The following is a 59091-nucleotide window of genomic DNA, read 5'->3' as shown; positions in this document are numbered from 1 at the left end:
GGACGCACAAGACAGATTCCCGGATCGCCGGATGTAAGTGCGTGCCAAGCGAGAGGGAGAGACAGAGACGACTATATCCGCTAGGCATCGGATGCTGTCAGTTCCCAGACAACATCGAGCGTGCGGATAAGGTCTCTACTTAGCTCGGCCGCAACATCAGTCTGCAACATCAGGCTGCAACACCGATGACTTCGTCCAAGGATGGCGGGGGCACTTCGTCATCCTGCTGGCTGACGCAATACTGCTCTCCTCTGCTTCCTGCGCCTGGTTTAGTCTCTCCTGCATCTGCTCCATTCAGGTATCTGTGGAAGTAGCATTTCCACCTGTCAATCACATCTTGCTCGTCCGACAGGATATCTCCCTCCTCGTTGCGGCACATAGCAGTCATGGGAGTAAAACCGCCTCGTGCCGCATTCAGCATCCTGTAGAACTTACGAGTTTCCCCCGACTGGGATAGCTGCTGCATCAGTTGCTCCTCCGACTCTTCGAATCTGCGCTTTTTGTCCTGGATAAGACGGGTCTGTCGCCTGCTCAGTCGTCTGAAGTTTTCCACCTTCTGCCGGGTCTAGCGCTGCAGCATACGGGTACATTGGTCATTGAGGGACATCGCCTCGAAGTTGGTGTCCTCCGGCAGCGCTTCGCTAAGCGCGGTCGCGAAGTCCTTCGCTTACGATTTGCGCTTACGATTGTTAACTTCATTATTATTATTTAGTATTAGTTTTAGGTATAACATTTATTAGGGATCATTGTTAAATCAAATGGCAGATATATGATTTAATAAATAAATAAATACGGTAAGTGCTCAAATTTTTGGCTGCGTACCTATTTTCGGCAGGTATGTAATTAAAGCCAAATTATAGATCAATGCTTAATAAAATAAGGCCAAACGTTCTTTTCAAATATCTTGGGATTTATTGTATCAGTTGTATCGCTCTCATTTATTCAATATTTACAGGTGTTAAATCTGCCATTATTTGCAGAATATTTATGTACAAAATTACCGATATCTCGTATAATAATAAGACACTGAATGAAAACTATTTCACGTTTTGTTTCCGAATCTGTCCCCGAAAAATTGGAAACGTCTCCTAAGAAATTCCGGTACCGACATAATATCAATTATCCAATTTTTTATGAACGAATAACCGTTTTGCATGGCCCAAAGCTAACGAAAGGAGTAACCATGATAAGTGATCTTAGTTCGAATCAGAATGATTTTAAAGATCGAATTGTGAAAAAAGTGGAGAAAATATTTCGATTACAATACTAGCTTCCTCCTCCTCACTTAAGTGCAATGTTCCAATCGCTTGAAATCATATCGAAACGATCATTTTACTCAGAATTAAAGTAAGCTCTGCCGTTTTTACGCTCACTCACACAGGTTCAGAAACGGCTATGTATGCATATGTGTGCAATGCACATGTAATACTTATGCGTTCACCGCACAACTGCTTCACATTTTGCAATGATTCATCCCTAAGCCATTCGAGCTGAGTTGCGTACAGGACTGGTATGCGCTCCGCGTTACAGCAATAGTTTATTGCTTTGTGCTAGAGCCCTATACTGTCGAATCGTGGAAATCGCATATTTAAACATTGTACATTACTTTGGAAACGAGTTTTGTTATACAAAATATTATCACAGCAGAACAGAAGATAAACTACTAGAACAGAAGAGACAAAACGTCAATAGAAACAAACACAAAACACCGAAAACATGGAAGAATGGTACGAGAATATTTATCAACAGACCGGCATTTTCGTAACCACACCTGGCGTTCCACTTGGCATTACCGTCGGCAAGTTCAACACCATCCACACGTTCCTGATGGTTCCGAGCGGGGATGTGATACGTCGCCCAATCTTATGGTGCAAAATACTTAGACCTCCGGAAGACCTAAACATCGACTTGCCTATGAATGTTCGAGTGATTGTATTCCGTGGACGACTGAAGGGAATGTTTGGCAAGGTGGTTGGCAGTTACAATGGACGAGTTTTCATACAGACTTTGGATGGGTCCATGCCACGATACCACCCGGCGATTAATAAGTTCGAGTGGAAATATTTCGTCGAAGATGCGGAATGCCTGTACATATGGCGAATGCATCAAACCCCGGAACAAGTATACCCCGAAGGATTTTACGAAAAACTAACGTCTCGAGGCTGCTGAAGGTGGCGAATCTATTCGTAAGCTGGAGACCGCACCGACTTTGGAGAACATCGAAATGGGCCTAGTGAAAGGGGAAAGCAATATCGAATCGAAACGATAGACGGAAACTTTCAACATCAACACAAACGTGTTTTTATTTTTCCTGCGTGTGACCACTCAAATTGTGTGCATGGTTCTGTTTGTTTTCGTTTTTATGTATTATTATTTATTTGATGCATTAAACTGCAATAGTTTATCCGATTATGTTATTTTCTTTAGCGTACGAAAGAAATGTTCCCTGCTACACCACAGCATTTAACGCATTTGCTAGAAGATCTAGTGATATCGCCTCTAAAACTCTCGCATTTTTTAATGTGCTATCGTTATGCATTTTATACATTTTCATTCTGCAATATATTGTTTTATTATCCGGGTACCTTTTATCCGATTATCCCATTATCCGTGCAGCTCGGACCAGTACCAATGATAGCAAGAAATAAAAGCCACAACAGGCAATTATACTATTTGCTCAAGTTATGCTCAAACAGAACAGATTTATTTTGCAAAGGGCAAAGAAAATTAACATCTTGCTTAACACACTAAACACTAATATTTATCAATAAACAGATTTGTTTGATCCGATGATCCGTGATATTCGTTTATCCGGCAATGGCTGTGTCCCGATGAAGACGGATAATCGGCGTTCCACTGTATATGGTTCCATGCGGCTCACGAAAATATCGTTTCTAAGTTTCAAGCCAATGTCTCACCGTGTTTATTAAATAAATCTGACATTACATTACAAAAAAAAACAGATTCAGATGGATAAACAACATTCAAAAATAAAAGAAAAAAAATTTGGCGTTCATCTTTCCGGTTACATAACTGACTGCTGAAATTTGGTCGTTTTTTCATGAAGATAGAGTATGAAGAGATTGATCGTGAATGAGGTGTGAACGAGACAGTTTGAAAAATTTCCTTAGTTTGACATAATTAAAATTAAAAAACATAATTAAAAAGATGTCTCCAGCCCATGTCTACACGACGTGCTCGACCGTGAGCAGGCCAGATAAGAATTAAAAAGAGAACATGCTTCCTTAATCCATACTGTTTTATTTTTGTGTGTGTGAATTTGCACACATATGACAAGAAAGTCAACCCGTAAATCTTGCGTTTATATATGTAGGTGTTGAATTCCATGTAACCATGGTTACATTCTAAGCAACCAATGACATATTCAGAACATTTTTTGGCTAGCTGCCGCTAGGAGCAAATTGTCATGTTTTTTCTCGTTCTATCAAACTAACCAAAGCGAAACAGCATGATGATTTTGCTAGTTGTCTCGTTGAGTTGCGTCCAACAATCGCAGTAGCATGCGCATATCCGGTTATTCAGGCCAGTGTACAAGAGGCATTACCTTAAAAGTAAAGACGTCAATTATTAACGGCCGAGTACAGAGTGGAGCAGCAGCACTTTTGGGAACATGGCAAGGTAAGAGTCTGTTTCTAAATTGCGTTTATCTTCATTTCAATATATTTTCGATAATGCCTATTAACGATCGTGTTAATTGCAGTAACAAACGAAACACGTTCCAGCTGACCAATAGCAACTTCCGAATTGGGATGTTTGTGAGTGCTCCCGGACATCCAGTTGCTCTCGTTCTTGGTGAATGTAACAACGGTCCGACACATAAGATCCTGTTGCTGTCCAGTGGGCAACTCGTAACGCAGCCCGTGGGGTTGTGTCGCATCATTGAGCCACCAGCAAATCCCAATCGCTCCATTTTCATGAATAGACGGGTGCGTATCACGAGCGGAGAAATGGAGGGCGTGTACGGCGTGGTGCTTGGAATCCACAATGACCTAGCTTATGTATGTGCCTTGGAGGGTTTAGAATTGGTCGGTAACACTCCAAGGAATCCTACCAACGACGTCTGCTACTTCTTTGAAAATGTGTCATACCTGAAAATTGTGTCAGACGAAAACCCGCCACGAATGTGAATGTCGGCATGTGTAATTTTACCATTGTAATGTATTATGCACTAAAGCACAATTAGAAAAAGTTGAACGATCTGCGTACAGTGTTTTTAATTCTAATGCCAACACATGGTGTAATACTTTCGCATGAAGTTTTGCGAACGCCAGTTACCAGGTAAGCAGTAGAATCCTTTTCCTGCAAGTGTACAGAGGCAGTGAATAAAAGTTTTAACTTTATATTTACCTCTATATTCAAACGAATTATTAGTAATAATTGTGCAATACGAACCGTGCGAGCGTGTGAGGAAACTAACCTTTACATCTTCTCTACCGACGTATCACAAATTGATTAATTCTTTCATTTTAGAAATATTACTTACTAGCGCCTATAAAGTGTGCTAGTGAATCCGCGAAACGCGTCTATCCGACTTTTAGAAATGAAAAATGAATTGTTAATTTATTTCTTTTCAGCTGTTTACTTTAAAAACATTTAGTTGAAAATGCGTTAACCCTTCCTAGCGTTAAAACAATTGCTTTCTTTTACGTGTTCACTTAAAAGGCTTTAAAGCTCAAAATGTTACGATGGAAACTTAAATACTGGGTACCATTTTACTAGTTTGGCGATAAAACAAATTGATCGATTCAACTAGCATTGCACGCTATCCTTCTCATCCGGCGCTATCGTTTCCGGTGAACCTTTGGCAGATATTTCACCCGGTTCCTTACCGTTAGCGGTACCCAACGGTACCATGCATGTTGCAAATGGCACTCGGGAGGGATACACTGGTGCACCGTTTGGTGAGCGCACCGTATAGACCGGTGCAACAATGCGAGATCCTTTCTCCAGGGCACGCTGCTGTTGCGACTGTTGCAACGGTACCGTCAATGGTGCGGCAGGAGGTAACAGATGGTACGGTGCCATCAGTGCCGACTGGAGCGTACTTTGTGCGAGCGCCAGGGATGACCGGTGTGCGGGAAGCACGGGCAACCGGGCCAGCGGTTGAAACTGACCGTCCAGCGGAATCGTACCGACTTGCTGTGGCTGAAACAACCATTGTGCGATCAGCTGTGCCTGCTGTCGCTGTTCGCGCTTGTTGCGTGAGTCTTGCTGCTTCTTAAACTTGGTGCGCCGGTTCTGGAACCAGGTTTTGATCTGGGTTTCGGTAAGCCCGAGACATTGCGCCAACTCGAAGCGCTTGTTTACGTTCAGGTAGATGTTACGCTGGAACTCGTCCTCGAGACGTTCGAGCTGCATCGCGCTGTACGCTTGACGCGGTTTCCTTTCCCGGTTCTGTTTCCGATAACGCTTCACCAGTGAGGATGCTACAAGAGAGAACAAATTATACATCAATCATGTGTGTACGGAATTGCTTGAACTCGTAAAATATGAGTTCGATTAAAATAGGTGGATTTTTGTATTATGCTTTTAAAACAACACTAGCAAAGGTAAGTAAAACAATGTACTCCTTTGTTATCTATATATAATTATATAAAATTCTACTGTCGCGGTGTTTGTTTTCAAACTCCTCCGAAACAGCTGCACCGATTTGCATGAAATGTTCGCTGAACATTGGTATGAGAATAGGTTTTTAAGTTCTTTTCGTTTCGCTAGATGACCTGTAGCCAATGCTATTTGTTCGGATTTTTGGTTTTTTCTTCTTTTTTTAATTTTTTCATTGTTGGTGCTATTTGGAATATTCAACAGTTATTAGCTTATCAAAGTAGGTATATCAATTTTTGCAACACGAGTATTTCTTAACACAACAGAAACGAATAAATCATTCAAAGTATACATGACGATTTTTTTGTGCTTTTTTATTGAATAAAACCTAGTCTTTTCTTCATTCAATAAAACCTAACGTGTGGCGGCTCGGTGGTGTATGTGATAAACGGCGCCGGCCCACACGGCAGGACTGTGGTTCAAATCCCATCCGGACCGTCTTTCCCATCCGGACGGCCAGGCCGTTCTAACCAAGCAAAAAAAACCTAAAGTGTGTGGTAAATATAAAGCAAGTGCAGTGTACATTCTATGAAAAAAAATGGTGTGTTGTGATTTGCGACCCGGTGGTACATGTGGAAGCGGTGCTGGTCATACCCGACAGAACCAGGCATCAAACCACATTCCGACCGTACCTCGTACGTATGATTGACTATCCTGCTACGGTTTAATATAGTCAACGAAACCCAATATTCGTCTCATTCGTAAAGTGGTCATCGGTGCGATGGACAATGAATATCCTCTTTGATATCAATTAAACTTTAATCAATTAAAATTAAATTAAAATCAAAATTAAATCAATTTAAACTAGAATCAATTAGGATACGTTAAACCTCAGGAGAATACCTCTACCACTACGGACTACGAAGAATGGTCCTACCGACACAGATTCAGAATTCAAATGTTTTCCGATAATCTATTTTAAAAAATCACAGAGTGTTTCTAATGAATTCTTCTGCAGCAAATGTAAAGAGTTGTTAAGGGAACGTTTGTTATTTGAAGACTAAAAGACTTGAAGATAAAAAATGTAAACTGGAAAACATTCATTAAAAAGCATATTTTGAAAGGCAACGCTAGGTTTGAGGGGTACGGGGGTTACATAAAAAAGTGCTTTTGTTACTATTATTGCGTAATGTTATAGTTTGGTACTACAAGTAAGAGATGAGAATACTCACTCTTCGCAGAGAGTTGAAACAGAGTGAAAGCTTGGTTATAAGGATAATAAGGAAACTTTTACTCACTCTTTTGAGAGTCATAACAATATTACTCTAAACTAGTGCTTTAATTACACCTTGACATTTTTACTCACTCACTCTCTCTGCCGACTAATGACTCACTCCTTTTTTTTACTCACTCACTCTCTGTGCCGACTAAGGACTCACTCTTGCGTTTCAACAACAGACTTCAGCGTAGCTTTTCAAAGCAAGTAATCCACAAGCTTTATATTGTATTTAACAAAACAAAAAATTTAACATTTTAACATAATACATGTAAGACATGTGCAATAAAATTATTGACATCTTTAATCGAAGGAATGAGAGGTATTTGTACCTTCTGCCATTGTATTATAAAAATATTTTGCTGTTCCACTTAAATAGAAAAAAAACGATAAATCTTAGAGGTAACGAAATTACCCCGTCGCAGGATTTCAATGCACATTATGATGCAGTCTGGTAACATTCTTCTTCACTAATTTTTCTACTGCATAAATAGTGCTGCCAGACGTGTTTGTTCAACAATTATCTGTTTACACGCCATAATCATTTCCCATTGATCGCACGAACTGTTTCATGTTTAACGTTCTGTGCTTCTTCATCCAAATTATACCTAGAACGCGGGCTTGTTTAGCCCAAACCTGAGAAGGTAATAAAGTTAACAACCGGCACACAGAAGGATGCTGGTGTGATTTTTACCACTTACGACATTCCAGCGCGACACTGCGCGATGACACACCATGACAGTATCGAATGGCCGGGTTGTTCGGACATTTGTATGTACACGACTGGAGATCGAATAGATGATGACCGGTTTCATGCGTACCAAAACAGTGTAGAAAAGCACCGTAATTAACACCTTATAAAATTCCACACTGCTCAATGAGCCGAAGAACAAACAAAACGCGGAAGAGAAAGGAATCGGATCCTTGCACACCGGGAGAGGCTGTGTATGGGCCGTGCAAGACATACATCAACCGTCCAGCGTTCACCTTTCGATCGTGCTTTCACCTCCAAGCGGAAAGAGCGGAAAGCTAAACGAACCACACATCACCCAGAGGCTACCATAATCAGGCAGCAGAAAAAGACGGCGGTTCGCACCGATACAACATCATTAAACAATTTTCAATCTGTTGTTTGTCATTTACTTATCGTCGTCTCGGTCTGTGTCCTGCGTTGTTTGCCTGTGTGCATATGAAACGGAGACGCCTAAACACAGCTCATTGACGATCAATAAACGAAAATTAAATTTTACAAGAGGTAACAACCGCCGGCTCCACCCCGCTCGCGCACTGTTTGCTCGGTGTGGCTTTTGGACCAGGGCGGCAAACGTCTTATTCAGCTCATGTACTATCGATTAGAACGCTTAGGACGAACGGGTAGGACGCTAAACACGTAAGCAAATAAAACACGTATTGTGGCCAGCTGTTGATTGTTCGATTTTTATCACATTTCGTGTATTGCTTGTTTTTTTTCTCTCTCTCTCTTTGTTAACGGTCCTCACATTGGACAACAGACTGTGCATAGTTCCTAATTGGTTTAGTTTACCGATTGGGAATCTTGGACAACTGATATCAAGCTGCTAAAAACGATACTCCTCGGGGAAGCATGGGCCCATGGGGTGGCGTGTGTAGGTGTGGGAAACAAAGCAAAGTGTAATCAAAGTTTTGGTTTGAAAGCTAACACAAAACCATTACTTGGGTCAATATAGAGTGATAACAGACGACACTGTAACGGAGATAATGCGATCGTACGATCAATCCACACGAGTAAGCGTTCGCCACCAATGCAAAGAGGAGTAGTCTGCATTCAATACACTTTCATCGATTGAACATGAAGACAATATGGCAAACCAACGTTAGTTAATAAACTTTGCTTTTGTACCGTGTTACCATACTAACATAATGTTTAGTCTAATGTTCTCTTTAAGCCATTCAAACTGTTACTGTATACAAATCGTGAACAAGGAGTTTGCCTTGTTATCACCGTCATTACGTTTTATACAGACATGTGGTAAAAAAAAGTCACCGTGTTCTGCTTTTTTGGTGATACACGTATTACCAAAATCGTGTTTGAGTCATTATCGTCCCTTCCAGTACGGTAAGTATATCGGTTACCAAAAAGTTATTGACATGTTATTGTCATGTTAGTATTTTCAATTTTCCCACTACCAATTTTAGTTCCAAATATTCCAAGGTTTTCGAAAAAAAAATTATGTTTGTCCAACCAAAACTTTTGAAGGTTACTCCACGTTGAATTCTTATAATGTTATTTATCTATAAAACATTAAAAGTTAACTGAGAATGTAAGGTAATTAAACACTATATATTTAAATTAGGTAATAGATCTTACCTTGCAAATGAAAGTATGGATCACCACTGATGTTGAGTTTGGTAAGATTTGGTTTGTGTGACGGACGCTCCTGCAGTAAATGTCCCGTCCCCGGTTCCGGTGGCCATTTGCCGTACGTTGCCAATTCGTGCGTACCACCGTGTGACAGAACCTTCCGCTGAAAGCGATTCAAATTTACTTCCAGCGTTCGTCCTTCCGGCCAGGCTATATACACGGTGTTAACCTTACGTCCCGGCATTGATTGTTGCGCTGGTTGATTGTAGACTATTGAGGCGAGACAGGACCGATTGTACGAGGATTCCGACTCTGACTCCAGTGTCGATCTCGGTACAGTTTGTTCCGGTGGTGGAGACCCGATCGGGGACGATGCTGCCAGCGAGTTGGACGCACCGCACCATTCCCGTTCGCTGGCAATGGAGATGGCACTTCCGGATGGTGGTGTTGAGCAAAGGCTTGCCGGTGTACCGGTCGAAACAGTACTTTTTTCCCCTGTGCTCAATTTTGAAACGCTCAGCAGTGTCTCCATCAGGGGATCCACTTTGGAATGGCAGCCAGCAGCAGTGGATGAAGCATGGTCCGCACCGAAACCGAGCAACCGTTCGATGTAGAAGCTTGGAAGTGATTTTTGATGTCCAACATCGGCGGACATGTTGGAATCGATGTTAATGCAACAGCCATCTGAAAATATCGTACTGTTCGAAGCGGACGGCATGCCATCGACTGAGGACCAGCCAAGATTGTTCGTCCTTAACAACTGCAGTTTCTTCTCGGACGTTACGTTCGCAACAGATTCATGCTCTTCATGGTCAGAATCGGATGTAAGTGTAGTACTACGATTGAGGATGGTGTTGTTGCTCATTGTATTTCTTATAGCACGTCACACTTTAAACAATTGCGATTGATTGAGCACAACAATTGATTGCTTCGGTGGAAAACAGACGGCCTTTAAGAGCTATTTTATCTTACTTCATTTGCCATACACCATTTAAGAAACCAGTATATACACTAAATTCTTCACTAAATGCACGACACTACGAACGATCCCCGCCTGATCACTAACAGTCGATAAATAATCACTTAAACATCAGCCAAAAAACTCAGTCCGCAAATATGTTTTGCATAATGATCCAAACACTCAAACAAACAAGATGTGTGTATATCACCTTCCCAACACGCAGGATGACATTATCGCAATAATTACTCGTCTGCAACTGCTCGTCACTGAACCGTGAACGGAATGAGCAGACCAGCCCGCGGTGTTCGCTCAACGATGTCCACGACGCTTAACCGAAAATACTCGCCACTATAGGTGAGAAATATGTGTCCCAAGACATAAAACTGAAGAAACAGGCGGCAACCAGACCGGAGCGAACGAGATGGATTGTCCGCACGCTCGCTGGAACATTGAAGATGGGGGAAGAAAAAAAAACAAGCAAACGAAACTAAAAACGAAGCGCTCAGCCAGTGATCTCTTTCGCCATGACGGTGCACAGCATCCACCAGCCAAAAGACCAATCGTGGCACGATTCATTCATCATCCATCCTTTCCTATCCTTCACCCAAAACGGTCACGGGGGCCATCCCACCGCGCTCAGCCATGCAATACGCGCGATGAAATATGGAAACCTTCCACAGACCCTTTTTTTCGCGCTAGCGCACGCTATATAGATGGCTTCCTTCTTCATGACCGGCTGTGTGTGTTCTCTGCACGGTTCAAGCGCAGAAGAAACCAGAAAGGCACGGGAGGACGCAGACAAGCGGAACCTGCCGGTGCTTTTAATGCTTTTCCAGGTGAGATTTCGTCCCATCCACCGCACTTCGCGTTTCGCGCCTATCTGTTGGAGCACGCAAACACACGTGGTGTGCCTTACACGTTGGTTCCTTTGTTGTTGGTGGGAACTGACGTGCAATTTAGCACCCATTTTACTGACGATAACTGAAGTCTACGGGGTCCAGCCAACCAGCAGCTTCACGGATGGTCCTGTACAGAATGTTCAATAAAATTCTACGAACTGAGATAAGACGATGTCGCGAATGGAACTATTTGATGATGAGGAAGTAATCATTATCCTACCAAATCTAACATTTCCCCAATAAAATACTCGAAAACATCTAACCGTACCTATTACGTAAAGAGCTTCTACCTTGCCTTACTTATGATTTGACTAAACGTCTCAGTTCCTTCCTATTACTATTACATTATGAGTATTTAACAGTTGCGGTAACAAAGTGCTACCCTTCTTTCATCCATTATCATCGCACATACCGCCCACCAGACGAACCGCGCCGTAACCATTTCAGTAACCACCGTGCAAAGTAACACTAAAATTTGGTCGACTCATGATTCATAAATCCCTGCGCCCAAGGTAAAACTGCATAACTGCTCAACTCCCGCTGCCAAGGGGAAAGATAAAAACGCCCTTCGATATGCCATAGGTAAAGGGGACTGGTTGGTGAAAATGTATTTGATTTATCCAATTTAAGTAAGCACGCAACCATGAATCTCACAAATTCTAACAACAACTAAAAGAGCAAGAAAAATGGATTCTGTCACAGTGAGCAGATTGATTACGGTTTTGTGCTGTACCGTTTGGAATACGTTGCGGGGTCGATGGAAAAGCACGAAGGAGCTGCGGTGGTGTGAAAATTTTTGTGGGAACGAACAAACGATGCAGCCTAATTGATGTTTACTAAGAGATCATTTCCTTTTTGTTCCGGGTGAATTTTTTTCATTCACGGGATTGTTGTTTAGTGGTGGAGGAGATTTTCACCCGGTTATGTTGTAATCCATCGTAAATCAAGGAACGCTTTCCTCGTTTTACGACACCACCACTACTGTTTGTCCTTCGTGGCGAGGTGGGTCCGTGTCTAAGTCTGTGTGCGAATCACAAAGAACGTCTCAAGCTCATTTACCACTCAGCTGAACACAACTGTGAGAAGCGCCACAGTTGGTAAGACAGGATGACAGGCTGATGGTGTGTCAGACGACCAAAGTAAGACACAGGTGTACACTTCCCTGCGTGCTACTATCAAAGCATGAATGGTTTTATAGGCTACTTTCAAAGCCGAAATTATAAAGCAAACTGTGCATCTTTTATGTTCGAATGTTAATCGACTAAGATGGTGTGGGAAAGAAGTAGTAGGACAGTTGTTTATTTAAAAAAAAGGAATCAACGATGGAATGCTTTCAGAGTGAACCTTCTACTCATACTTGGATTGTTTGCCTCCACAGGGGTACAGTTCGGCGCACTTGCCCTTACCAAGACCTATCAGTGCCGCGCTCATACATTTCAATGCAAACGCAGGTACGTTTCTTGAGGGATGCTTGTAACGAGCTAGCCAAGATACCCCGAAGCTAAAAAGGATGTTAGGTAAGGGTAAAGTTCTCCAAGGTACTTAAAAAAAATCACAGTATAATACTCACCTCCATACACTGATCCAATATCCGGGGATGCTCGTGAGGGTGCGGGAAAATCGGTTCGCCTTGCAGAGACATGCCTGCAGACAGAGATCCTGTTCCGGTCCATTCCTGCCGATGGTATCGAACGAATCGATCACGTACAGTGCGAGCTGATTAAGTTCCCGCGCCCTAGCCGATCCTTCCACGGTCAGCGCACGCGCAACTCGACGTCCCTCTTCTTCCTCCACCTCCACCTCTGAAGTCGTGGGCAGTATCATCATGTTTGAATCGCTTTTCGTCATCGTTATGCACATGATCACCTGTAGTATGAACATCCCAAATGAAAGGTACGCAAGCGTTGTCAGCGCTATATCGAACAGATCTTTCAAACCGAGCAAACTCTTATCCACCGCTTTCTCCTCATACTCCACGACTGGTGTGTGATGATGATGATGGTAAGCATAGTCACCGCGCGATGCCTCGTACCCGTCCGCTTCCCCTTGCAGCAAGCCCCGTTGATATTTGGACTGTCTTAGCTGTAAATCGTTCGCACCGTACTGTCCGTAACGGTCGTAATTTGTAGCGCCGGGTGTGCCACCACCTTGCACACTATTGCCTATGTGATCCGGTTGCATCGCGTACCCGGTAATGATACCTTCGTCGAAGTATTCTTCCTGACCAAGGCGCGGATTCGATGTGGGACGATGCGTTTCAGACTGCCGCTGTTGGATGGTGGCATGCTGGAGGCTTCGATTGAGCGTATCATTCACCTTGCGGTTGGAGAGAAAGTTTGCATAAATGTCATCCAGCGTTGAGGTCCTGCAAAAGGAAACAATCGTTAACGGTGAAGATCTACGTTCCTGGTTGGTGATGCACTTACTTTGTAAGCCATTCTTTGTATCCTGACGATCCCGGATCGTACAGCATACCGTCCGTAGGATCTTGAGGTGCACTCATCACCAGCGAGGAGCTATTTGGCATCGCTGAGCTCATGCGTTTGAAGAGCTGGGATTGCGTTGGATATACGTTGATGATCCGTTTGGCAAGGAAACCCTTACAACGGTAAAGATTTATCATCGTGCTGCGAGGAAAAAATAGAAAAGATTTTTGTTTTCGTTTTGTGGAACAGTTATGCAAGCAGAACATTTAAAAATTCTAATTTACCGATGAAATTCCAGTGTCGAAAGTGCACTACTATAGCTGGCATCGTTTGTACCAAGCTCGTGCAACAGTTGCTCATCCGTTTGGTCTGATTCGGTACGACTTTCGGCACCCTTCTCCTGTCGACAGTCACCATCATTTGAACTCATCTCACACACACCATCCAGCATGAGATAAGTAATGGGCATTAGTTGCGCATTTAGAATACCATCAGCAGATATCATTAGGTCCACTTCGGAACCAATTTCAGCACAACTAGCAAACGGTGTACCGAAAAGTACTTCCACTAAAATCACTACTAGCCTTAACAAATTTTTATCCGGCATCTTTCGCACACTGAAAAACATCTGATTTCCACTAGTGCTACCCAGCAACTGGCTCACGACACCTTACCGTGTGCTAACAGAAAGCCGTTCCGCGTGCAGTAAAGGAAAAAAACAAATTATGTCGCCAAGTTCTTATGCTCTACGTTGCACAATGTGCATCGATGCATTAATTTGGAACCAACCGTTTCCGGTTATATGCGTTTTAATGGTACCGCGCTACAGAGTGTTTCTTTGCTATTGCTAATGCCCATTTTCCATAGTACATCTTAGTGCAACTATTTCCCGTTGCCCTAATTGCTTGGAAAAAGTGTAAATAATTATATCTAATAGTTGCACATTGTGACTGCGTTTTGATTATAGCGAGCAATAACTGGAGTACATTTTCAGCGACAGTCACTCAGTGCCTCTCTTGTTGTGTGTGTTGTTTGTGTGATATATAACCTCTATTTTAAATTATTTTCCAAACTATTCTTATCTTATATGCGTTTTATTTATGTTACTAAATGTAATTAATTAATTATTTTAAATTTAAATTAATTTAGTTATATTGACTTGAATACTACTACCGAAATGTTTCACTTTCGTTAAGGGAACATTAGAGGACAGTGTAATTTATATGTTTTTGTGTAATTTGAATACTTTTCTCTTTATGATCCCCAGTTTTATGGCACAGGCCTTCCCTATCCTTTTCGTTGTTGCCCTCTATAATTCCAGCAGCCAAAAGGACGTATCGAATAGCTTCTAAGCGTAGTCATTCATTACTAGTGGGCTGATTCTTTTAAGTGAACCGTACCGGACGACCTACAGCCAAGATAGTTGTTATAGATACGTGCACCAGAAGAAAGGATCGGGACATCGAGACATTGAAAGGATCGAGCGATCATCGTGCGACGGGTTTCGGACACTCGTGCTGCAGGCTAAGCGACCGTGGAAGCGGTTCCCAATGCCTGAGGGAAAGTCAGTGATCACTGTTTATAATATATCGCAATAATAATGCATCTTTAATTGAATGTTAATACGTAATGTACTTTTAGTAAATGAAAACAAATAAAATATTTCCCTTATACAGCTCACATTATGGGACATTTCCCAGTTGCGCATACACTCAACAGCTTTTCTTTCATACTTATACTTCACACACATGCACATATACACACACACACTTAATTTTCGTCACCAAATCACAATTGCGAGCAGAATGTTTTGATAGTTAGCTCTCTTTCCCTCTATCTATCTCTCTCCAGCAACCGCATTACCCAACCAGGGATCGTCACTCTTCGGCGTGCGGTAGATTGCGATTCGGAATGAAACCACCCAGCTCCCGGTCACCCTGATCTTCGCCCCTGCTGATTGTTGCCATCACGTACACGATGCACACGAAACCGAGCACACCCGTCGCAAACAGGAACCACGTTTTTCGCCAAACGGGCCGGGCAGACGGTGCGTACAGACGTCGGGACCAGCGGGAAAAGATTTCCTTCGGTGTACGGCGCTTGTACTTGTTGTCGTCCCGATCCGAACCACCGATCGGTGGTTCCCGGGTGAGCAGTGTTGATCGGCGACTGTTTGCTGAAAGAAGCAGACAAACCATAGGGTGAGTGTGTGATGCGCTAATCCGTTTATTTCGAGTGTTTCACTCAGAAAGGAATGCTTGTCTTACCAATGTTAACGTACGGATCGAGATTTAGCACCGAGTGGGGCGTTTCGGGACGTTCCTTACCAGATGGTTGGTTCGTATTGTTGCTTCCCCGGCTTTGTGACATCATCCCGTGTACGTCATTGTATCCCGGCATAGCGCTACCGTTCTGATTTGCCATCAGATCAACCGATGGATTCGACGAAGCTTCCGTATAGCTTTTATCATGCTTTTCGTCCAATATCTAAAATTTAGCAAAAGCGCAAAAAAGGAACAGCATGAAATTGTTTCGTGGTTGTGTACGAGCATATATCTGATGTCTACCAACGGTAAGCCTAATTCGTTTCGGCCCCAGTTCACCTGGCCAAGCCGTACGCGCAGCACGTCCGCAACCGGCGACACCAGATTGCTGGGCGGAAACAGTGGTTCACTGCAGATCGGACAGGTATGGCCACCGGGGGCCGTATTTGGGGGTAGCATTTGCTGTCGAGCGTTGAGACACTTCCAGTGAAAGACATCTGCAAAGAACAAGCGCGAACGAACCGCGGACAAAGAAGAAATAACAGTCAGAAATAACACAGTGTGAATCATCCGAAAAATGGTAACTACGAAACTGTTACTGCACTTACGGTAGCATATGAGCCGAACGCAATCGTCACTATCTCGTGGACTGCCGCACAGGGTACAGTTGGAGTCGAAATCACTATCCTTCAACCACTGTATGTACGACTGCACTGTACACTGTCTCGTGAAAGGAAGCCAAACAAAACATAAAAAATGGTAAAGTTTATGCGATTATGCTGAAACTTATCGTCCTGCTGGTGCCGCGGAAGCAATGTTTACCTTCATGTGGTTCACTACCATACAGTTTTCGCATACATTAACCCGATGCTCGAAGCAAAATTGCGTCGTCACCTGCCGCTTGGGACACTTGCAGAGACCCATATTTTTTTACCTAGGTTGTTGTGTGATGCTTTTATAATTGTAATTTACGTTCGTTTCTCTCGTTCACTTTTTAAAAAAATCACACCGACAGTGTTGTGGCTGGCCACGTCTCGTTAAAGTTTCTACCACAGATTATTAGCTGTCCATCTGCATTTGAGCAGGTTGGACCATGAGAAACGGTGCCAACTGTCACTGCAGCGAAGAAGAAAGCAAGAGCGAGAGAGTGAGAAAAACAAAATTGACAGCTGCTGAAGCCGGTCTTGATATAAATGTCGACAAATTTCTCACATTTTTAAATCAAGGGTTTGAAAAGTACATGAAACACTGAATTGTTTTAATCATTTAAAAAAAACTTACAGGCATTTCTGCTGAACAAGTACAAACTTCTACTATTGCCCTAGCACTTTAATTTGTGATAAATGCTGTTTGACAGCTCAATGTTGGGAATGGTTACGTAGAGTTCACACTGCATTCTGGTTCAGCTGCAGTTCACAAAACCGCTCCAAGGGCGTTGTCTACACAATAAATCAATTCCAATCAATTATGCTTGGCATTTTAAATTTCTTTAAAAATACAAAAAAACATGCTTTTTTAAAGCTCAACTTGCAGTTTAACAAAGTAACTAAACTAATTCAAATTACTATTGCTTTTCTTTCCTAATCAGTACCAATCAGTCGAAGAGTGGAACAGATTTAGTTTGAATAAAAATTAGATTTTATTCAATTTCACTATTTTTATGGAGTAATTTCAAAGTAACAAAATTACTTTGCAAATGGAAATGTCTTAAAAGATGAACCTATTTTCAACAAACAGATTAGGTCTAATTTTATTGTTACAATTAATGTAATCTTACGTAACGGCAACTATGTTTAACTTTTTACTATATCGTTTGGAATGAACGTATTTTAATATGGCTCAATTCCGCATTATTGCGATCACATTAACGGTACGGTTACTGCTGAATACACATTATAAAAATTTTAGATAACATATGTATAACAATCGATATTTAAAAACAAATAATTCTATAATGCACATTTGCTCACGATCATCTATTCCCTATTATCCCTCACTCCACCCCTCTTTTGCATGGTTATAGTTCTTTAACTATATAACATCAAAAATGTAAAATGCACATGTACTTACTTACTAATAAGGGCTTTCCTAGATAAAAATAAAAACGTTCGGTTTAGAAAAACAAATCCCCGCTAGGAAGAATGTCGTCCTTATACTGACTGTAAAGAATGCTCGAATACCACAGTATTTGGCTAGCGTAATCGAATCCACCAAACACATGGCCGATGTACGGTGAATCGCGTGTTCTGTTCGGATGGTAAGAAAGAGCGTAAAAGTTTTAATAAGGTTACTGCTGTGCAGGAGAGGGCAGCTATCTTACCTTTTCTTGAAACTATGATCCACTAGTGTGATTGCCCACCGTAGGCTGGAACAGTCACGCTTCGGCTCACATCCGATATACGCCGTCATTTGCGCGAGATCGATCTTCGCCACCTCCTCGAAACCTTTGTCCTTCTTTTCCATCTTTTTCAACACCACCAATCCACGACCAATGAGCTGGAGCTGATAGCTGCGCAGGGTCTTTGTCTTGCGCTCAGCAAACCTCAGCTCCATCGTCGGTGTCAATACCGGTGCTTTCTGGATGGTTCGATACACATCATTCAGTGTAGTCGTTGGCTTAAGCGTTAGGTAGTTATTTTTACGATCCGACTCGTCCCAGTACGTCCACCTGTGGAAAAAAAGAGCAACATGATTACTTTCACTACAGCAACGATGCAACACTATGGTTGGGGAATCATACCGAACAACTATCTCAAGCACCTTCTCGCTGTAGTGTATGGGACGGATGAGTGCATCGTTTGCGATCACCTCGTACAGCGTTAGTTTGTACCAGGGGTGTTTGGTTTTTGCTGCCAGCTCCTTGCATATATCAGCGGCAGTCTTGGTTGGATTTACATCCACATTAACTTGTGCTTTGTCCTGATAAAAAACAACCCGGTTTTAATTACCTACGATTGCAAGTTTACACCCTTACTATACTCACCTCCTTTCCGGTACTGTTTTTCCCAACGACGCGTATACTGCTCTCCACTTCCGGTGGATTGTCGCAGTCGATCGTTATCCACACCTTCAAATCGCCCGAATGTTTAACCGCGTCGGACAGATTTTCCGCCGCCGCATGGTACTTCTTCAGCACCGTCAGCATCAGTTGCTCCTTGTACAGCTCGTCAGCGGCCACCGGGAACAGGTTGCTGTACAGGCGAATCAGATCCGCAACAACATCCGCATCCTGCTGATGGTAGCCACTCCGCTCCTGTACCGTGTTCTGGCTAGCGTTCGCAAGCAGTACCGAGCCCCAGATCATCGCCAGATTGGGGATACCCATCCGATTGTGCGGCTCGAGCGATGCAATGAATGCCAGATGGCCAAGCAGCTTCTTCAGCGTACAGTACTCGATTCGTGGCAATCGTTCGAGTAACTGACGGTACGAATCGATCTTGAGCTGTTGTCCGTCCGCCGCACCGCTTAGCGTACCGATCGCAACGAACGATGCCGCATAGCTGCCGAAGAATGAACCCGGTAGCTCGCGGATGAACTTTTTCAGCGCACCCGCCACATCGTACTCGTTGTATTCGTTCCGCGTAAGCTGCACGTTGAACGCATCCTCGTTAAACAGTTGCAGGATGCGTACCATGGCCGACTGTGAGCCGGATTTCCGGTAGATACCCTCCGACATGGAACCGTGGGCGTAGATAAAGTTGATACACTTGTCGATCAGCACCGGTACGTCACCGCGCGTCAGCTGCTGACCGTGTAGCGTTGTTCCATTTTTGTGTGCCACCTGTCGGATCACCTTGTGCCAGATCTGCGTTTCTCGTGGTGACCCCATCACGAAGTACAGCGTCGTATATGGCGGACAGTCGATAAACAGACTAGGACCGTGCTCGACGTACAGTGTACCGATCGTTTCCGGTTCGTTGTCGACAACTCCGATACACCGGGCCTTCCGCAGATCCAGCTCCTCCAACCGATTGTCGGTGAAGCTGTACAGGTACAGCTTTCGTTTCGCCAGCAGCAACCAGGCACCGGACCAGGGTGCCGAGACGGACTTTTTCGCATAACACCAACCGGCCCGCAGAAATTCGCGCAGTAGATCACTCTCGCCACCAAATACATCCGTCACCGATTGGAGCACTTTCGCCATCCAAAGGTTCCGGTCGGAACGTTTGTGCGTGCCGAACATGTACGACTGGCGTGCGAGCTTCACGTTCGCACTAGAGCCACTCGTTATCAGCAAATCCGGATTAGTAGACATCGACGCAGCAGCGAGTGCGGATAAACCCGCCCCACCGCCACCACCACCACCACCGCTCGTGATGGATGAGCTGGCACCCTTCGGTATGCCGAGCACCACCTCGAAGCAGTGCAGATCGAGCCTTCCCTCACCGGCAAACTTGTGCTGCAGTATGCTCTGCACCGACAGGATGTGGCGTAGATGGATCGCCTCCTTCGGCAGCGTTTGCTGCGGATCAAGATACGTCTGGAAGATGCGTTCCCGCAACACCACCGACCTGGGTGACAGTTCGTTCAACACGTCACCGATCTTGCCGGAGGGAAACTTCAGCACGTGCCCTTTGTGCGATATAAGCCGCTCAGTCAGCTTCGGCTTCGGTACCATCTCTAGCGTAGTCAGTACGGTGGAATTGTGTTCGCCGGTACCTTTGTTGAAGCTTGGTTTGCGCTTCAGCACATTCAGCAGCTTTGTAGCGACGCTAGACGATTTGGCAATGGCACCGGTAGTGCCACCAGCAGGACTGGCAGCAGCAGTTGCGGCAGGTGATCCAGCAAGTCCCCGTTCGAAAAGTGGATCAGTACCACCGATCGCTTCGAAATAGGTAGGCAGATAGGACGTTCGTCCATCGTCAATTAAACCTTCTTCCTCACGGGTAGGACGACCACTACTGCTACTCGAAGCCTCCGGCATAAACGGTGATTTGGAAACTTTCTCAACGGGTTCGGCACTTGCGTTAGCGGGACGATTTTCATTAATAGGATCCACCGTTACGCGCTTTCTGTAATGGTTGGTATTTAACCGAACTTGACCTTGAGCTGTTTGTTGCTCCTCGTCCTCCCCCACATACCAGTTCGTTTGTGGTTCCCGTGGGTAGCTCAAATCCACTGGTACATCTCCATTCGCCGACTCATCGTCACCAGTTTGCGCAAGATGTGGTTCAATCAATCGTTCCTCTAGTTCCACCAAGTTGTACACACTGCCCGCGGGAAGGTTTAGATTTTGATGAATAATCTGACTGACAGTTTGTTCCACCGGTCTGCTGGTGGAATTTACCTTCCGGCGCACCGGCTTTGCAGGTACTGCACGCACCGGTGCTACCATTGGTGTTGCCGTCTCCGCTGCAACAGCATCGCCTGCTGCAACCGTAAACGTCCCCATCACGTGCAACGAATCCGAACGTTGCGGTGGTTTTGGACAACGTTCCGTAGGCAACTTTCCCGACAAACGCTTCGGCATCCGGCTGTAAGATTCCGCACCGAGCAGATTCTCGATCAGTGCCAAGTTGCCGTCCTGCTTGTCATGTCCACTGCTGCCGTCCTGCTCGATGATGGCTTCCAGTGCCGCACCAACGTTCACGGTACCGGCCAACGGATCGAACTCATCTATAATGTCCGCAATCGATACCTCGTCGTAATCGTGCCGCTGATGGACGCCTTCCACACCGATCGGTACCGGTTGCAGCACATCGAACGTACGCATTTGCGCAAGCTGAACAGAAATCGGTACTGGCATTTGCCCCGGTTCGCTATTCTCGTAAAACGGTTCCGGTGTGCTTATATGCGAAATGCTAATCACTTCCTCATCCTCCTCTTCATCTTCTTCTTCGTTCTCTTTCTCCTCCTGCTTACGTGCATCGCAAGTGCTCGCGCTCCCGGATGCAGCGGTATTTGTAACGTCATAAAAATTCCACGAATCTGATCGTAAGTTTTGTTGCTGTTGTTCCATTTCGCCAGCTGATAGACGACGTGAAAATATGCGACGAGTAATGGCGGGACGTGTGGCTTTCGGCGAATTCGCAATGGGTGGTGCTGCTTTGTCACGTACCCGCACACCGCTCCGGATCGTCTCGTGTACGGTATTGTCCTCTTCCGATCCAACCGCTTCGTGCTCCGAAAGGCTACTGCTCGAGCTGGAAATTTTGGAGCGCGGTATAATGTTAAGCTTCCCGTATACTCCATCATTCACATTGCTCTCCGTCATTGTCGGTGGGCCGATGTAAAAGATCGATTCGTACAGGTTCGATTCACTCTTGTTCTTGCTGGTGCGTGCTAGTGGTCCCGGTGGCGGTACGACCACTTCGTTCGTGCCCGTTGCTCCCCGATTACGCTTCGGAATGACGCGACTGTACAGACTTTGGCTGGCGGGTGCATTTCTTTCGAACCGTCCACGTGCATTTTCGGCACCTTCGGACGAGGCCAAACTGCTGCTGCTTACCCGTACGCTACCACCGTGCGACGACGGTGCCGTAGACGTTGGCGTCGAATCCGCTGATCGTACGTTGGTAAGTTGATTGCTTTTCTTCGGTATATCGTACGTTGCCTGAACTGTGCGCGACGGTCCACCACCCGCAGCAACGGCATTATTCATCAGTGGACTATCAAAACGAATCTTTCCAATCACATCCGGCGAGGCGAGCGAATGTGGACGTGCCGTTTTCGGACTGTTCGATGCGCTCTTCGATTTGCGGCTCGCTTTCTGCTCCGTTCCAGCAGTCTGCTCCGTTCCAACAGTCTGTTCCGTTCCGGCCGTCTTTTCTGGTTTAGCACCCACGCTTTTAAGCAGCTTGCCGGCGGCACTCTTACGCGATTCTTGACCCCAAGCCACCAGGCTCGTGCCGGTGTTGCGGACGTTATGTGCAACCTTCTTCGTTTTGTGCGCAACCCGCTCACCAATCGATTCGGTAAGCATGCGCGACGCAGCACCGATGGTTTTGAACAGATCACCTGGGGATAAGGTTTTGTACTTACCATCCACCGGCGACTGTCTTTCTTCCTCTGTACGCTCATCGGTCGGTTGTTCGACCGTATCTGAAGCACGTTGGTTCGTGCCGGAATTACGAAGCTCGTTATGTAGCTTCAACTCCCTTAGGTTGTCTTTTAGCGATGTGTCAGGGGCCGGGAAACCACCGGACTCATTCGATACAGTTTTACGGGCCGCTGCGTCTTGGCTTAGTTTTGCCGGGCTTGGCGGTGCAGGACGCACGATAACGACGTTCTGATAATGTGCATCCTGTGCACACTCGGTGCCTTCCTTCGGCTTTTGCTGCTCGTCAAATATCACAATTTTTGTACGCTGTCTCGGTGTCGGTACGGGTATGTTATTCGAAGGAATGGGTTCTACAGTTACGTTCACATAGGCTGTCGATTGTTGTGTGTTCAACTCCTGATTCACGTGCTGTCTTGGGCGCGGCAATGGTACGGGAGCGGACCGAGCAGTTTTGCTCTCGCTTAAATCATTCTGTTGCTCCATCATCGCAACCCCCTATAAGCATGGGCGGCCGCGTAAAAAAAACCTAGAAAGAGAAATGAAACGACAGCAATGAGTAAGTGGCGGTACTGCACAGGCCCTATTATACATCATTTTGCACGATAAGCTAAGAGTGAATCATTCGTCGCTTAGAGGAAGTCATGTTGCAGCTGGTTTGTTGTCGTTGCTGAAGCAAAAAAAAGCATCGACAAGGTTCTGAGCTTTCAAACAATCAGGTCATTCGCTTTATTATCAACTTCAAGCGTGTTCTTGAGGAGATTTATTATCCAATTGGTACAACGAGTAAGACGTTTGTACTATTTTTACTTAGTAAGCCTAACATATGGGAAAACGTCCAACCCAATCCATATTTACAAACCCTTCTATCTATGATCCAATCTACCACCTACGAAATCAATCACACCCTTTCCGTACGGCACACATCGCTACAAAATTGGCTCTATTTCGTCCAATTATCGTTCGCAGTCGGGATAACAATCGTACTGTTTCGTGGAAAGAAGTTCAAAGCCACCACGCATTATTAAGTTATCGATGAAACCGAACGGGTGATATCGCGCTTCTCTTCTTATCAGATGATAACGATACTGTAGGAAGCAACAAAGAATCCATCATAAGAACTGTAGCATTTTTATCGTTTTAATGAGCATGATGACACTTTACATTCTGTTTGAGGATTTTTGTAAATTTTATCCAAGGAAAGAGCGCGTTTTTGAAAAGGCATGACTGGTTTACCCTTTTTTGCCAAGAATGCATTACAGATCAATAAGGAATTCCGGAAATTCTAAAGAATTTGTTGAATATTTAGCGAATAAAAAAATATGCATACCATGGAATCGCCCCAGAAATATACACGAATCCGATGGATTCAGTAACTTAAATATCATGCTTTTGATAAAAAAGAAAATGAAATATCATATGTTTTAAATACTTACTTAATATAAATAGTCTTGCTTTCTTTTTTGTACAATATTCGCTAATTCAGACCAGTTAATACCAACAGCTTTCGTTCAGTTCATTGTTTCCATTCCCGCGAATTCGCAGATGTTTCTCGGGTGGGCTGCTTTGTTATTCGTTATTTGCAATTCCGTTCTTTTGAACATCCGAACTGCCCAATATGGTTGATAGGAGGAAGTGCAAAACAAAAAGGTTGTTTGACGAATTCAAGCGCCGGCTGTGTGGCTGCGGCTCGGCTGTTGTTTAGCAGGAAGTAAATTTTTAGTTAAGGCTTTTGGTAGTTGTTGAGTCGCACGGCTTTGTGCACTTGCTATTATGAGGTTATGCAAATACGTTATTCAAAAATCACTTTCAGAATGACACATGAGCTGTAGCTGTGTGTATGTGTTTATACAGCACATATGCATAAGAACCAGCTAGCGCACGATTGGGCGTCGGAACAGGTTTATGATTCACGTATGTTTCTACATAAAAAACTATCCCACTCGCGCACACATGGTTCAATTTAATCCTATTGACGGTTACTTGCTCACTCACTCACTTATTTATTGCATACTTCATCCCGCTCGCCTCGCCGTGATGTTTTGAAAAAGAAACATCTAGTCATATTACGAACAATCGAATTTGTATTGCTGTTTTGTGCAAAGAGTATGCACTTTTCGTGTATAACATTGCATATCCATGTAAAATGAGCATGCGAAAGGCACGAAAGGGATGAATCACAAATCACGTTGCCACTATTCAATTTCAAACTACAATTCGCAACCGATCAAAAATATATTTTATAAATTCCATCACTTTGAATTTCTGTCATGTAACACTTACGCTTAATTACACTGCCTATCACGGAGAAAGCCACTCGTTCACTTTGCTCCTTCGATTACTTGCGGATGACAAACCCGCTGTTGTCTGCTCGGTGCTTCGGAGCTAAACTTAATCCCGCCGTACCATTTCTGCGCATGTAGCGTGAAATTCCAACGCAAAACAATGCATTCACAGTTGCGCACTGTCTTTACTCCAGCGAACAAAAGGGAATTCCTGGGACTCGTTGAAATCCCGCATGCACAACAAGGTAGAGTAGTGTGTGTTCAATCGGGCTGGATGAAAGGTTGCTACACCACCATTGCATTGTTTGCAGCCATGTTGAAATTAAAGAGTTTCAATATTTACTGTAGTTTTTAAATTGGAATTCTTTTGATTTCTAAAGTTTGTGCTCATGATCGCACGTTTATTTTCAATTGATATTTACAATAATAAAATGTTTTTTTTTACTTTCTCACTTCTGGTATTGTGAGTTTAGTTAAGTGTTTATAATTTATTTCATCGAACAAATACGTTGAAGCACTTTTTTTGTTAAATGAATATTAAACATTTAACCAAAACGGAAGAAATGGCCATCATTAGCTGAACATTTAAAAAAACATAATTACCTACCGAAAATTATAATTTTGACAGATGTGCTTAACTTTCAACCCACTGCACGTATACACGCGGCTTTATCATTTTGACAGCTTTCAGAAAAACATATGAATTTCATGTATATGTAGCCAGAAGTCGAAAGGGTAGGACGGTGGGCAACTTCGCTGCGGATGAATTCTAACCCCTTCCGTACCGTGGTATGTACCGGCAAAGGGTTAGCCAAAGTGTGTTAAAATAGCCAACAGCTAATTACATCCTTGTTTGCAGTGAGCCAGCTGGTCGCATCCCGAACAATTGGCTGCTCCAATGAGGGGAAGATAAAACCAGTGCCCATTATACGATGACCACCTAGTGCGATTCCTATGCGATAGATGCATTAAGGCAGAGCAAGCGAGAGAGTGTGTGAGGCCAACGGAGCTAGCGATCCGTACAACCACACGGGAACGCTGGTGTGAAAGTGGGCAAGGCAAACACGGATGGGCGAGTTTTAGTTTTTGTTGTTGTTTTTGTCGTTTCTACTGGATCTTACTGCTGAAGCTCCAAAAAGGTGAGATAAGCGCATAGTTTCATAACGATCTGTGTAAACAAACAATTCCGTAGCAATCCCCTCATGGGTATATGCCTGATTCACGGCACAGTTGTGGGTTTTTCGCAAACGCCTTAAGGTGTGCACGGAACTATTAGTTCAGTATCATTATCAATTATTACTGGTCGCTACTGTTTGGTTTAACGTTTCAATAGATAGATTTTGTTATGTTTCCAGCAATATCGCATTAGAGTAATCAATTGTATTGTTATACCATTTTAGGAAAGCTGCGCAGCGCAAACCTGGATCGTTCATCCTTCCCTGCAAAGCGCCATACATTCCAGTGCCCTAATTAGTAAGTCGTCGAATCGACAACAAAAAAACCAACCGAGTGAATGTTCTGAAATCAGGATGCGGTTCAACAAACAAGAACTGATCACACTAGCGACGCAACCGAGCAACAAGTTCGAAAAGGAAGGCCCGCTACACGTAACGGAAAAGCAAGAAGGTTTCTTCCGCAAAACCGAAGGCAAGTGCTAGACACCTTTGCACTGGGATGTACTGGGTTAAAATGTAATCGTCTCGTTAATCTCCTATCATCCACGGTTAGAGTCGCGTGCTAATCTGTGTAAATCTGTGTCCACAACAATACCATTACCCTTTGGTACGCTAAAAACATGGAACATTACTAGTTCATTAAGAGCACCCTGCTAGGTTTGTGGAGTGAACATCATTTTTACATGTTTTTTATCATTATTTGCGGTACCGAAAGATTAGTTTGCTCAAGGGTCTTTGCTTCTGAACCGAAACGCACTCAATTTGTTTGTATGTGTGTGCGTCGTTATCATTGTACGTGAATGTACTCTATTGTTGTTTCCTTGTTGTTGATGGATTTGTTTTGTAATAGTTTTATTTATTGTTTCTCTATTTCTCCTCGTTTTCCCTCTTTTTTTCATCCATACCTTCATTTCATCGCGAACAACCCACGGCTCTCAACTACTGTCGACGGAAACTGCAACGAACGAATGCTAACTGGAACTTCTTCCATACTTGTTTCGGCGGTTGTTTTTGTTTTCGCCCTTTCGCTTTATGGAACCATATGCACATACGGCATTCGGATGATACTTGTCCTTTTTTCTTGTTCTCAAATGGGTATGTGGGCTAATTAATCACAGATGAATCACAAAAGCCCACGAACGGTCGGCTAGGCCGTAAGGGTTTATTAAAGCGTCAAACGCCATTCAGTTGCATCGGTAGTGGATCAAATCAAGGTTCGTCTTGTTTTCTGTTCGAAAAAAAAACTCCCTCATACACACACAAACACGCACCCTGTTACTAAAAACCGCTCGTTTAGTCCCACATGTTCCCACTGACACGTTGTAGTGGTGTTTGCTATTAGTTTTTGACTAACCAAAATGGACCTGAAAAACTGATTCCTCTATTAAATTTAATCCTTTACTTAATTCGAAGCGTTCCGGAATGTGGAATGCAAAATTTTCGCAACAAATAATCTTGAAACGAAAGTTTTTTTTGCACGTATCCCGAAAAAACAAACGCCACGAATTAAGTGACAAACAATCCATGTCGGTTTTGTAGTTCTCGCTTGGTATCGTTAACATAACCCAGTATCAGTAATTTTTATGGAAAGGAAATAATATTTCAGTACTGTGACCTTGTGTCACTGCTATAACATTTTAGTGGTTAGTTACTTTATTTTACCTTTCGTGTTGTTTTCCCCCCAAAAAATGTCTACGACGCCGACGACGACAATCACAGTAAGCCTCGAAAGGTGGTGTCGGCTGCGTGGAAACTTACTGTTCTACTTTAAATCGAGTGATCCATTTTCTGAACCGCAAGGATGCATAGTGCTTGAAAAGTACAAGTGCATTACACCTAGCGCCGAGCAGCAGGAGTATGATGGTTACGTATTTTATTTAGGTAAGAAATTGCAATGAGAAACTTTTAACCAAATCATAGCATGTTACTTATTTACTTGTGTGTGTGTGTGTTTTTTTTTTGTAGAATTTAATGATGGTTTAAGACAACGATTTGCTGCCAACACACAACAGGAACGCTTCGAGTGGATGCAAGCGATTGGGCTGGCGGAGTACGACATCAAGCGAGCGCAGCTCAAATATTTGCGGGAACAGATCGATCGTCATCGCGGCACTATTCACGATGTTGACATCGATATGTTGCGTTTGCAAACGGGGAAAGAGATTGGTAAGTAGCAGCAGGTGTGTAAATTACATAGATCTACCTCTAATTCGCCGTCTGTGGAAATGTTTACAGATTTAAACGAAATACCCATCTGCGAATCTGTAATCTCGTGCGATAATCTGCTGTGCGATGGTAATGGTAAGCCTCCGAACCCGTCCGTTGTGGTGCAGGTCACGTCGAACAATCGTTCGTCGGGCTGGATCAAGTACGGCCGGACGGAGGTGATCGAGCGTAGCTCCAACCCGCAGTTCATCTGCACCATTGCCTTTCGGACGTGTGACGGGTTGCACAGTGAGTCGCTGATACGCTTCACCGCGTATGACGTGCGGGAGAAGGTAACACAAACGGCCGTTCCGATTGGGTGGGCCGAAATATCGCTCGGCGTGATAGCGGATACGTCACGGCTGCGGATACCGTTGCGTACACAGGCGTGCGGTGAGAATGCTGGCTTTCTGACGATTGCAACCTGTACACCCGATATGGAACGACGGAACAATCCACGTTCACCAATGAAATCGGGCCTGTTTTCCGGCTTACCGATCGGTGAAAATGTGCCGCACCAAAATCAGCTACAGCAGCAGCACCAGCACCAACCGTTAGGTCATCGACGCTCACAATCGCTACCACCAAAGCTCGGCATAAAGCTTTTCATTCCACCTCCGTCGAAGATTGGGCTGGTCTTTACGAATCCAAGTATTCACACCTACCGGCTCCATTCCGGGCTTGGCGGTGACATTAGCGTGCTGGAGGTCATGCTCGAAAGCTACCTTTGCTACATCATCCCCCAGCAGCTGCTGTCCGTGTGGATCGCGCGCGAGAAGGAACTGCTGCAGGAAATCTCCGGCATGGGTGAGCTTGGGGGCGAGTGGCGCCAGAAGCAGATGGAGCTGCTCGACAAGCACCTGAAGCTGCTGAAGGATTACTCCCAGGCGAAACAGTACCTGCACCAACAGCAACAGCGCGGCCGATCCTTCAAACCTAGCTGCCGAAAGGGTGATGAAACGCTCGAGTTCGCCCCGGTCAATCTGCACCTGCAGCGCATGTGGGCCCACAACGATACGCTCAAACGTGCTGGTATACTGGACGTCATCACGGTCGGTGCGTTTACACGCCATTCGGGCAAATCGAAAACCGGTGGCCTTATCAAGCTGCTGCACCACGTCAAAGAGTCGCCGTCGAAGAGCGAAGGGCAGCACAAGGTGGCCGCCGCAAACGATGCGGTACAGGCGATCAAGCAGCTGCGCAAGGAAATCGTGGAAATTATGTCACAGCTACTATATCTGGCAAAGTCGAAAAACCCGAAAGGCATGCTACCACTCTGCAACGAGATGATGACGAAAACGCGCGCCCTGCTAAACATTTGGGAACCGAGCCTGGTCGAGGAAGCGTTCGCATTTATCGAGCGACATCGCATCATCGACGACACGACCGTTAATGCGGCTGCTGGCGAGGGTGATGCAGGTCATCGGGAGGGTGGAGGACTGTCGGTTGGTGGCGGTACCTCAGCAATGTCACCGTTTAAGAAGATCACCCAGCAGCTCGGTGCGTTGGATCTGAAATCGCCCGAGCTGGAAGATTTTTCCACACCGATGGGACCGGCACCGGACCTTTGGCCTCAGATACGCACCAGCAAATCCGGTACGCTTAGTGTGCCGAAGGCGAAGATGGTACCATCCCCTTCTTCGTTTGAGCTTGGGGATGCGATCGCTACGATACAGAGCAGCTTTAATCAGTTGCAGCAGGAAGGTTTGGTACAGGAGGGAGGTGACCCGCACAGTATGACGTACTCGTTACCAAGCCCGTGCTATCTACCGACCGAGCAACCATCCACTTCCAAGGCAACGAAATCGTGTGGTGTGTCCGGTGGTGAGGTGAACGTCACGTTCAGTGAAACACATTTCGACATCAATGGTGAGGTAACACCAAGCCCGGTACTCCAGCCAGCCCCGTCGAAACCAAGCGCTTCCGATCACGCCACCACGCTGGGAAGTTTGCCGAATATGGGATCATCCACGCTAACGGCAAATCAATTGTTGGAGAACAAAAACGAACTGCTGTCGAACGTGTACGACGAACAGGGCTATCTGATCGAGAATACTGCCATCGTACTCGGCCACAATGGTGCGTTTCTCGATACGAAAGTGATGAGCTCGAGCCCGTCGGCCAACTATTACCGGCCGACGGAGGAACCAGAACCGCTAGATCTAACGCAGCTCAACATCGAGGCGAGCGTGATGTGTCTCGTCTCGAAGGTGAAGTTTCTGTGCGGTCGATGCGGTAGCCCGGCAGTACGGTTGCGACAGCCCAAAGGTGGACCGCTCGGTGCTATGCAACGACCGACCAGCATCGAAACGCTGCAAACGTACGTTGTTACGAGTCAACCGCTATCGTTACCGCACGCTAGCGCTGGTACCGAACCGGACACAAAAGCCATCGCACCCAGCGTCGAGGTACCGCGGGAAGAGATAACACAGCAAACGCCCGGTAACGAAAGCCCAACCAAACCGAACATTAGCGATGTGGCGATGTGTGGTGGTATTGAGATGAAACCGACCACGCCCCATCTAAGCAATAGCAAGGACCTTAATCTGGCCCTTACGCAGGCAGTCGGTGAGGTGGCCCGGAAGGTAAAGAAGGGTAACAAGTTTACGGACGGGTTGGATCTTTCGGCCACCACCGATTGGGCACTCGAGTTGCGACCCTCGATGAAGAAGCTGCGCCAGGCGATGGATGGGCTGTTGAAAACCGCCCGCCTAATGCATTCGGTACAGCGACTGCAGCAGGATATGAAGAAAACGAGCGCCACGCTTGCGATCATGTATCGGCGCGATGTGTGCTTCTCCCAGGCACTCACCTCCCTCGTCGCTGGCTTGATGGCGAAGCTCTGGGGTCAAAATGTGACGGAAAACTTCATCAACCTACTGGTCCATCTCGGTCCGCTCGCTTACTTCGAAGGGTTGCTTTCACTGTACGGCAACGAAACGGACATGTGGGGTGACATGAGTGTGGCAGTGGAAGATCTTGCCACCGTTGGGTTTACGCTCGTACGTAGCAATCTGCACCGTGACACGAAGGGTGCCATCCCCGTACCACGTGTGACCGGTTCGAGGCAAGCGTTGCGTGTGTTGCTCCCGGTACCGGAGTCGGTATTTTGCCATCTACCCACAAAAGAAGCGGTTAGCTTTCGCGTAACGCCCGTCTTCTTTAACATCGGCATCAACGAGAAGGCAACCGTAGCGGAAACGCTTGGTTTTACGCGCGAACAACATCGCTCGAACTGGGACAATTACGACCGGTTGAAGCAGTACCACAGCCGCTACCGTAAGGTGCCGTTTAACTTTGTCAATCCGAATTGTTCCGCTAGCCAGGATACACCGACGAAGGTGGGTGCGTATACCACGCCCCAGAAGGAGCTGCTAGTGCCGGACCATACGGTTGCAAAGTTTCTGGACGACATGGAGGCGGAACTGCGTGCGAATGGGTCGAAAAATTACGCCATACTGCAGCTGGCGGAGGAGATAACGCGCGCTGTTCAAGGGTTACGGTTTACATCGTGCAAAAGCGCCAAGGATCGCACCTCAATGGCGGTTACGCTCGAGCAGTGTCGGGTGTTGCAGCAGGAGTTTCATCTGTCCGCGGGCAATGCACAAAATGTGCTTAATACGATGCGCAGGTAAGCAAAAGTAAATGCAAATAACGAGAGACCTGTACGACAGTGCGTTCGCATTCAAGATAAGAATAATCACTCTTTGGAGAGCGTTGAAATAGAGTGAAAGAGTGGTTATAAGGATTTGAATCTTTTATTCAATCTGTTCACGAAACAAGAGTGATTCAAACTCACTCACTCTTACGCAGTGTAAATATCTCTTGTCTACATGACAGTTCTAAATTGCAAAACAATAATTTCATTCTGTAAAATCATTTCTTCGTCAAATCGTTCGGCATAATTTACGAAACATTGCATTATTAGTTCGATGTTTATTTATGTATGCGTGCGTTTTTTCTATTTTTAGCGAGGGAACCCGATCGGATAATACGATGAAAAACGTAGGCACACGGAAGTACGCGTTCAACATGCCACAAGTGCTGTCGCTGCCAGCTGTTTATCGTCCTCCAGCCGGTACTTATGGAAAGGCTCAAACTTAGTTCACCTTCATAAGTAAATAGGGCTAGCAGAATTCTGAAACCTTACCTTACTATTAACCTATAGATGCGTCAAACGTATAAGTGAATAAGTTTGTTGTTTCGTGTTTTTTTTTATTTAATCTCTTTTTAATGCGTTTTGTTAACAACAGTTTATTGCGTTCGTTTGTTTTCTTTCGGGCCAACCGGGCACAGATCACATTGTAAGGTGTCACGGTTTAGTTTTTTTTTTATTATTTAGAACAATTTATCGTGTAGCCAACAAAAGTATGTGAAACTCATTATTTAAAGCAAAACAAACAATACTTAAAAACATAACATTAATACTACTTTTATTTCCATCAGTGAATGTAGCATTTATATTTGTTTTTTTTTGTGTAACGATTTACAGTGTAATGTGTTAGTTATTATTAGTTACAAAAAAGCATTAGTTTATCATCAAGGATTACAATGATAAATGTATAACGGGAAGCAGGATACAAAGAAGAACATGAGGCGGTTCGAGAAGGATAAAATTGAGCTTTACGATAATAGTCTGCATAACGAATATGAACCCTAAATATGCCGGAATGTCTACAGGAAGTAGTGTTGAATCTTCCCTATTAGTAACAAACGCATAATTACACCGTTAGAGCGATAAGAGGCTAAAGGCTAAGGCTGACTGGCAAAAAATAACAAATCCAGCAAAAAACTGTCATTGAGATTCATGCACATTTCTTCATGGGCAACATAAGCGGGGTAAAATTTCCAAATACGATTTATCCTTTTGGAGTTATAAAAAGCGGTTCGAGAGGAATTCACAATGCTTCCATGAGAGCACGCGAAGAGAAACGAGCGCTGTTCGGGATGTTAAGTTATACGTTACGTGTCTGTCTGCCTATTGTGCGTCTAACCGTCTAAATACTCACCGGAACGATTCAGTAATGTATTGTCCATTTCACAATCGATACATATTCGAAGTTTATTGCTTATTACAATGAGCGTTAGGTTTGTTTTTGTTTTCTCATCGTATGCGGGAAAAAACACATTTTTCATCTTTGAAATTGAATGTTCTGTTTTTTAAACATTCGTTATAACTCTTCAATAAAACGGAAAATAAAACCTTTAAGATGTTTTTTTTCGTTTTAAATTACCGTATGCCAAAAGCATAACAGGACTAACCAAGCTGACTAATCAAGTTAAATAACTTACATTTTTTTAAAATTAATCCAACTAGCCCCGTAATATTTACAACACATATACAAGCCCAGTTAACTTATTCAACTTTCAAACAATCGAAGGTTTCCGTTTATACTGTAGCAAAAAATCGAGAATCGCGTATAGAGACGAACAAGAAACAAAATAATTAGAACACAAACACAAAATGGAGAGGGAATAAAAGATGAGTGAAATTTAATTCAAGCATAACTAATTGTAATGGCACGTTACATAAGGATGTTGTAGAAGGGTGTGACATTCGGAACAAAAAAAAATAATCTAGTATAGCATCAATTCGCTCCAGTACCGTTTAAAATTTTAAAACATAAAAAAAGCCATATAGTCCAACATATCTAGAGAAAATTGATCGAAAAATATAAACGAAACGCCAAAAAAAGAACATGAATCAATTGTCAAATGAATACTTACAACACATGTGTTAGCTATGCAGGGTAAAGAAAGGAAACACTTTTGGGACTTACAAAGCAAAACAAATTATCACAAAAAAGTAAATCCTGTTTATCGTACGTACATTCTGTCGCATTTGAACATGAACTCTTTCGAACATTGTGCTCTAACAAATCAGTGCCAATTTTGTTTACTTATGGGGAAAAAAGTGTAATAATAATCAATTCAAGTTATAACATTCTTAGCACTAGTAATCGATTCATTGTTGCGCAACGTAGAAAGCAAAGTTTTTTTTTAAATATATATAACAAAACAAAAACCTCCAGGCACCAGACTGCGAACAGGCAAAATGGGATGTCGTAGTGTTTTTACGATAGGAAACCAAAAATCGAAAACGTCGTTTTGCACTATTTAACCATCTTAACCGCATACGTAGGGTAGGCGTAAAGGACTTTTTGACAAATTCGTTATTCAAATTGATAGTAAACAACGTAAGCGTAACAATGAGTGAAACTGAAACGGAACGCGCTCTGCCTACCGGCAAAAGTGAGTTGAAGCGTTCAAAAAACTGTTGCAAAAAATAATAGCAGTGTAGCGATAAACCAATCGGGTACACTGTAAGTAATAAAATGAACAATACTAACCATGAACAAAACAAAACTCAATTGTTTACTTGTTATAATTATGTATTATAATTTCTTTTCGTATCCTTTCAAAACACACAAACATATTAGTATAGCAACATTGATAATGTTTATTTGTAAAAATAACACACTTTTCCCACCGAACGTTACGATTATTCAAGTACGGTATATAACAAAATCAAACGTCTAGCAAAAACCTACAAACTACCAACAGCAGTTATGCAACGTGTTTTTCCCCTATATCGACTAAATTCGAACCAGCAAAAGCTTGTTGCCGCGTTGCTAAACCGTTCGGCTTCACCCGTTCGCATTATTGCAAAATAGAAACAAATCCCTATTGCTTTCGCTTAACCCAATGCTAAACTGCGACTAAAAATAGGTTAACTAGAACATCATATTGCCACTTAAATTGTCTTGTCCTTCGGCTTACTTAGTTGAGCGCTTCTCTCCCGTACATACTTCCTTGAGCTTGGTCCCTTACCGCTTCTTATTATTGTTTTGTATGTGCGTTTTTTTGTTAAGGCCATGTTTCGAATTACGTTCCCTTATTATTTAAAATGCGTTTTTTTATCTTCCTTTCACCGTACAGTAACGGAAAAAAGAGTAGTACGGACATTTTGCGAATGCGAAAATGTAACCAGGGTTGTGTGGTGGTGGAACTGTCTAATTTGTCAGTGTTAGTGTATGTACATACAGATATTGTAGGACAAAGGGAGAGACTGAAAGCGTTGGAATAAGAGTAAGATTAGGTAACAAATCTCTCTTTTTATAAAAGGTCCTATAACAAAAAGAAAGGAAAGGATACGTTTTTTTCATGAGGAATGATGGAAAACATGTCAACCGCGTCTAGAACTGGAGATGCTAAATCAACTATACTAAACGTGGTCAAAATGGTTTCACGAACGTTTACGATGATGAAAGCTAGACCAAGCAACAAACAAAATTTAAGGATAGTTTAGGAGGATGGGATTGAAGAAATACTAAGAAAACCTTTACAAACCATTGTTCATATACATAATAGCTCTACTACATTTATCCGATAAATTCGTGATACTAGGTTATAATTACAAATACGTTGATACTGGGACTTGCGTTGTAACCTTCGTTCAATCACTTCCATTTCCATCCACCATGTTGTAAAATTAACGAATGACAGTTTGTCGGACGATCGGGTCGAACCACTTACTACAAGTTCTAAACGTTCGCCTTACTTATCTATTACGTTTGTTAGTACTCTCACCATTAGCAGTGCTTCGCCGCACTTCACGCTGTTCCACAAAACGGGCATTAAGGATTTACTTCTACTTGTGAAGTTGGGGAGGGAGGGAGTATTGAAGGAACTAGGGACTAGGGTATGGAATTGGTATGCCCTATAAAAACAACAAAGAAAAATGGTGCGTTGTGGAATGTAATACACAAAAGATATGGAGACAACCAGTAATATGTTGACTGTGGTAATGTCTCTTAGTAAATCCACTGTTATACTGTTATACGCTTACTTAAAATAGAAACAAAAACAATTGGTGTGGTTATGTGTGAAGCCCCGTCACTGTGCTGCACTATCCTTGGCTAGTACTCTTTCTGTTTCATACACACGCACACACATGCATATACATACACACTTTTTTCTCTCCTGTTTCATTTGCTGAGCTTGGCTCATTGGTCAGCACTCTACGCTGCCTCTGTTTGGCGGAATGCACCGAAGAAAAAAAACAACAACCCATTCCGTCGACAGCTGTCAGCATCTTGAGGTTGAGGATGGTTGTTGGTGCTCTCCCACATGCGCACCCACACAGAAACGCATAATCCGCACCAACAGTCTACTAAAACGCATCGCATCTGTGTCGCATTACATTCCCTATATATCGCGAATCGGCCTGAGACTATCGCCCTCGTGGCGTTGCGCACATCCATCGATCCGGATGGTGATGATCATTTTACCGCGTCAGTAATGGCGATGTTCGCGCCGTCCATTACCGCTGCCCAGTATGTTCGGTTCACGGAAATCATTCCGGTGACTGCTCTTGTGGTGATGGTGATGGTGCCGCTTCTTCTCGCCCTTCACGCACACATCCGACACTACCATCTCCGAGCCGTCGCGCAGTGCCATACTGTCCCGGCCGTAATCGCGGCTTCGTGCCGATGACAGGTTTTCCCGGGATCTGGAAAAAACGAATAAGAAGAACAGCAACAATCATTAGTGAGATGTTCTTTAGTGCATACTGCGCTGCCTGTAAATACCTGTCCAGTTCGCGTGATCTGCTCACGTCAAGGTTTTCACGCGATCGGGACCGATTCACCGGTGCGTCCATCGTTTCTTTGCGCTTCAGTCCGGAATGGTTGTGGTTTTTCGAGGCAGATTCGTGTAGGTTTTCCCACGCCTGCCGGTAGTAGCGGTTCAATCCGTTACGGGACTCCGAGCTAGAGCTGGAAAAGGATGCGACCGTATTGCAGTCCGGTGAGGCACGATGCCGATAGTGTTGATTTGAGGTGCGATTTCTGCACGAGTTTAAAGTGTCGAAAAGAGTGGACGAAGTAGTGTTATGTAGAAGAAAAGATATAAAGAAATTGAAGAAGAAAAAAAAACATTGTTGTAAGTGACAGTTTTCATTGTGGTGGTAAGTAGAGTATGAAGTAATTTAGTTTCCTATTGCAGTTGTAAACAAAACTAAAGACTTGAGAGAAGAGGTGAATTTTTTTCTAGACGTAACAGTTGATATGGGGGTTCTTCTTCTTGAAATGCCAATATACGTTGCGAACTATTTTCTTACCATCCTTTTCCAAGCAAAATGAGATACTGATTAGATATGATAGTAGTAGTTTGACAGATAGTGAAGAGTTGAAGTGTAAAAATAAGAACTAGCTGAGGCAGATAGGTAAACATACGTTGGCTACTATTAGCAGCTTCACCTGTTTATATGACTACAACAAACTCGACATGGAAACAGCTACAAAACTTTAAGAGGAAGGAACTACGCTTTGGTAATTGCTTTAATTTATGGCTTTTCAGTTTCGACCTTATATTGAGCTAATGCTGAAGCGGTATTCGAGTTCAAACCTCCTGGATGATGTGTGTGAGTGTGTGCGTGTCTAAGATTAATACTACACCCAAAAGCAAACTGATGCACGCGGCGGGATATGAAATTCTATTAACATGTTAACATTAACCATGACCAAATTACTAAAGGTTGTTGTTATTGCCTTCTACCCCACATAAAGCCTCTCGCGTCTAATACAGCTCTGAAGTAAAAGCAAACGGAGAAAGATTCTCGCTCAATACCATTCAACAGGTGGTTAGTGGCTGCTTGCATGCATAGCTAGATATATCCAGTACCGCTCAGGTATCCCATGTACACTACCCTACAGAATTTTGAGTAACATCACGTCAAAATAGTCTTTGCGTTCCTTCAGTTTGGCAAGAATTTTAACAAAAATACTTAGCAAGAATGTACGAGCGACGGAGATGCTTGTACGCGGACAGCAACATTCTCCCAATGTAAACCAATAGCCATAAAGAGGAATCACACATTGGAAGTTGCAAGTTGTGGAGTGTATCCACGACACAATCACACACATACTATCTGCGAAAAAGAGCACACACAAGAAACGAAACTGCTTGTCTTCATTTGAAGGAAGGAATATAAAACAGCGTGAAAACAATAGATGAAGCTGCTAATATGATGTAGGTTGTGATGGGTTGTGTGGAGAGAGTTGCCGGAAAGAAGTTTTGCACTATTCGTTGGTGATAGTGATTGGTAATGGTGGTGTTTGGTATGGAAAGCGTAAGGGTGTATCTTTTCTTCTTCGTCTTTCAATTGGAACAAGGATGGAAGAAAATCGTTTGCAAACGTTGGCTGTTTTTTTGTTTTTGGTACGAACGCCACACTTTTCAGCAGAGTTGGCGAACAGCAATTTGAGGGGGGAAAGGTAAGCGAACTAAACAGTGTGTAACAGATTGGGTTAAACGGTGTAAAACTAAAACTAACAATGAAGCCAAACAAATGACGAAAAACAAAAAAGAATGAGCTCTTACATTTACGGGACCTATCACATGTTGGTTGGTTGTTTTGTATTGTTGGTGGGTTGGATGTTTGGTGGATAATAGTACGTTAGTTGGTAGATAACGCGTTATGCGGTTCTGGATGATTTTGTTCTGTCTTGCACACGCAACACTGGGTTTTCAGTTGGCCATACTGTATCGTGTGGTTCTTGCAGACTTGCGCCCATTTTTGTTTTGGATTTTTGTTGTTTGCTAGTGGATTATGGCACTTCTTGCAGTGTTGGGTAGTAGTTTTGATTGTTTGCGTGTTGTTTTTTTAGTAGCAAGGTGATTGTTACTAGTGGTAGCGATACATAGTACTGGGGGGTAATTGCGGTAGTAGTGGTAGTACTAGTAATGGCAGTTATAGTAGAAGTAATGATAATGGTAGTAGTAATATGAGTGGTAATAGTAGTAATGAATATAAGTATTTGTAATGAGTCCAAAAGCCGCCATTGTAGCATGCGGTTTGCGGTTTTGCGTTTGGCTGTACGTGTTCCGTGGTCTGTATTTCCACCGTCTTCTTTGTATACCAGTTGACATTGCAGAACCACTACTAGTACTACCGAACCCAAGCAGTGTCTGTATACCACTACCCCCCGATCCACCCGGTAGTTGAACGCACTTGTCCCTCCAAACATCAGCTAGTGGCCAGTCACAGACTATTCCGTACAGCATAGTGTATCAACTTCTGAGACGCGTTTAAGATCACTGTACCAGTTCTGGAGCATCCTCGATCGCCGGTTTGGTGCGTTTATATGCTGTTTTACGTGTTATGCTGTCGATGCCGTTACTTCGGTCCGTGTGTCTGATACTTCGGTTGTGTGTGTTGACTGTGTAGACGATATAGTACCATCGGTATGCTGGTGTAGGTGTTGGTTGGGAAGATAAGAGACCCCTAACGAGAGCAGCTACGCACTCGGCACGATAAGTGTCACTGCTTTGTTACTGGTGGCAGCGATAACAAATGGGGAAAGGAGACAGGGAGGATACGCACCAAAAACACAACCACAACCACCATCACCGGCACATTCTCCTTCCCTTCACGCTCTCCTTATCGTCCATTTCACCAGCGAACATTGATTGAACTACATTCTCGTGTTACTCGCTCATCGGAAGTGCAGCAGCGATCGGTTACCGTTCGGTAAGTAAACAGGAGCGCAAAAAAAACATTCAAATTTGTATACTAATCCTGGCGGTCAGCCAACAATCTAGCTAGAAAATATCGAGCATTTACTTCTTTTACTTTTTACTTCTTTATTTTGCAAAACGCCACTAAAAGATATTGTGGCTTGCAAGCATACTAAATACAATACTAATAATTGCGAGCAACTTTACGCCCGTTCGGTTCGTATCCATGACAAAGCGCGGTCGATTACCTCTAAATAACTTTCAAAAATGCTCGACACACAATGTCATGTCAAGGGCCAGTCTAGGACCAGTCAAGGGCTGGTTTAGACCTACCGCATATACATCGGAAATCGATGACGTTTGTTATTTACAAACGAACGGGAAACTACAACACGGTAGCACAGTTGACGGTTCACTTAGTGAAACGTTTGCCAGCGAAGGCGTTAGTAATGTGTACGATCTGTCAAAATACGTTCGTCACGATGCATGATCTGTTTCATGGCGTGTGTTTGGATTAGATTCTGTCTACTAGTAATGCATTCTTTACTCACTATTCATTTACTACTGTTAAGTCTTTGCGTTTTTTTTTGACAAACGTTTCCTTTAATCCACGATGAATAAATATTATGTTACTAGTTATACTTAGATAGAAAAAGCATCAAACAAAAGGAAAAAAAACAAACATCGCTTATGAGTACGAGAATGTGTTCTTTTTGTGAACTCTAGCTGTTGTGTAGATCGTGTTCATTCTGCACACGATTCCGATTCCGTATGTTCGACACATGAGTGTTTTTTTATCGCAAAATTATTTGACATCGTTGGTAACAAAATGGAGCAAGATGTGGGGAAGACAAAATTCATGGAAAAAGAAAAGAAAAATATAATCATTGGGATGCGATATTAACACTGCTAACTGACTAGGCAGTGAAGCTAAACTAGTAAAAGAGTGTGATTGCATGGTGTTGTTTGTTTTCCGATTTCCATACAGTAACTGGAAAGCAACAATAATTTGAAAAAGACTTTGAAACAGTTATATAACGTGATTGTGTGTATGTGTAGCCACATGTAAGCAAAAGAAAATTATTGTGCGCCATGCAAGTGTCAACATTTTTCTCGTGGTAATTTATCATGTGTCAGTAATAAGCCAAAATGTAGCAGAAGCATCAGTTTTGCTAGTATAAATCCCCTGAGTACCTTGGAAATCTTAGTCTTAGAAAAGGGAACCGTAAACTACGAACTATAGTGCTACACAACTAGACCTACGAAACCCATAAAGACATAAATGACTAATTTCTCTACTAATGCCCTCTACTTACATGGTTAAATTATAAGTTAAGTATGCATAACATGCGCTATTTAAATGAAAACACGGTACAATAACCACCATCACCTTTGGAATAGGTTTTGTTAGCCGATAAAGCAAGCGTAATGGATATAGAAAATACATTAAAAAGCTATTTTTCATTAGAACTCTACATGTGGAGTGGCTATTGACATATGCTCATATAAACCAAACAAAAGCCGTATAGTGAAAGTAGTAGTAGACACATATCTTCATAAAAACTTTGTAGTAAAAATGGATTAAACTATTTTTTTAAATTTTGTTTTGGTGAAGATTTGTTCGTATTTACTCCTGCCTCAACTTTTGAATCTATCTCGTAGTAAAAAGAGGTAGACGGAATGAACCTATCATCTGTCAATTTTGTCAAGTAGTTAGAAACAATAATGTATTGGGTGCGATAGGTAACTCTTCTGCTGGAAAAGGATGATTAAGGCCATAAAGGTAGTATAATTGAAAGATGCTGAAGTGAGGTAATAGTCTGTTGTGTGTAGGTTGAGTGTGATAGCATGAGAGTAATTGCCTCATCTCTTTGTGTATGTTGGTGTCCTTAGTACAAGCTTAAAAGTAGTGACAGGTGTGTAAGTACACACAATTTGCTCTTATTGACAAGCAATTGTAACGTCTGCATGTGGTAGCTTACTGTGTGTATTGTGTGAGTGTGTGTTTCCTGTATATAGTAAGGAACCTGAACGAATTGCAACAAGATGTGTGGTACAAAAAACAAAACGCAAAGCGCAAAGTAAAGCACTATGTGCAAGCATTTGTCTGCGTGTAGGCAGCCACGGTTAATCACCTTCGTACGACGATCACGATGGTCGTGATGACGGCGGCTAGGAAGACGAAACCACCGAACGCACCGAGCGCCACAATGGCGCCCAGGTTCAGTTTAGCGTTCTTCGATTCCTTTCGGTCGCCCGCTGCGGATCCGCTGCCGCCCGCACTGCCCAACCCACCGGTACCGCCGTTCGTACCACCGAAGCTCGTTAGCAGACCGTCGCTTCCGCCATTGCCGTTGGTACCGTCCGCCGGTACGAGATCGTCCACGTTGTTCACTGCGAACGGTACGTTTACCTTGGGCGATTGATCCTGCCGGATGTTAACACTGCCCGGTATTTCATTGTCCTGCGGATGGTGCGATAGCAGTACGTCCTGCTCGTGGTTCGGATGCTGGTTGCGGACGCGCGTCGTCGTGGCGGGACGACGTCCCGTCGTGCCAGTTACTTGTGGCCGGTGGGTTTGGGCGGGCGGCGTTACGCTTACCACCGTGGGCGGATGGGTTGGTTCGTAGATCGTGGGTTTCGGGGAGGCCGGTTTCGTGGCGGCTGGATCCTTGGACAGTATCACGACGGACGGTTGTTGTGGGCGGAACGGCCGTACCGCTTCCTCACCCATCGATCCGGGTCGCACTTCTGAGGGGGGAGGAGGTGGAAGAGAGTAATCTTCGTTAGTGCCGATGAAGAAGCCCTCGAGGCTGTCAAAGTTATCGTCAAAGGTCGGTAGATGATCGTCGTTGTTTGCGTTGTGGTCGTTATCGTCGTCGTCGTCGTTGTTGTCGTCATCGTAGTCATTTTCGTTGCCGGCATTGAAGCCGTCTTCAAGGTTAGGTTTGCGGTAGTAGTAGTCATCATTACTGTTTATATGCTTTCGGTTAGGGCCGTCATGCGGCAGATAGCTATTGTCGTCATCCGTACCATCATCGATCTCGATGCTGAAGATGGGCGACTCGGTGGTACTGCTGGTGTGGCTCGGTTGTGCCGTCGTCGGTCCCGCCATATTGATCGTGATGGAGGTGGTCGACTCTGCGGCCGATACGGTACTGCTCTGGGATGGAGTTTGTGTGGAGTAGCGGACAGTACTGACTGGGCGACGTCCACCTGTTGGTTGACGGCGTGATGGAATGCCACCGATCGACGCAGGTGTCGTGGGTGAAACGATCAATACCGGAGGTGCTCGCGAAGAGCTCGACGCAGTTGATAGTACGCTTGGGCGAACTGTTACTGCACCTTCGTTATGGTCGACCGGATTGGGTACACACTTCGGCAACGGATGACTCCACTGACCGGTTGCTGTACAAACAATTTCCGGCTCACCGTCGGGGATAAAACCACGATTACAGTGCACTTCTGCCCGTGTACCATAGACCGTCTGGTTGGAGGACACGATAACACCGTTCGCGAACAGTGTTGGTAGTGGATCACATTCAATCAACTCGCAGCGTGGTGGTGGTCCATTCCAACGCTCATCAATGTCACAGATTAACACGGCACGTCCAACCATCTCGTAGCCTTCGGCACATCGGTACATGACCGTGCTTAAGTAGCCAACCGTACCATTGATGAGATCGTAATATCCATGCGGAATCGAAGCAGGCAATCCACACTCGATATCTAGAGGAAAGCGTGAAATAAAGATAATGAGCACGAATGCAGAATATGCAGATGATCGCAAAACGTGTTTGCCTACGTACATTTGCATACAGGTGGGAACTCATTGTAGAAGCCGGTCTCAAGGCAGGTACGCTGCTGTGGTCCTACCAGAAGATGTCCTTCGTCGCAGCTGTATTCAACGATCGCACCCACATCAAATCCTTTCGGCGCGACCATGGTCGAGTTGGGCGGTTGTTCTGGTCTGCCACAAGCCTTAGGTTCTGTAACGAAAGTATAACACTCAGTATCCCAGTAACAACATCCCCTTCCACCAGAGATACTCACGATGTTGACAGATAAAATTAAGCTGCGTATTACAGTTCGTATCACTCCACAGCCATCCCTTCGAACCGTCGTATCGTGCACAATCCTCATCGCCACCGGGCAGATTCCAGAACGATACCGACACCTCCTCGCCGCCAATCCATTTCCAAGTGTTGCGATCCTGCGCATCACGTACTGCACCCATCCAGTATTGGGAGGACGTATCGCTACGGTGACGACGCCACAGCTCCCAGCTAATGAATCCTTGCAGTGCCGGATTGCTCTCGTTAATCAGTGTGCCACCGCGTGCCCGACAGAAGGCAAGTGCGTCTCGCAGCGTCGCTGGCTGTCGGCTGTAGAAGATGTAACACTTGCCATTGTACGATGCCGACGCACCGGGAGGTTGATCACGGAACGCAGGACATCGTTCGATCGGTAGGGCTTGATCGGTGTACACGAACGCCTCACAGATGGACAACTGGCTCGGTGCATTTGTCTCCAGATGCACTGAGACGAACGCGCCCGGCATCGGTGGATTGCAGGGCAGGAATAGTGGTTGTCCTTCCTCGAGCGTACCGGTGAAACGATTGCAGATGGGATTCGTCCCCAAGTCGGGACGGTTATTACCGACGCGTACAACAATGGTGGCGGGTTTGCCTTTACCTAACACAACCAGTTAGAAGATATTGATGAGTCTACCGGAACGTCATTACGCACTGACGACGTTCGACTTACCACAGCAAGACTTGCCGAAGTCTAATCGCACCAGTTGCACCATGTACGGTTCCAACAGATTTACGTACCACCACGGTACACGTTCCGGTTTCGTCAACGAACAAGTATCCGGCGAAAAGAAAGCAGACGTCGATCCATCGATTGCTTTCTGCGGTATACCAGACGCTTCGGTGGAGATTTGCATCGGAGCCTTACCGGCTGCCACGTTTAATACTGCGGATGGAAGAAGGCGAGCGTGTGATAGCATCCATATATAACAGAAATTTCAATCAGTTTGTTTCCCCTTTTTTGAGGTTTATAAACATAAAAGATCAAGGTATTGTTTTGTAAAGATGCAATATTTTAATCTCATCCTCAAACCTCTTCAGATAAGTAGCTGTAGTACACTACCCTGGGAACTCATGTACTCCTTGCTATCGCCCTCGTAGCATTCCGATTCGTTTTCAATCAATACACCCTGACGGTACCGTTTAACAGCTTTAAAAGGGGTATTGTATTATTTCCTTTTACAAAAAAAAGAGCAGCAAGTGGGTCACAACCCGTTTCGGCACACAACCTTTTATGGAATTCAATTTAAGATGCGTCTCAATTAGGGCCATGAATTGGTTTGGCCTCGGTACGCAGGAACGCAGCGTATTTTGATAGATTCCTTTTTATATGAGCGTTTTTGTTTGGTTGTTGTTAACCACTTCACGAGGTCTATTGACCTGTTTTCCCTCTGAACTCTTATAGGCCGTTCAGTATTCGAAAACGCTTAACTGGATATTGAATTTCTATAACCTGGAATCTGGAATAATGCTCGAAAACGATGATAAATGACTTGATAATGATAGTAAATGATTAAAGTGATCTACTTTGACCGACGTACGATGTCTGGTGTGTATTTGTTAGTTTCTCGAGAGTCATTTACTAAACGACGATTAGTGTGCGATGCGAGGATTTGATCTTCCCAATCTAGTTTTGGTGCTGTAGATAACCGTAAAACTGGAGTGAACCCCAACCGAGACGAACAGGTACAACTGGCAAACCGGGTTGAAGGGCGTCCTCAATATCTCGAAGACGATTCCACCTGTCAAATGGTCTATCCATAACTATCAGCTTTATCAGTTGACGGCATTCCCGCCCAAGCTGCAAATGAAGAAATTTAAACCTGAACAACCGAAAAACCAAATAAAACTGCACGGTTGTAAAGCGGTTGTTCTCGTAGCTCTGTATGCTGCGTGTTCGAAATAAAAGGAGGAGTATCCATTATCCATTAATTATCCTCGCCCGGAACGTAACACCGTGCCATAATTGTTGGAGCCAGCCTTTTCCTTCTCCGGTACACACGATCAACCATTAAGCACAAGAACTGCTGTTTTCCCAAAAAAAAAACATCGCCCAACAACAGCGGCGCCCAGTGTATAGTACGAGGTGCCGCCAGGTGCGGATCGAAACAAAACACTAAGCATGTGAAGAGGAGTAGCTGGTAGGTGTAGCGAGGTTTTCCTTCATCTCTCTTTTAACGGTGTTATTTAGCACTTGAAACTGTGCTGCCGGAGCACAACAGGTTGCAAACAAAATACTGGTACAGGAAAGGAAAGAAGGATTGATCGTGTTGCGCCCGTCGTTTATAAGTTAGGATCGAGGTATATGTACGCTGCGGATGGAATGTGGCGGCGAGGAACGAAATTCGACAGAAACAAATCAGTAATCATTCATCCGGCTGCGTGCCGTGGTTGTTTGGTGCGTGAATCTAGCGCGCAAACTAGATGCCGTTAATTTCCGTACTCACTGCCGACCGCCGCAAATAGGCCGGCCGGGAGGGTGTAAAATGGCGACGTGTGTTACAGCTACGGACGCCGTAATCAAAACCGAAAAGTAGGGAAAACGAAAATCAATTATCAAGCAGATCTTTTGCTGATCTAATAGAGGTATAATTCCGCCCGTAAAGAAAGGTGCGTGTGGTAAAACTGTGTAAGGGTTTCGTAAGATCTGTTCGGTGTAGGACACTTTCCGGTTTAAACAAGTGGAGTATGAAATTGCGATTATACAAGATACGACAGGAACGCTATAGCTTCTAGCAGGTGGCCAGAATTGAGAGATGAATTGTGACATTTCAATTATCACGTGTTCAAGGCACCTGCAGTACCGGGTAGAGCGCTTATCTTAATCGTGCGTCACTTATGAAAGCGGCCATTTTGCAGTCGGTACGTTGAAGTTCCTTCAACTCGTACACACGGATAATCCACCAGCACCGTGGTTCGAAAGCGACCCAAAACGTACTATCAGGATCCACACGAGCAGCTTGAATGTGAATGGCGCGGCAATCATATTCGCGTGCTTGGTTGCTTCAGGCACTCTTCCAGGTCGGGCACAGGTCTATGCCGTCATCGTGACACCGATCGTGTGCGCACACCGAGCAAAAGAATGTGACTGGTGAAAGCGAAAGAAAGCGCGACAAATTTAGCACACACACATACGCATCTATACGGAGGCGTGCAAACATGAGGCCAGACTCCGCACAAACAGAGGCATCATCATCATCATCATCAGTCACTTGCTCACTTGGATATTGACACGACACGATGATCGCTAAGCGCACCAACACGCAATGGCGACACACGGTGTTAATGTTCGTGGTGGCGATGCGTGTAAAGAGGAGAAATTCTTGGAGACATCGTCAACTTTCCAACCTGTACGAGCCACAGCGGTTTTGCGGTGGAAGTGATGAACCCGCGCATTTCTTTCGACCACGAGTCCACCGTGTGACTCGTCATCCGAAAACAAGAAAAGAGAGAAGTAGGGTTTTGAATGAAGATACATAAAAAAAACATGCACACCTTCAAAGTTCGCTAGGGCAGTGCCCATTGACACTGGCTCCAAGTGAGCGAGAGCGCTGAGGAAAAGAAAAAAGAAAGTGGCCTCTTTTGTTCTGTTCCATCGGCCGCGGTTGCCACAGCGCAACGGTGTGTGCGAGTGTGTGTTTTCTTTCGTCTATTTGTTAACCATTTTGAGGGCTGCAAATGCCATTGTAGATTTGCGTTAACGAAGGGGAAAGTAGGAAAGAAATTGTATTTATTATGAATGGCGTCTTAGTTTGTTTGAGGAAATGAGAATTAATTGTAAAGACATTCCAAAAGAAAAAAAAAACAAACGGAAACGTAAGCGTTGGCTAGTAAGATTTCATTCAAGTGACCCACTGCTGCTCGTACATGTTAGCAGTTGACAATTCATAGCTGGTACTATTTTGTTCACTGGTCATTCGCTGTCAAACTGACAATCAATTTGGCCAAAAGAATAACTCAAAGATTAGAAATAGAAAGAATATCTCAAAGGATGCTTTGTCAATGTTGGTTACTTACCGCAGAAGGGAATACCCTCCGGTATCCACTGTTCATCGATGCAAACACGTCGGGACGGTCCGAGCAGCTCGAAGCCTCGTTCACAATAGTAAGTTGCCACGGTGTTGTTTGACAGTGAGTCATCGGAGAAGTGTACGCTGCCGTGGGCCGGTGCGCCCGGAAATGGGCAAACCTTTGTCAGTGCTCCGGTACCCGCCACCAGGCTGGCCGAAGTGAAGCTTTCTTCTGGAAATGAAAAGTCAGTGAAAGGAACGCATTAGCTTTTATCATACACAGCAACAATTAATGGTGAATATCTGACGGTGCAGATGGATGATAGCATTTGTACTGTTGGCGGTGGCCCGCCAGCTCGACGACGTTTTTTTCTTCTTTTAAATTTCAACCATGAAAAGCGATATAAATAAGAACTCATCGTGTAGACATAAGTAACACACTAATTAGCCTCGTACAATAGTTTTGATTCGTACAAGCATTCATCTCAAATTGTTGTACACCGTTACCTGAAATATACCGTACAACTAACCAATAACAGTTGTTCACTCTAATCATCATTCTTCTCATGTCGCTTTGATTATTGCATTGTCCGTTACGTTTACTACCTCAAAAAAGAGTAGTAGGAAAAAAAACCTTCTATTTGTAAAATATTTCACGCGAAACCATAGAAGCGCATCCAGCTATAACAGACAAAACTGACAGCTCCACAAGGTAAGCCTGAAAAAGTACGTATTTGATTGAAGATCATACCGGTCAGTCCAGCTGCATACGTAGCCAGGAGACGCATGAAAAGATTATAACAAGCAGCATAAAAATCAACAATCCACCTGACCTACATACCAATGTGCGCAACGTGTTAGTTCTGTATTTTCCTTTCCCCGTTCCTTCCTCGCTTTCAGCTCTGATTCCTACGGTGTATCCGAATCGAACCACAAGATCAGGTGGAAATCCGGTTTCCAACGCCAATCAAAATAAATACGAAGCGCTAAAGAAGCGCTAGGTGAAAGAGGACATCACCCTCCACTGGCCACACACGCCCACCGGCGTCTTTGGGAAGGGAACCCGAACCCACGGGGGAAGTCAAGAAGGCTTGATCTTGTTTGTGAAAGCGGAGCGACTACAAGGTGAACAAAAAAAAAAACGGGAAGGAAATGAAACAAACGAAAAAAAAAGAACCAAACCGAACTCCCTTTGCGGAACCTGTTCTACACACTGATGATGATGGTGATGATGATGGAGCGGCACTTAATGGAGCCTGTTGGAGAATCTTGCAAAGCGGCAATAAGCGTTTTATACGAATTTGGATTGCTTCGTTTTTTGAAGTGGACGCTGATTAAAGGCATTAAATCGGAGCAAATAGGCTGAGGATAACAAGGGGGGGGAAAGGACGCATACACACGAACTAAAACACATAAAATGAAGGACGCAACGATGAGATTGATTGAACTGGATTTAATATGTGATGCGTTGCAGGCGATCCAACTTTGGTGCTTTTGTCATCTTTCAGATTTCACGCAAATGAATCGTGTTCGTAGATGCGTTATTTACGTATATTTAGAGTAGTGTACTAATTATATGTTTTTTTAGTATTCAAACTAGTACTAAAGATATAGTGTTATTCCTCTGCAGGTGTGCAATATTGTGTTCAAATCTCCCGTCACTAATCAAATGCTTGGTTACTTGACTGGACCAAAAGTCAAATAGAAATATAAAATAAAAAATTATTACATACTTTATGGTATTATTCATCCAACAACCGCACCTAAGGTGCAATAGTTGTCAGTTGAGACAGGTTTAAGAAGAAGAGATAAAGATGTAGTAATATTATTGTGCTCGAAAAAATGGAAGTTTGCCCGATTCAGTTTGTCCAAGTCTAAGTGCACACGAAAACAATCACCCTCAGCAAACCAAATACTATACTATGCACGGTAATGTGTGCAATATTTGCAAATAGAGCAAGGGAAAGAAAGAAAAACACCCACTAAAACAAACCAAACGACACTAAAAAAGGAGCCGCCATTGAACAGACTGGCAAATGGAAGATCATTTGAAGTTGGCTTGTTGGTACGCTGCTTAAAAGGGGTTTGGCGCGTGTGTCGTGTCCGCGCAACGTCCGGTCCGGAATGTTTGCACGGTGGGCCCGGCCCGGTACGGATGGTTTGGATCGGTGCGGATTCACTTTCGCTCGCAAGCGTCCTCTAGCTTTCAAAACTTCATTGTCGTCCACCATATTTGGTTTTCGGTTTGTCATTCCGGGTCGGGTGAAAGTGAACTGCCCAAACGGTGTGTTATTTTCGTTAACGAGCCACCCTTTATTTGGGCACTTATTTTTTTTATTTTATCTACTCCAAATGAAGAGATTGTGTGGGAACGTTAGTGTGAGGCATCGGTCCGGTGTGGCTTGTGATGTTTTGCAAGAGTGCTTTACTGTGGACGCAAAAATCATACACCAAAATAGAAACTGCAGCTAAACTGAGACTGAACTGTCCAATGAAAGCAACCAAGTCTGCTTTTAGTAGACCTTCTATCATATATATGAAGAAAAAAACGAAAACAAATCAATTACACCCCTGCCTAAGCTACAGTGGGAAACAAGCATGTGAGAGAATGTGTCAGGGGGAGGCCTAACACGATTAGCAACGGCAATGGTTAACTGCCCCAATCATCAATGCCATCTTCATTTTCCGACCTACCGTCACCTTTAACCGTTAGCGATCCCCCTACGACAGTGCGCAATGTAGCAGGAGTGCCCCCTTGTGAGCTGATCACGATGATGTTGTTTGTGGCGTTTTTTTTCTCCACACCCTTCAAGCTTCTGTCTTTCTTCCGACTTTCCAAAGACACCATACAACAGCGGAACCACAACAATGGCGAATCATCAACAACAAAAAAGCGCGCAATAATACTACGCCTGCGCTGGCAAAGCTAGGGGGAGAGAAAAAAAATGCAAAATGGAATTTTAGGCACAGCGGCCGCTCCTTCCATCGACCGATCCCCCAAAGTGTGTGGGAATGTGGGGTGCTGAGTCCGCCATCTGAGAAAGTGATATTGGCACTTTCTGGTGCCGTAATGGCAGCTTCCAGCACCGTGCTCTAGACTCTAGTTTCTCATTGTTGTCGTTGCATACAAAAGGAAAAGTGATCGAACCTGGACGAAGAGTTGGTTGTGGGGAGGATGGATTGGAGCAAGAAGAAAAAATGGGAAGGAAAGAAAACAGAGCCAGAGAAAGAGATCAATTACAGCGAGCAAACAGGAGAAACGAAGCGGCAAGACGTGCGCAGCAAAAGGTAAAAAGTCACACGCCAGAAAGTGAGAGTGGAATCCGAGAACGACGAAGCTGCAACTAGTTAAAAGTTCAAGCCAAACGGCACGAACGGCAGGGTACAGCGAAAGAACAGGGATGGAAAACAATAGGAGGAAACAAAAAAAAACGCACACACACACACAGTCGCGAACGAGCGGTAAAGGAAGGAATGAAAAGGCTAGAGAGAATCAAAATAAAGCGTACAACAAGAAACCCTTTTAGCAGCAAAACAAAAACACCAAACATTCCAACCTCGGTTGAACTTGAATCGTACCCTTTGGTCACCGGCTCGGAGTTCACCATGGCTGCACTTACACACCGATGAAGAACCGAGGGAATGTGAAAGTATATTTGAATGGTTTTACATGCACTACAAGAAACCGACTCTCTTTCTCTCTTTCGTTCTCTGTCATCGCGTGCGCTCTCTCTCTCTCTCTCCCTTTCTCGCTTTTCTGTTCTCTAGTTTTCTTCGCACGAAAGACTTGTCGGACGTGAAAGCAGGGAAAGCTGCAATATTTGCATTCAATCCTGGGAACAACAGGGAAACCAGGCAGAGAAGAATAAAAAAAGCATGGCCAGAGGAGCTCTATCTGACGGTTAGTGTCTGTGTGTGTGTGTGGATGTGTGGTTGTAACCGGATGCCCCTGGGGCGGTTTGAAAGACGGGGTGACTCCACTTGGCGGTGTCGATTTGCCATATGTTCTACACCCGTTAAAGTGCATGTGGTGTCATGTTTTGGAGATGATTACAAAGTACAGAGTAGCAGCTTGAGCGGATGGGAGATGATTCACGACGAATAGCTAAACAAGTGTTTTGTTTCAGTGCGAGGATTGGTGTTGTTTAGTGGAAATTCAAATCAGAAAGATCAGAAAGATTTATGAGAGAAAGCACAAAACGAAGGGTGAGGTTTCATTAGCAAGTTTCAGGATGAGGTTCATTGTCAATTCTCGATGTATTTAAAGACACTAAATATTAAATATAAGTCAAGAATTAAGAAAAAAACTGTACTTCTTCCAATTTCGAATCTTCCAATTTAGACAATCTCCATTGTCCAGACAAATTCACAGAATTCAACAAGAGTTTCTTATAAAATGATGCGACAAGTACTTAAAATAACTTCTCCAGTTAGTTGATGTTCTCATCTTAGATCTTTAAACTATAAAACATCCAGAGAGATAAAAAAATGCACTTTTAATTCTTCTTGGCGATCAAACGAGGTACAAAAAGAAATGTAATACTAGGCTACACCTGTCGGTCAACATCATCAGTCATCTGTCCGTCAGCAGAACTCCCAACAGGGAGGCAGGACTTGCAAGTAATCTGTCAAGTTGTAGTAACCGGATGACATGTCTCATTATCTGGTGGCTAAAGTACACGCTCTGGTTAGCCTTAAAACTCTTGTGAGTTCTCTTCCAATCATGCTATCTATGTCAACTCTTTGACATCTTCGATCTTTACCTTTCTCTTGATGTCAATACTAACACAACAGTCATCAGACATCTCGTTCGAATGCAATGCACTGATTCAGATGCAACTGTTGCGTGAAAAATGAAGCGCCATCTTATGCATATAGACTCATGTCACCATTCCAACATCCGAATGCGCTCGATGTAACCGCGATATACTTCTCCAGAACGATTCCGTCAATCGTACTGTCAGGCTAATGACAGTAACAAAACAGCACAAAAATAGCAAAAGAAAATCATTGCCGACACAGAAACAAATGGGCACGACAACTGAATCCAGCCGGTTGGCAAAGCAAAGACCGTGCCGAACGTAATTTACCGTAAGTTTGCTAAGGTGGCACCAGTACGCGGTACCTGCAGAAGATGACTGCACCGGTTTGGGAAGTAAATGTTGCGAAACCTCGAACGCCACGCTTTACGGTACAGAAAAGCTTAATAGTCCTGTGGTTTACTGATTCCACTACACTACTACACGTGTTGTGTGTTTTTGATGTTGTTTCTTTGCATTTGCCGTCATTCCTTTCTTCTTTTTTTTTGTAAACGTTGGGAGAGAGTGAGAGGATAAATTAACAGTAGGCAATGAACTATTAATTAGCAAAACCGTCTGTAATCCCTCGACACCGTGGTATTTCCCCGGAGCGTAACAAAATGCAACCGGAGTCACCATTCCCTTCCTGGGTTTCTTCTGCAACTCGTTGATTGCTTTAAAAACTGACCAAAAATTGTGTTAAAAAAAAGATACACACACTTATACGCGCTACTCGTATGCAGAGTTTGAAGCGTTTGCTCAGTTTATCTTGTTGGTCATGGAAATTAAAGCAGATCCCAAAGGAACTCACAGTAAACCACCTGTTTAACGTGCCCATCACGATATTTGTGTAAGTGTGTACGTGTTTATGTGAAAGAGAGTGTATATTAGCATCGCCTGCGGTAGGATTACAGTTATTTCCAATTTGAAGCATTTCTTTTTTCAACTCTTTGTCTCTCTCTTTCTCTCGCGCTGTATTGAAACCCAGCGAGCATAAAAGCATCTGGCAGGGAAGCTTACGGGAAAACGGACCAAAGTGAAATTGCCTGTCGAACCGTATCGTACAAACGGGGCCGACAAAATTAGGGAAGGAAAAACAAAATAAAGCTTAGCAATATCAAACATTCGGTGCTCCAAATCGAATAAAGCATTATTATAACAGAGAACAATGAAGCCAGCCATTGTGTATTAAGCAATGTGATAAATTAAGAAGGTTTGCATTTCTACTCGCATAAAGCAAAGACTTTAAATTTAAAACAAACTATTCAATTGATGTAAATCTTCTATTGCTCATTGCTTATCAATTGAAATAAGGTGAGTTTTCGTATCAAGTAACTCCTTCGTTATAGCGTACTTACTCAAAGTTACTCAGAATTTCTCCAAACTCGTTTTTCACGATTTCAGACACCTATCCTTAAGTGAACTCAGGACTTGTTCTAGCCCACTTGCCGAAATTATTAACACAGTGAATGTCATAAAAAATTTTATACTTATTTTCATTCATTCTCTCCAAGTACAACCTACTTAAATGCGCAAACATGAAAGTTGAATCTGTCATTCAATCTACAAATGTGTACAACTACTAATTTATTACTGAAAGTACTTGAAATTAATTGAAAAGTACTACTTGGGCAATAAAAAATACCTGCCCAGTGTGAAATAAATACATCGTTTATAGTTACTAAAAATGCTCTAAAATAATATTTTAGTAATCATAACGATAAACTATACGAAACTTTATAGTTTTGAAGATTTGGTAAAAAAATAACTCCAAAAATACCACTACCGTTACGAGAAACATGCTTTGAAATTATCCAAAAATTGCGTTTCAAAATAAAAATAAAATATGTAACTAACTCAGTCGTAACACTATATCAACGTTTAAACATAATGAGTTTCATTGTTATAAGAAATGAAATAGGGTTGTCGTTTAGGCAATTTAGATACGTACACGCCGTTTAAAACTGAATGCTAAGACGTAATCCTCATTAACTGTTCCATTCTAACAGAGCAATACAAAACAGATGTGATGGATGAATAGATAAAGCAAAAACAATTTGGAGAAATACGCGTGAAAGTTTGTAGATAATCAGCAGATCCAAAACGGAACCGACTGCCTCAGATACATAATGTAGCTCTGTGGTAATGAACGTATAAATTCATATGAAATATGTGTGGAATGAATTTATTTCCTTTATAACGGGTGTAACATTGGTTACACCTGTTGCTTACTGGTTGGTTTGGTTCGCTGCTTTCGTCTCGGAATGTTCAATAGTGCTGTGCTTTGACCTATTCGTTTACTATAATGTATGATTTAGCAAAGCAGAGTTAGGCTGTTCCCTATTTGCAGACACAACACAAACCCGTTATAGAAAGTATATAGTATACTTCGCGCCTGTCAAAATGACAGCTAATACGAGCTGATACAGGTGGTGAATGAGATGCAGTTCTAGAATGATTCTATTCCACTGAGATTGAATTCTCGAGGGAGTGAAGGAGGAGTTTTTCTTATATAGGTCAAGGCCTTGGTCGTAGAAACAGGAAAATGGTGCAAAATGGTGAGCTAGTTTTCATAGGCGCATTCTCGCGTGCCCTGCATGATGCGGAATGACCGGTACGAATGGATGATCAGCGAAAACCAGTACAACCTGTTGTGCATCCATGCTAGTTATTATAGCGGTATCGTAGCGGTGGTGGTGTGCGGTAGAGTGTGGAACCGTACAGGAACGACCGTGTCAGTTCCATCCACTGCAGGAGTTGCTTACGGGACTTCGAATCGATTCCCTTTTTGTTATGAGCGTTATCTGCTTTGCTTTTCTCCTTCTTTGCGCGCTAGCACGCGTGTACGGGGCGGTAAACGGGTGTGAAATCAGGGCTGGTTGGTTGCAAGCTCCAGATACCTAGATATCGCGTACTTGCCAGCACCAGTGGTATACTAGTCGAATGCAACTGATTTGGAGCAAACTTTTACTATTGTAAAGTGACGTGACGCTGGTACACACTTACCTTCATCGGCATATGTGCTAGAGAGAAAGATGCAGCTGAACAGTAGTAACAAAATCTGCCTGTTGCACCTTCGCTGCTGGCAACGAAGCATTTTTGTGTTTGCTGTGCTGTTACGTTCTATTCGGTCGGTTAAGTTGAAATCACGTATCCTTTGATAATAGCCAAAGGAACTCGACAGCTTCGTAACGTCACCGGGATCACGTTAGATCACGGAAACGCCCTTGCGTGACCGGGCGTTGCTTGGTAAGTATGATTGGTTGATAGGTAAGGTTAATCAGTTGCTTGCAGAAACATTGAGGCCAGAAACGGAAGATTGCCGGAACACTCGCGTCAAAGCAGTGTCTTCTGTTCTTGGTACGGTAGGTGTCTGGTAGGCACCGAACTCCGGAGCTGTGTGGACACACTTCAACACTTTCAAACTTTAGCACATTTCACCTATACACTTGATCTGCTTGAATTGAAGCAATCACGCTATATTTACACTAATTTCTTTTTTTTTCAAATAGATGCATACACAGGCAAAAACCACCTCAACAAGCTGGTAAAGCTTATCGATATTGCAAAACAATTTTTTACACTACACTGATACCCGCTGCACGTATCCTTCTACAGGTAGCGTGTGTGTGGAAACACACCATACAACAAAACCAGGATGTCTCAGTATCCTGTACTACTTCGAACACTTTCTAGCAAATGTCAACACACGACGATAACTAAGCACACCGTGAAAGTCACTGTGCGGTGACATCCAAATTGCAAAACGATGCAGTTTGGAATGTCTGGAACGGCACAGTGCACCTACGCCTTTCTACTGTTACACCTCCTGTTTCCTTCACTGCCCAACGTTCGTCAGTTACGCGTCGCTCAACACGACACGATGCGAAGTTTGGTCTACGCCGCCTTGTAATGTACTGGGGTACCGTCTCGTTGCACAGTACCAACGAACTGTTTATGCGTCCTGCTGGAGTCGCTGTAGCAAACCTACTGAAAGCTGGTAGCTGGCTCTGCGCCCGACGTACCTGTTCCGCGGTTTGTAGGTTATTTTTCTCCAACTCCTTCCCACCCATTTCTTCGTACTTCCGATTGCTTCCCAGGCGGCAGCATTGCGGCATTCCCGAGCCGGGTGATCCGTTAGCTTAGCCAACAAAACGTAACGAATCGGTACGCATACGAATCGGCTGACAGGGAGTGAGAGAATACCGCATATTCCTCCCCACTTTCAAACTCCCAATTTTTAACCAACAAACACGTGCGCTCTCTCTATTCCGGTTTCTTGAGCTCGACATCGAGCACAGGTGGGCTTGCGTTGCGCATCAATCCCCATTCACTTCCCCCAAACCTGGTACGCTCACAAACTGGCAGCAACTTTCTTTTATGACGAAGAAGTAGTAAACGAAAAGGGAAAGACAAGCTACAAACCAATAAACGCTGGTTTGGAAAGAGCGCAACTGAGCGAACCGAACGTATAGCAGCAAAAGTACGGCAAAGGAGCGCACTGGGTAGCAGCGAAACAGACATGCGAAGTGAGCTGTGAGGAGTGAGTATCCTCACCGGACGCGCGCAAGGTGAGTTGCGGTTCGCGAGACGACTCACGCCCGGACTGCCGGCGTAAAGGTTTTGCGCCGATGCTGATGCGTATCGGATTCACGCGTTCGTGCCAAGATGGTAGAAAACGGGAGAAGAGAAAACGGTAGTTGAATGAGCAATATCACACCCAGGCTAGGTTGGACCCATTGCAATACTAGATCTTAACTTTGTCTTTCCCTGCCTAACTTGTGGAGCTCCTTCTCGCTTCGGTATACGTCTTGTTGCCGCGGTACTTGGTTCACGCGTTCGCTCTTCCGTCCGTTTGCTTCAGCAACTTCTTGGTAGCTTTCATCTGGATCATTTTTTTTGCGCATACTCTGTTTGGTCGTACTACTTTCTCCGTTTCCGAGCAGCGTGAAGTGGCTGTGGAGGTTAAAGCTGCAGAAACTCGAGCACATCGACGGTTTTGCATTGTAATGCGCGTTTTAAATTTCACTGCAAACTATGAATGTAGCTGTTCTTGCCTTTTTTGATGAGAATTTAAAACTTTACAGCACGAGTTGTTCAAAGTAGTGTATACAGGCGTCCCCCGAGTTACGACTGTATTTGGGACCGAAAAAAGAGCCCGAAGCAGGGCGTAAGTCGAAATCGACTTAAGTCGAGAATGTATCGTATATAACCATACGTAGAGAATCGAAAACTTTATTCAAATATTCTAGAGGAAGTCTAGAAATCGTTTAGAATAGTACATTAATTAATCTTTTCAATATCTATTCAATATTTCCTTAAAATATTTATCGAGAATGTATAAGTTTATTCCAACAATTTAATTTTTATATTCAGTGAAGACTATGATTTTTTAACGGTTGCCGGTGAAAATATAAATACTGACAATTTGAGCAAAATAACAACTATAAACTGCCATAAGATAAAAATCGTCGTATCTGCGAATCGTAGTATCTCGAGGGGGTCGTAACTCGGAGGACGCCTGCATATGACATATTGTTATATTTAAGTAATTTTGTTTTTAATTTTATAGACAGTTCCCCCTTCTACCACGTATTGCAGCAAGTTGTCGAGCCAATGTCTACAATGCACTCACGTGAATGTTTCCCAACCGTAGTGGACCACACACTGCCAGCTGACAATGAGTACGCAGAAAAACGCCGGCACCATCTTGCTCGTAAGAACATCTGTCAAGGTGAAGAACGCATCAAACTCATACGAAAGAGAATTGTTGATGAAAAGTAATGGCTGCACTTGAGTTAAGACGAGTCTAGATGTAATGTTGGTAATGATGGTTCGTTATTTCCAGCTAACTTTGTGTGAGAATCTTTTAGCAAATTATGGTCGTCTGGTGCTATTTTAATAGTGTGATATTCTCGAAACTGATATTAAGGCGAATTCTTGACATTTTGGAACACGGACGATACATTAACTACTATACTAAACTTATATAACCTACTGTATACATCAGTTCTTCCACTGATTTTCTACTGTAAGCATAAAGCTCCATTCACTTTGGATTTAACAGTAACTCATCAAAACACAACAATATTGTTCCCCATCTTAAATCCAGCAAACTGCTCCTATCACACAAAAACCCTCTGACATACCGCACATTCTTATTCGAACGCTTTCACCCATTCCATGTCTTCGATAGTTGAGCGTGTGGAGGAAGAGAATGAATCATGGACCATCACAGTGCTTAACCCCACATCCGGAACGGAGCGAGAGTTGG

The 59091-nt window shown here is 43.9% G+C and overlaps 7 protein-coding genes across 12 annotated transcripts; 2 read left to right on the top strand and 5 right to left on the bottom strand.

The window, feature by feature from the left end:
- The first annotated feature begins 968 nt into the window (after positions 1–968).
- Positions 969–4148, top strand: LOC125767015 (uncharacterized). Its single transcript, XM_049433268.1, has 2 exons — positions 969–3639; positions 3722–4148. Exons 1-2 carry the CDS (start codon positions 3632–3634, stop codon positions 4146–4148), a joined length of 435 nt encoding a protein of 144 aa, XP_049289225.1. The 5' UTR covers positions 969–3631.
- A 571-nt stretch (positions 4149–4719) lies between these two features.
- On the bottom strand, positions 4720–12064 carry LOC125765988 (barH-like 1 homeobox protein). The gene is made up of 2 exons (XM_049431596.1): positions 9189–12064; positions 4720–5447 (listed from the first exon to the last, which is right to left on the bottom strand). Exons 1-2 carry the CDS (start codon positions 10045–10047, stop codon positions 4771–4773), a joined length of 1536 nt encoding a protein of 511 aa, XP_049287553.1. The 5' UTR covers positions 10048–12064; the 3' UTR covers positions 4720–4770.
- Positions 12065–12168: 104 nt separating this feature from the next.
- On the bottom strand, positions 12169–14454 carry LOC125766080 (uncharacterized). Its single transcript, XM_049431716.1, has 4 exons — positions 13753–14454; positions 13469–13669; positions 12613–13407; positions 12169–12543 (listed from the first exon to the last, which is right to left on the bottom strand). Exons 1-4 carry the CDS (start codon positions 14094–14096, stop codon positions 12390–12392), a joined length of 1494 nt encoding a protein of 497 aa, XP_049287673.1. The 5' UTR covers positions 14097–14454; the 3' UTR covers positions 12169–12389.
- A 592-nt stretch (positions 14455–15046) lies between these two features.
- LOC125766271 (zinc finger protein-like 1 homolog) lies at positions 15047–16817 on the bottom strand. The gene is made up of 5 exons (XM_049432109.1): positions 16555–16817; positions 16341–16452; positions 16036–16229; positions 15736–15955; positions 15047–15644 (listed from the first exon to the last, which is right to left on the bottom strand). The coding sequence occupies exons 1-5, from the start codon at positions 16654–16656 to the stop codon at positions 15346–15348; spliced, it is 927 nt and encodes a 308-aa protein (XP_049288066.1). The 5' UTR covers positions 16657–16817; the 3' UTR covers positions 15047–15345.
- A 638-nt stretch (positions 16818–17455) lies between these two features.
- On the bottom strand, positions 17456–25247 carry LOC125764336 (uncharacterized). 3 transcript variants are annotated; one of them, XM_049428529.1, is made up of 6 exons: positions 25013–25247; positions 24166–24423; positions 18716–23258; positions 18473–18651; positions 18053–18400; positions 17456–17978 (listed from the first exon to the last, which is right to left on the bottom strand). In XM_049428529.1, the coding sequence occupies exons 3-6, from the start codon at positions 23216–23218 to the stop codon at positions 17846–17848; spliced, it is 5163 nt and encodes a 1720-aa protein (XP_049284486.1). In that variant the 5' UTR covers positions 23219–23258; positions 24166–24423; positions 25013–25247; the 3' UTR covers positions 17456–17845. The 3 variants fall into 3 exon arrangements, with proteins under 3 accessions (XP_049284486.1, XP_049284661.1, XP_049284572.1); XM_049428704.1 differs by lacking the exon at positions 24166–24423; XM_049428615.1 differs by lacking the exon at positions 25013–25247 and having other exon boundaries at positions 24166–24497.
- A 183-nt stretch (positions 25248–25430) lies between these two features.
- LOC125764481 (inositol polyphosphate-4-phosphatase type I A) lies at positions 25431–34760 on the top strand. 2 transcript variants are annotated; one of them, XM_049428829.1, is made up of 8 exons: positions 25431–25803; positions 25874–26153; positions 26415–26661; positions 27308–27403; positions 27909–28070; positions 28155–28355; positions 28425–32025; positions 32366–34760. In XM_049428829.1, exons 3-8 carry the CDS (start codon positions 26544–26546, stop codon positions 32496–32498), a joined length of 4311 nt encoding a protein of 1436 aa, XP_049284786.1. In that variant the 5' UTR covers positions 25431–25803; positions 25874–26153; positions 26415–26543; the 3' UTR covers positions 32499–34760. The 2 variants fall into 2 exon arrangements, with proteins under 2 accessions (XP_049284786.1, XP_049284870.1); XM_049428913.1 differs by lacking the exon at positions 27308–27403 and having other exon boundaries at positions 25432–25803.
- Positions 34761–34834: 74 nt separating this feature from the next.
- LOC125764772 (uncharacterized) lies at positions 34835–56817 on the bottom strand. 3 transcript variants are annotated; one of them, XM_049429470.1, is made up of 9 exons: positions 55824–56815; positions 48026–48250; positions 44682–44894; positions 43968–44609; positions 43724–43903; positions 42948–43643; positions 42050–42665; positions 36986–37243; positions 34835–36906 (listed from the first exon to the last, which is right to left on the bottom strand). In XM_049429470.1, the coding sequence occupies exons 1-9, from the start codon at positions 55912–55914 to the stop codon at positions 36690–36692; spliced, it is 3138 nt and encodes a 1045-aa protein (XP_049285427.1). In that variant the 5' UTR covers positions 55915–56815; the 3' UTR covers positions 34835–36689. The 3 variants fall into 3 exon arrangements, 2 of the variants coding, with proteins under 2 accessions (XP_049285427.1, XP_049285344.1); XM_049429387.1 differs by having other exon boundaries at positions 42050–43643; positions 55824–56816; XR_007418492.1 differs by lacking the exon at positions 34835–36906 and adding an exon at positions 38778–40663 and having other exon boundaries at positions 37145–37243; positions 42050–43643; positions 55824–56817.
- Positions 56818–59091: the final 2274 nt, after the last annotated feature.

The sequence above is a fragment of the Anopheles funestus genome, chromosome X, assembly GCF_943734845.2.
Source record: "Anopheles funestus chromosome X, idAnoFuneDA-416_04, whole genome shotgun sequence".
Taxonomy (NCBI): domain Eukaryota; kingdom Metazoa; phylum Arthropoda; class Insecta; order Diptera; family Culicidae; genus Anopheles; species Anopheles funestus.
This window is presented reverse-complemented; position numbering and strand designations above follow the sequence as displayed.

What these genes read in the sequence shown, in the direction of transcription:
- LOC125766271 (XM_049432109.1), bottom strand. Translation starts at nt 16,656, where the DNA reads ATGGGTCTCTGCAAGTGTCCCAAGCGGCAGGTGACGACGCAATTTTGC. An exon ending in TGGTAGTGAACCACATGAAG is followed by an intron (nt 16,453 to 16,554) that starts GTAAACATTGCT and finishes TTCACGAGACAG; the next exon opens with TGTACAGTGCAGTCGTACAT. An exon ending in CGATCCGTACGTTAACATTG is followed by an intron (nt 15,645 to 15,735) that starts GTAAGACAAGCA and finishes TGCTTCTTTCAG; the next exon opens with CAAACAGTCGCCGATCAACA.
- LOC125764336 (XM_049428529.1), bottom strand. Translation starts at nt 23,218, where the DNA reads ATGATGGAGCAACAGAATGATTTAAGCGAGAGCAAAACTGCTCGGTCC. An exon ending in AAAACAGTACCGGAAAGGAG is followed by an intron (nt 18,652 to 18,715) that starts GTGAGTATAGTA and finishes GTTTTTTATCAG; the next exon opens with GACAAAGCACAAGTTAATGT. An exon ending in GTGCTTGAGATAGTTGTTCG is followed by an intron (nt 18,401 to 18,472) that starts GTATGATTCCCC and finishes TTTTTTCCACAG; the next exon opens with GTGGACGTACTGGGACGAGT.
- LOC125765988 (XM_049431596.1), bottom strand. Translation starts at nt 10,047, where the DNA reads ATGAGCAACAACACCATCCTCAATCGTAGTACTACACTTACATCCGAT. An exon ending in TCCATACTTTCATTTGCAAG is followed by an intron (nt 5,448 to 9,188) that starts GTAAGATCTATT and finishes TCTCTCTTGTAG; the next exon opens with CATCCTCACTGGTGAAGCGT.
- LOC125766080 (XM_049431716.1), bottom strand. Translation starts at nt 14,096, where the DNA reads ATGTTTTTCAGTGTGCGAAAGATGCCGGATAAAAATTTGTTAAGGCTA. An exon ending in TCGACACTGGAATTTCATCG is followed by an intron (nt 13,670 to 13,752) that starts GTAAATTAGAAT and finishes TTTTCCTCGCAG; the next exon opens with CACGATGATAAATCTTTACC. An exon ending in TATTGGATCAGTGTATGGAG is followed by an intron (nt 12,544 to 12,612) that starts GTGAGTATTATA and finishes CATCCTTTTTAG; the next exon opens with CTTCGGGGTATCTTGGCTAG.
- LOC125764481 (XM_049428829.1), top strand. Translation starts at nt 26,544, where the DNA reads ATGCGGTTCAACAAACAAGAACTGATCACACTAGCGACGCAACCGAGC. An exon ending in CGGTAGTGGATCAAATCAAG is followed by an intron (nt 27,404 to 27,908) that starts GTTCGTCTTGTT and finishes CGACAATCACAG; the next exon opens with TAAGCCTCGAAAGGTGGTGT. An exon ending in GCAAACGGGGAAAGAGATTG is followed by an intron (nt 28,356 to 28,424) that starts GTAAGTAGCAGC and finishes AAATGTTTACAG; the next exon opens with ATTTAAACGAAATACCCATC.
- LOC125764772 (XM_049429387.1), bottom strand. Translation starts at nt 55,914, where the DNA reads ATGCTTCGTTGCCAGCAGCGAAGGTGCAACAGGCAGATTTTGTTACTA. An exon ending in CTTCGGCAAGTCTTGCTGTG is followed by an intron (nt 44,610 to 44,681) that starts GTAAGTCGAACG and finishes TGGTTGTGTTAG; the next exon opens with GTAAAGGCAAACCCGCCACC. An exon ending in AGATCACGCGAACTGGACAG is followed by an intron (nt 36,907 to 36,985) that starts GTATTTACAGGC and finishes CGTTTTTTCCAG; the next exon opens with ATCCCGGGAAAACCTGTCAT.